The 71,666-nt window shown below is 47.9% G+C and overlaps 1 protein-coding gene across 1 annotated transcript; it reads right to left on the bottom strand.

Moving 5' to 3' along the window:
• Positions 1 to 19,155: 19,155 nt before the first annotated feature.
• Positions 19,156 to 32,295, bottom strand: EFNB1 (ephrin-B1). The gene is made up of 5 exons (XM_011967265.1): positions 31,355 to 32,295; positions 22,417 to 22,694; positions 21,555 to 21,647; positions 21,228 to 21,356; positions 19,156 to 21,072 (listed from the first exon to the last, which is right to left on the bottom strand). The coding sequence occupies exons 1-5, from the start codon at positions 31,480 to 31,482 to the stop codon at positions 20,660 to 20,662; spliced, it is 1,041 nt and encodes a 346-aa protein (XP_011822655.1). The 5' UTR covers positions 31,483 to 32,295; the 3' UTR covers positions 19,156 to 20,659.
• Between the last annotated feature and the right edge of the window lie 39,371 nt (positions 32,296 to 71,666).

A 71,666-nucleotide genomic window follows, 5' to 3' on the forward strand; every position in this document is an offset into this window, starting at 1 on the left:
AGGCCTGGGCAGGAGTCAACCTGAGGCCCCACCTTTCACCTTATACTGGGACTGGGGTCATGTCCCCTGGGTCAACCCCAGGGGGGGCCCCCATATCCAGCAGATGAAATGGAAAGGGGACTCTACATCTTAACCTTCTGCTGCCACTGAACCACCACTGAGTATCTCCTAGAAAATGAACATTGGATTCCTAGAGCCCCTCCACATTCCTGGGGCACCCTTCTCCTTCCTTGCCAAGTGAACTCACCTAAAGAACAGGGAACTTGTTCTGCAGGTGCTGCTGACAGAAGGGAGAGGATGAGTGGGGTGGGGATGAGCAGGAAGCCAAGGACAGCCATCTCTCTATCCCCTCTCTTTTCGCTGAGAGGCTGCTGTGGGCAGGGGGTGCCCTGAACTGGCACAGGGGACAGGGTAGAAGGATCTAAGAGAAGCACACATGTCAGAGAAGACCACCATGCTTGGCATCTGCCAGGGACGGACTACTGTATGACCTCACCTTCCTGGATGTCAGTTTACTCATTGAGAAGTGGGCGGAATCCTTGTTGTCGAGCAGCTAGGAGGAGGTTATGGCTGAGAAGGCTCTTTGGAAACTGTAAAGCACTGTGCCCTGAACATATGTGTACACAAACATGGAAGTCTGCAAACTTCCATGCTGTGGGGCCTCTCCTCTACTGTATGTCCCTAATGCTCACACTTGAGCATGCAATGGAATTCCCTGGAGGGCTTGCTGAAACACAGATTGCTGGGCCTCACTCTGAGTCCCTGATCTAGTCTCACCTGGGTGGGGCGCAAGAAATTTCATTTCTGACAGGTTTCCAGGTGATGCTGATGCTGCTGGTTCAGTAAGCACAGTTGGGGAGCCACTGCTCTACAATGTGAAAGGAGTTTCACATCCACGGTGCTGTCTGTGTATGTTCTTGCAAGTTGTGTTGCTCTTCCTATGATGGGGCGGTAAGGGGATCTGGAGATGGAGTCGCAGTTATGCTGAACCACAAGCACCCTCCAGTCTCAAAGGGGCCTGGCAGGGAGATCTCTTAGTCAGCTGTTCCCCAGGCAGCCCCTGCGAAGAGCGTGAAACAGCAATTGGGAGTTGGCCAGGAACACTTCCCAACACACGCATTCAGCCACACTCACACAGACATCATGCACACACACATACTCATCTCACACCTATGTAACCTAGTGGCTAAATACAAATATTTATGAGCAAAACTGCCAAAATTGGTCAGCTCCCCCGCTTCCTAAGGTGTGGCCTTGGAGAAGTCACTTAGCCTGTCTGTGCTTCAGTTTCCTCCTCAATGAAAATAGGGGAAATAATAATTACTTTGTGGGGTTTTTGAGAGACTCACGAGATAACAAATGGAAGTCTCTTGGAAGAATGCTAAATGTAGCTACTGTTGTAGTTTTTAGCAGTGGGCTCCAGACTGTCAAAGGAAACCTCAGTAAGAAAAAAAGCCGGCCGGGTGCGGTGGCTCACACCTGTAATCCCAGCACTTTAGGAGGCCTAGGCGGGCGGATCACGAGGTCAGGAGATCGAGACTATCCTGGCTAACACGGTGAAACCCTGTCTCTACTAAAAATACAAAAAATTAGCCGGGCGTGGTGGCGGGCGCCTGTAGTCCCAGCTACTCCGGAGGCTGAGGCAGGAGAATGGTGGGAACCCGGGAGGCAGAGCTTGCAGTGAGCCGAGATCGCGCCACTGCACTCCAGCCTGGGCGACAAAAAAAAAAAAGAAAGAAAGAAAGAAAGAAAAAAAGCCAAGGCAGGGGCCGTAACTATTAATAAATTGACTCGGGTCAAAATAGCTTCCATGACCCACTTGGGAGGCAGGAGACCTAGACCCCGGTGTCAGATGTGTTTCTGACTCTCATTGTGTGCCCTTGGGCCAGTCCTTTGCCCTATTTGGGCCTCAGCATCCCCATTCAACCCACAGGGGCTTCTTCCCAGCTCTGCCACACTATGGGTTCATGCCCAGTCGTGCATGGCAGAGATGACAGCTATAATGCCACAGGTTGGCATCGTGAAGGATGTAAGGATGAAACTTGTGGCCCAGTTTCATCTTTACTGGAGCTCAGAGAAGCTGTTCACCCTCCCCTGAACGAGGCACTGTCAGCAACTCTCCCACTGCCTTCTCTTCAACTGGCTCCTCAGCCAGAGCCATGGGGCTGCTGGGGTAGGGGTGAGTGGCGGATGCCAGAGAGAAGATGTGTGACAACCCCTCTACCTCCAGGCCCCACCTGTCTAGCTACTAAGCACCATTGAGTCCATCATCTCACCACAGCCCCAGAAGTCAGGGAGTACAGGAGAAAATGGAGACTCTGGGAGGTGGTTTCTTGCTCAAGGTCCCAGGACTCAAATCAGGGACAGCCAGATCCCAAGTCCACTGCCCTGTGTGCGGGTCAGACATGGGAAGAGTCCCCACATCGCCGCTACTTTCTCTCTTCAAGCTTTTGTTTAAATGTCACCTTCTGATATGGTTTGGCTGTGTCCCCACCCACATCTCATCTCAAATTGTAGCTGTCATAATTCCCACGTGTTGTGGGAGGGATCATTGAATCATGGGGGCGGTTTTCCCCCATACTGTCCTCATGGTAGTGAATAAGTCTCATGAGGTCTGACACTTTTATAAGGGGAAACCCCTTTCGCTTGGTTCTTATTTTCTCTTGTCTGCTACCATGTAAGACATGCCTTTCGCCTTCTGCCATGATTGTGAGACCTCCCCAGTCAAGTGAAACTGTGAGTCCGTTAAACCTCTTGTTCTTTATAAATTACCCAGTCTTGGGTACGTCTTTATCAACATCATGAAAATGGACTAATATACCTTCTCAATAAGGTCTCATGCCAGCCCCACCCTCATAATCCCAATGCTATTTATCATGCTCTATTTTCTCTTTTTCTATAGCTTTTATTGCTTTCTAACATGACATATAAATTTCTTGTTTGTTGCGTTTATTATTTATTGTGTGTCTCCCTCCACTAGCATGTAAGCTCTCTGCATGGAGGGAGCTTTGTCCATGTTGTTTATTGCAGTATCTCCAGTGCCTAGAACAGTGCCTGATGCTTGATAGGCACTTGCTATGTGTGGCCTGAATGTTTGTGTCCTTCCAGAGTTCACATGTTGAAATCTTAACCTCCAAGGTGATGGTATTAGGGGGTGGGGACTTTGAAAGGTGATTAGGATTAGTGCCTTTATAAAAGATGACAGACTGAGAGAGACCCCCCTGCCCATGCAATCCCTTCTACCATGTGAGGATGCAGTGAGAAGGCACCACCTATGAACCAGGAAGTGGGCCGTCACCAGACTCAGAGTCTGCCAGTGCTTTGATCTCAGACTTCTAGTCTCCAGAACTGTGAGAAATAAATTTCCGTTCCTTATAAATTACCCAGTCTCAGGTATTAGTAGACTAAGATGGTGCTCAACAGATATTTCTGAAATGAGCAACACATGGGATAGTAGCTCAGAACAGTGTGGTGGCATGATGGCAGTGAAAACTGCCTCTTAACTGGTCTCCCTCTATGCCTCCCTGAGTGTGTGGATAACTTTCCGAAATGCAAAGCTGACCGGGTGCCTCTCCTGCCTCAAACCTTTCCAGGGTTCCCCATCTGCCATATGAAAAACTCCAAACACCTTGGTCTTTCGTGACGTGGTCTCCTAGCCCCTCCAGCTTCATCTCTCAGGCCACCAACACACTCTCTACCCTCCAATCAAAAGAGGTTACTTGCAGCATTTCCAATATGCCCCATCTTTGTGCTTTTGTGACTGCCTTTGTACCTTTGCCCATGTGGTTCTGTCTGCCCCCGGGACCTCTATCTGCAGCCTAGCAAACTCCTAGTCATCCTCTATGCTTCACTCAACTCCCCATCTTGGAAGCCTTTCCTAATGAGATAATAACTTCAAGCATTGCCTGACTCTCTATGACCTGCTCCCCACCCCGACTGCCTTGGTGCCCCCCAAACCCCACAAAGAGGCCTCGGTTCCAGCGCATCTGTATCATGATCTGTAGCCTTCATGTATGTCTCACTCAGTGAGTTAGGAGCCCCTTGAGGGGAGAGACCCATCATGTCTTAGTGACCTTTTTGTCCCCAGTGCCCAGCCACATAGTGGTTGCATGATGGATGCACACATGAATGAATAGAGGTCCACAAAGGCATTAATGAACAGCCACGAGTATCTCCATTTTGAAAAGCCCTATGGGAGACTGATGTACCTTTATGGTAGGATTGCACTGGCTAAGACGTTAAGTTCTTTTGCTTTGGGTTAGAATTGTATCACCTCGATGAGACAACCCTGGGTATCTTACAGAAAAAACAATAATATCTTCCATCTCACTGTCTGCCATCTATGCCTGTCATTCCCGCCTATGTCCATTTATCTCATCCATCATCTGTGCACACACATCCCCTAGATTCCTGCCTGTGTGCCTTCTTTCCATTGATCCATCAGAGGCAGCACAGCCGAGCCAGGGTACAGCTCTGGATCAGACGGCACAGGTTCATTCCCAGACCTACCAAGCCGTACGATGGTGACTCTTCCAACAGTCATTTGTAGCACATGTTTTCATCAAAGAATTTGGGACAACTGAACAAAAACCATAAAATATAAAATAAAATATGTACTTGAGAGAAATCAAGATAAAGAAAAATAACATTAGGAAAATAATAAAGTCAGGATTAAGATTGGCACACACACCAAACGCCTTCCCTGACGTTCTACACAGTTACTAGAGCCTGTGTTTGGCTCTCAGCTCCCCTGGTAGCCACATAAAAGAAGGAAATGCCATCAATTATAAGCTTCACGGCATCTGTAACATAAAAATAAACCAAGTATTCCAGAGAAGCATGGCTTTTGCCAGTTGGAAAAGGAATCACATCTTTCCCTTGGCCCTTTACAAAGAGGGCCCTGGGAGAAGCGACCACACGATGTCTTCAACAACATCCCTGCAGTGAGTACCAGGTTGACATTGTCACGATGTTTCCTCCAACCATCTACTACAAGGACCTGCGGCAATTCTCCAAGAATAACAGTAAATAATTATAGCCAGGCAGGGCGCGACGGCTCAGGCCTTGTAATCCCAGCACATTGAGAGGCCAAGGCAGGCGGATCACCTGAGGTCAGGAGTTTGAGACCAGCCTGGCCAACATGGTAAAACCCTGTCTCTACTAAAAATACAAAAATTAGCCGGGTGTGGTGGTGGGCGCTTGTAATCCCAGCTACTCGGGAGGTTGAGGCAGGAGAATCACTTGAACCCGGGAGGCGGAGGTTGCCATGAGCCGAGATCATGCCATCACACTTCAGCCTAGGTGACACAGCAAGACTCTGTCTCAAAAATAGCAATAATAATAATAGCCATTATTTACTACATGCTAGGCATTAAATCTCCCAAAAGGTAAACACTGTTACTATCCTCACTTTACAAAGAAGGAAACTGAGTCAGGTGAAATCACTTGCCCAAGAACACACAGGGAGGAAGTGGTGGGGCTGGAACCAAACCCAGGTCTGTCCGTTACCGAAGCCCAGATTCACAGTCCCTGTGCTCTCCTGCCTCCTGAAAGGCCACAGTACAGTGGTCTCAATACTCAGCCTTCCGATGAGCTGCCTTAAGCAAAGGAGAATATGAGACTCCAAGAGATAGGGTGGGCAGTCTGCCCTTCAGGCAGTCTGCCATAAATATGATCTCTGCCAACTTAGCTATCGGTAAGGCTAGGGCGACAGGAGCTTCAAGGCTGAATTATCTGGAGTGAGATCCTGGGCTGTCGCAGTTGTGAGTTACAGATGTATGGCAGAGTCCCAGGCTCAGCCAGAGAGCCAGGCACAGGGGAACGATCAAGAAGGCCTAGGGGTGATTCGCACAGAGGGGCCTGGAGGGATATCCACTGACGAGGGATATCATCTCGCTCCCTACGCCCCCTGCCCCCGCCCCCGCCCCAAACAGTTCTCAATCCCCTCCAATGTGCAAAGTTCTCCACCTTCGAACCAGGCCCACAGCCATTTCTGTCTGGAACGCTGTCAAAGCAGGCGTTACCAATTGCCACTGTGGCCATTTAAAAACTCTCAATAAAACACCCCTAGAACATCTAATTTAGGCAATATAACTTCCCAGTGAACCCTCCAAGATGGATTAGTCGCAAATTGCACCCCCAGGTAACTGAGTGATTTGACCTGCTGTATTAAATTGTTGGAGAGAAACCAATTGAATGCTGGGGGCCGCCTGCCAATGCTGATGATCTGACTTTTCGGGTAGTTGATCTTAAGTCGTGCTTTCTGACAATAATTGGGCAGTAGGATCAATTGTCTCTTGCAGTCAGTCCTAGAGCATGACAATAAAACCATATCAACAGTGGAGAGAAAAATGGTGATCTTTCTATTCTCACTTGCAGGGGGCCCAGCACAGGCATCCGGTTTGCCCAGAAGTCGCATGGAGTCATTCAAAAACTCAAGTTCAGAAGAAGCAGGGTTGGGAAAGAAGGCAAAATCCATACACCTCTCAAATGTGGTATCTGATTTCCCAGGAGACTGGCCTTTCCTGCTAACCCTGCTTTATATTTTTCCAATGCAAAGTGTTTGGTAGACAAGATCCATCAGAGCCTTGGTGTGAGGGCAGGGGAAGAAGAGGAATGGGAAGGAATCATTCAAAAGGACGGCTCTAGGTGGTCAACTGGTTAAGGACTACTGGCCCAGGGCACCTCTAAGGTCCCATCTGGCTCCATGAGGGTGATCACACCTGAAGTGACCCTCTAAACCCTGCCTACCAAAACCCCCAAACAGGCACACACAAACTCCACATCTTCAGGTGCTTACTCTAAACCCATTAGCTTTGGAAATTGGCTCAAAATAAACACTGGGAGAGGTGGGGTTTGTGTGCATATGTGAGGGTTTTAGGGGGATGGGAAGAGGTCATTCCAAGTGGAAGGAACTGCCTGAGCAGTGGCTTGTAAGCAGGTAAGTACCCTTGGTGTTCTGGAGACATTCAGTTCTCAGGGTGCATTGTAATGCCAGGAGGAGGGGTGGAAGGGCCTTGAATGGCAGCTTAAGGAATTTACACTTTGTCCTCTGGGTACTGAGGAGTCAGAGACTGTTCCTAGGGTGGCAAAAATGACAGATTGGTTAAGAGGTCAAATCTGGAGTCAGATTATCTGGGTTCAAAGGTTGGCTCTGAAGGTTACTAGCAATGTGAACTGCAACAAGTTGCATAATATTGCTGCGCCTCAGTACAGTTATCTGTGAAATGAGAATGACAGCAGTAATCCTCACCACATCGAAATGTTGTGGAGCGGACCTAAACTAACACACATATAAGGTGCTTAGAGCAGTGCTTGGCACATAGTAACCGCTCACTTGGCGTTAGCCTGTTTCATTATTAGCAGTTTAGATGATGATACTGAGCACTTACTCTACTCTAGGCATGGGTGTAAATGCTTTACATGTGTGCTCTCAGTTAATCCTTACAACCCTATGAGATAGGTATTTTTCTTGTCCCCACTTTACAGATAAGGAAACTGAGGCACACAGAAGTTAAGTAATTAACCTGGATCTGGAGTTTAAGAAGGTAGCTTCAGGTGTAGAACATGAGAGTGGCGACTGGAAGGCAGAGTAAAACTGGGGGGAGGTAGAGGCAGAGATTGGAGTGCGAGGCTGTGGGGGCTTGGACAATAAAAGCAGTGGCTGGAAGAAAGCAAGGCAGAAGGGAAGGGAAAGACCTGGGTCTCAGCTCTCCCATGCAGGGCTCAGGATCTTACAAGGCCTGTCTGGGGCTCCGTTAATCTCAGGGTAGTTGTGCCCCAGAAGCCTCATGGATACCTACAAAACACAGTGGATATCTCAGACCCCACCAATGGGTAGGACATGAGGACTGAACAGCTCCGTGTTTTAGTCCTCTAGCCAGGACAGTCCCAGCCAGCAGACGGAGCAGATGGGAAGTATGGTTGGAGCCAGCGGCCACTGACTGAGTCAAAGACTCAGTTAGCCTCCTCATCCAGGGCCCCCAGTTTACCTAGGTATGAATTCGGGAGATGGCTCCAGGGTGTTTCTGATTAGAGTTGAGCAAAGGAGCTCCCTGGGGGAGATAGGAGCAAGGTGAGAGCCCAAGGCAAGAGCCAGGTAGGAGAGTCAGAGGTGGAGAGAAACATTTCACTGCCCTGCCCTTCCTCAGCAAATCCAAGTTGGTGTCCCACTCTCAGACATCCGATAGTGTGTTGGGGAGAGAGCAGTGGAGGATTTTTTGCGCCCCTGAAACTCAAGAGTCTGCCCTCCTCCTGACTGGTGAGATGCATGGTGAGTCAGGACGGAGCTCGACCCCAGGGCCAAGAGCCATAGCCTAGGATTGGCTGAAGGCAAATCTTTTCTGGCCGCCAGCAGCAGCCACAACCCCTTCCCCTGCCATCCCCACCTCTACCCTAAGCAGAGACCATGTTCTGCCCAGGCTCCTTGGTGAAGACTGAACAAACACAAGCAGCGGGGCCCTGTCTGGGGTGTCTTTGGGTTAAATCAGGACAGGGGGTGTCTGGCAGTCCCTTACCTGCAGGTGTGACAAGAAACCTTTCACATTCAGGGTCGTCCACATGATGGCAAATCGAAGTTTTCATCTGAGTGTCAGAAGATCTGGGGCTGAGAACCATATTTTTGACCACCTTGCCATATGAACATGGGAAAGTCTTTTCTACTCTCTGGGCTGTAGGATTGCATTAAAAGTTCTTGGCGCATTTGCCTGAAAACCCATCTCAAATCCAACGGAAGCCGGGGAGTCTGGGTTTCATGGGCACTTGCTCTCTGACATATCAGCGGGTCCCATCTTAATCCAAGCATCCAGGGACTGAAACCGTCCTCAGCAGATCAGGGTGGGGTGTGGGGAGAAGAGAAGCCTTGGAAGCAGAAAGTCTTGGGCTTGAAATCCCAGCTCTGTCACTGGAAGACTGTGTGATGCTAGGCAAATCATGTGGCTTCTAGGCGCACTGTGTCCCTGTCAACAAACAGTGATAATACTTCCTCCCTTGTAGGAGGATAGTGAGGAGGATTTCATGAGATGATACATTTAAAGTACCCACAATCACTCAGAAATCAGCCTCCCTACGCAGCCCACCGTGTCCCAGCAAAAAAATGTTCCCACACCAAAGATCAGCCAGGCAAAGAAGGGGACAACAATGGCCAGAGGGCTGACCAATATTGGAGAGTCGGCTTCCACCTCAAAAGAGGGTAGAGTGCAACACAGAGGCCTTGGATGGGGTGGCGGGGGACAGATGGAGAGCTGGGGAAGGGAAGGTGGAGGAAAAGGGGACCTCTGAATGGAAAGGAAGGGAAAGGGGGCAGGAGAAAGAAGTTTATTATTCTTCCTGCAGACCAATCATGGGGCTCCTGGAGTGTCAAATTCCAGCTCCTGCAGCCAGATGTGACCTGTTCCTGTTATCATGGAATATTAATCAGAGGGGCCCTTGGGTAATTGGGGAGTTTTGATTAGAGAAATAGCCCTTATAATAATAAGCAGGCAAGAGCCTGGGGAAACCCACCCCCAACCCTGGCCGCCCACCTCTTAGGCTCCGTACTTCTGAAGCCCAGGGACCTGGACCTAGGAGGTGGAGGGTATGGAGAGGGGGATGGTACCATAGCTAGGGTGGGGACCAGGGTTGAACCTAGAGTGGGGAATGCAAGGATAGATAGGTAAGAATGGGACTAGAGACTGGAGGTCCGAGGGCCCAGGGCTAGCCTGGCTTCACTCACCTCCCCATCAATCATCACATTAGCTGTTCCCTGGGCTTCCCCCTCGCCAGGCCCCCCTCCCAGCCAGCCTTCTGCCGGCACTGCTGCCTCAGGCTCTGGCCCTGCTGGGACCCCAGCTCTGTTGCAGGCTGCACATGGCCCCTGGGCTCTGTATATTTAGACGGTTAATGAATCTTCCTGTTTGGCTGGGCTAGGCTAGAGCCAGAGATGGAGGGAATGAGGACAAGAATGAAGAGGGGGGGATCAGCACAACTGCCCCCGCCCCAGAGTCTCTCTGATCACAGGGATCTCAGACCCCCAAGTTCAGAAAGAGCCCAAGCAGTCCAACTCAAGGAATCCAGAAGCTTACTCACAATCCCACCCTCACCCTCAACTCCCCAGGGGACCACAGCTTAAAGACAGAAGACCTGGGTTCTAGTCTTAACTCTTTATTTGTCCTCTCTTGAGCCTCAGCTGCTTCTTTGTATTGAGGGCATAAGACTCAATTTATCCTTTTACCAAACTCACTCAGCACCCACCATATGTCAAGCTTTGTACTGGGCACTGGAGATTCAGAGAGAAAAAAAATAGAGCCTAGTCCCTACCATGGAAGAGATCACTGACTAATGATAGAGGCAGACATGTGACTGTCTTGCATTGAGGTAATAATCACAATAATAAAGTTTATTGAGTGGTTATGACCTGCCGGGCACTCTGCTAAGGGCTTTATATTTATTATCTCATGGCATCTTCTCAATCATCCAACATCATAGGCAATATCAGCTTCCCCATTTTACAGATGAGGAAACTGAGTTACTGAGAGTTGAAGACTCCAGTGGTTGCAATCCAATGTGCTGGAGTCAAGAGAGACATATGCAGAACTCAGGAGGGGAACTAGGAAAGTTTTTCAAAGGAGAAGACAGTTAATATACACTGTACAGAAAATTTTTCATTGTTACTGGAGGCGTATGTTTGTGTATGTGTGTGTGCATGTGCGTGCATGCATGTGTGTGTGTGTATAGATTAAGAAAACTACCCAGATGTAGCCAGGGGTGGTGGCCTGTGCCTGTAGTACCAGCTACTTGGGAGGCTGAGGTGGGAGGATCACTTGGGCCCAGGAGTTTGATTCCAGCCTGGGCAACATAATAAGACCTATCTTAAAAAAAAAAAAAAAAGAAAAGAAAAGAAATCACAAAAGCCCAAAACCACCCAGAGGAGATGGCTTTTGAAGTATTCTCCAATTTTTTTATATTAGAAAACCACTGCAAATGCATAAGATTGTGATGAAAATCGCTTACACAGGGTCTTCATCCACATTGGAATCGCTGGGTCAGAGCGCCTCCACATTTTTAGGTTTTTGATGTGTATTGTTACTTAAGTGGCTCCAAGACAGGCTGTACCTGCTAAAGCTTCACCAGCAGAAAAGAGTGTAGAAGGGGGCCATTTAGTGTAGCAGTGTCCTTCTTTCAAAAGTGCCTGCAGCTCTAGTGACCCTGTTGAGGATGGGAACAAAATAGTCCCTGGATCTGAGATTGTGGTGCATGGGCTTCTCCTAAACATGGCAACACATCCTTCTCGACTTCCCCAGAGGATTCTAGGCCATTATTAGAGTGAGTGTCCCTGCTTCAGAATTGGATCTCTGGCTACTAGATTCTGGCTGGGGAGGAGCATGGATTCTGAGTGGGAGAAACACTCATTCATTATTCATTGTCTCTTTACTGAGGCCCAGGTTCACTGCCCCAAAGGAACACACATTCTGATGGGAAGTGGTGGCTCCTTACATCAAAGTATATGTGTTTTTTTCACAAAGCAGTTTTGCTTACATCATCCCATTTACATTCAACAGATGAAGAAGATACCCAGGCCTCAAGAGAAGACATGACACATATGACTAAGGGGCAGAGTCAGGCCTCAAATGCAAGTCTCCCCATCCTGACTCCAGGATCCTTGTAGGGGTCACAGCAGCCTGGGTGTTCCTCCCCTTGGGCCCTCAGGAGTCAAGCCTAGGACAGCTAAGCCCTGGGACTGGGGCCTGGAGGAGCTTGCAGCCCACCACCCATTGCACCCTCACTGGGGACATAGCAACCCAGGCTGAGACCAGGGAATCTTAGCGGCTGAACCTTCTGATTCAAGTGGCCAAGCAGAGGACTCAGGCTGCCTAAGGCTGAGTGACAGGAACCAAAGGCTGCCTCGGGATTCAAAGGGTAGTAAATGGCGTTTACGAAGCAATTACCAGCGCTGGGCACTGTTGTAAGGGCTGGATGTGTGTTTATTCACTTAATCCTCACTACAGTCTCATGAGATGGCTGCTACTCTCAGTCTCATCTTTTGGATGAATAAAACAGAAGCACGGAGGGGTTTGAGTAAATGGCTCAAGAATTCACAACTAGAAAGTGGTAAAGCTGGAATGTAAACCCTGGCAGACTGACTCCAGAATCTGGGCTCTTAACTACCACACTAGACGGCCTCTGAAGTCACGTGGCCAGCATCAAGGGGTACAGGCCGAAGGGCCCAGATGCCTTCTTTCCCCAAGCTGCCATCGTCACTTTGCCTTACTAATGTGGTGAAGCCCCTAAGCACTTGGACTCCGCATTCTGGCTTCCAAGTTCAAGTCGTTACATACAACTTCCTAGCCATGTGCCTGTGGGCAAGGCACTTTCCCTCTTAGAGCCTCCATTTCCTCATCTGTAAAACTGAGATAATCACAGTCCACCTCAGATAGGGACCTCTCTGAGACATCACTGCAGCAGAAGATGTCAATGAAGTAATGCACATGAAGTGTGCAGCATGGTGCCTGGCCCACAATAAGTACTCAGTAAATGTTAGCGTTTATTGTAGGGGAATATAATAAGATGTTGACTCTCCAGATTGACTGAATGGTAAAGTGAGCAGTGGAGGGCAGGGATAGAGCCCTGGGGTGACCGTCCCAGCCCAGCGAAGCCCATTCAAGTCGACAAACATTTCAAAGGTTTATTGATATTGCCTCTGTGCTAAACTCTGTGCTGGGCATCATTCCAGGTGAGATGCAGACATGAAACACTGGCTCTGCCCTCTAGAAGCTCACAATCTACTGGGGGAGACAAACATTGGCAGGGTGAGCAGAAGCGCTGTGAGGGCTGAGAAGAGAACACAAACTTGGCCTGGCTTGGGGGTCAGAAATGTCCATGAAGGGTAGGCTCAATAGGAGTTTGCCAGACTACGGGCAAGGGGACAGGCATTTCTGACTGATGGGAGCACATACAGAAAGGCACAGAGGCTTAAGGGTGCCTGTTCTCGTCAGGTGCCAGGGAGTAGCTTTGCGTTGCTGGGGTGTAAGGTGTGCGTGGTGGGGAGGGGTAGAAGTGAGAGACTAAGGAGATGGGCAAGGACCAGATCATCCACGATCCTGAAAGCCATGCTGAGGAGTTGGGGAACGATGGACAAATATAAAAGGTAGGCAGCGATGGGCAAGATCAGGATTGAGTTTTGGAAAGATGGCCCTGGCTGCTGTTTTGCAAGAGAGGAGTAGAATGGAAGCCAGGAGACCAGTCAGAAGGCTATTGCCATCGTTCAGGCAAGAGATAAAGGTAGTACAAACCAGAGTGGCTGGTGGTATTAGGGGTGCTCAGAAATGGGCAGAGTCAAGTTCAGTTCAGAGGCAGAACTGAAGGCAGATTTCAAGGATAACCCGGAAGTTTCTAGCTTGGGTCTATCTGTGCTAAGACCTCAGCTGAGCTGGGAGCAGACACCTGTGCTCTGTAAACTTGTCTCTTTTTCCCTTTCGGTGTTTATTTTCATTTCCTTTCGGTTTCCTTGTAAAGTTCATTTCAGAAAATTCCCATCTTGTTTCAGCTGAACTGAAGGGAAGGGAAATGTTCCCATACTCCAGCTGGGACCAGGGTTCCCAGGGCCTCCCAGGGCCCAAGCTTTGCTGGTGACCTCTCCAGCAGAGTGATGATGCACAAACCTGGAAAGATCTGGTGGGACTAGGGCCCAGGAGAAGGTTTGGCATAGCTTGGCAGGCCTGCTGGGTGGGCGGGGGTGGGGGCGGTTTGGCCGGTATCAGAGGATGGCAGCGCAGAGAGAGAAGTGAGCAAATCCTCTTTTGCCTGTTTCAAAGGAGAATGGCTCCCTTCCCCGGGCAAGGCCCCTAAGTCATGGCTATCTGGTCTTTTCTTCTCTGGATTTCACACCCCCAGGCCCCACTGAGGGGTGTCTCTCAGGAGCATCTGTGCCAGAGGGAGGGATCCCAGAGTCCACAGTAAACACCCCATGATGGGGGGTGGGTTGGGGGACGAGAGGGATTAGGAGGCTCTGTGGTGGTTTGAAGAGGCAGTGGGCTGGAAGTCAGAAGACCTGGGTGAGGGCCAGTCCCGGTGAACTCTCTGTGTGACTGTGGGCAGTTCCTTCTTCCCCTCTTTGGGCCTCAGTTTTCCCATCCATCCAACAAGGGGGCTGGACTCGAAGGTCTCTAGACGCCCTAACAGCTTGAAAGATTCCATTCTCTTCTCTGAATCTGCCCAGGGGGAGGCCTTGGGGGCTGGGGCACCGGCAGGGGCTGAGAATTCCATAGCAATTTGCATGTGAAAGCATGTTACTGCCATGGCTATTAGTGTGTGCAGGGGGGCTGAACACAGGGCTAGGACAGCTAACTGTCAGGCTGGCCGGAAAGGCCCAGGCAGCCTGGGTGGGGGAGGGAAGAAGGCCTGCCCTGAGGTATGTGTGCACAGGCTGGCCAGCCACACTCAGTATCCAGAGAAGGGTGAAACCGCTGGATCTATAAGGCTCTGCCCAGCCTTGAGATGCCCAATTCTGGGTCTGGGCTGTGAACCAGTGGGTCTGGCCCCTACGGATACCTCCAAGCTATTTTGCTGGTGAGTGACTTCAGAGCTGTATAAGGTGCCACAGGAGAGGGACCCCCAGAGAGGGGGGCAGACTATGAGTACATTTTCGTAGTCTGCTCCGAACCAGGCCTAAACCTCCCAGGACCATATTTTTCTCAGGGTTATAATGTGTCATTTTGGTAATTGCCTTGTGTAAACTTACACAGTTGGTCAATATAAATACTGTGTATATATGGGTTTGTTTGGCGCGCGCACACACGCACGCACACACGCACACACACACACTCATAGGGATTCTGAGAGAACAAGGCCACACAGTATGCAAGAAGGGCAACCGGCTCTGCCCTGTGAGGCAAGGAAGCTGGGTCCAAGGCTTGGCTCTGCCAGCACTCCCTGTGTGCCCTTGGATAAGTCCCTTCCCATCTCTGGGCCTCAGTTTTCTTATGAGGGGTTTGGTCTGGAAAAGAGCTCTCAGAAAAGTCCTAGCTCTACTGTTTCCTGGCCCCTGACTTCTTAGATTCTACCTGAACCAGCATGAGGGCAGCCAGTGAGGCCGCTAGCCAGTTCCTCTGACAGCAAGGGTTCTACTCAGGAAAATCCAGCCAGTGTGGAGTCTCTGGTGCGGGGGTGGATTCTAGGGTCTCCCTTGGTTTTCCCTGGTGCCCTGGAACTGAATGATCCACATGGAGTTTTTCCCTAGGGACCTGGCCAGAGAAAGGGGGCAAGCTCTTCTCTTAGAAGCCAGCTCCTCACCCACCACCACTAGAGAGGCTGGGAGGGACCAGCCATAGGACAACAGTGATAGGCAAAGGCTGAGGACACCTCTTCTAGTTTGGGCAGCTTCTGCCTACGGGCCTTGGGAAGTGTTTATCATGGGTATGTTTTGCTCAGGTACCTGGCCACGGGCTAGAGGAAGCAAGCTGGCATTAGAACCACAGGATAACTTCTTTTTTTTTTTTTTTTCTGAGACGGAGTCTCGCTCTGTCGCCCAGGCTGGAGTCTGTCTCTTATACACATCTAGATGTGTATAAGAGACAGGTTTCACCGTGTTAGCCAGGATGGTCTCGATCTCCTGACCTTGTGATCCGCCCGTCTCGGCCTCCAAAAGTGCTGGGATTACAGGCTTGAGCCACCACGCCCGGCCTAGGATAACTTCTTAGGATGCTTAACAACCTTGCAAAAGGCCGACTTTGGTGGATGATGACAGCAACAGCCAGGTCGTAGGGTCCGCTCTCAAAGCAGGAAGAGTCCTCTAGAAGCTCAGCCCCAGAGCCAAATTGTCTACTCCGTCTCTCATGGGAGAAGCAACAGCTACCATTTATTGGTACTTGCTATGTGCCATGCGTTCAATATTTATTAAAAAAAAATGAATACGTGAATGAATGAAAGACTCACTTTAGAACCCAAGTTTTAAATCAGTGTATTCTCCATTCTACCTCTCACATTCTTGTGACTCAGTCACCAATACAAAACAGAATCAAGAGTTACCTGGGCACTGAAAGACTTTTCTAGAATGTGAGGTCTCTGGGAGAAGGGACCTCGTCTATCCTGCTTTTCACTGTACTCCAGTGCCCAGACCATTGACTGGCATATAGTAGGTACTCGGTAAATATTTTCTGAATAAATGAATAAAGTTAGTACCACTCCTTCATTACCCAGACAGGGATCTGCCTGTCCCTGGTCAAAAAGGGAGTTATGGCAAAGCAGAGACAGGCCCTCAGGTCTCCAGCCTCTTGTTCCAGGGCTCTATCACCTGGAATAAAGGGCCCCATGGCAAACTCCTCCCACCCTCCCATATCCCTTCATCCTTATTCCCTCCAACCCCCAGCTTTCCCTTTTTTCCTTTCTCTTTGCCAGCTGAACAATTAACCATTGAAAACAGAAACTATAATTACTCTCTCCCCAATGCCTTTAAATTGCTTTCATTTTGGGTTCTATGACCCCTGTCCTGGGTGGGGGCTGGTCTCCCCCTCAGCAGCCTCCCAAAGGGGAAGCCAACCTAACAAGTGCCAGCTGGGGCCCCAGCCCCCCAGATCCAATGTCCAACTGTACAGGAGGCCAGCAGCAGATGGGTGAGGAGGGTCCCAGGCAGGCTGGGGCTGACTCAGCTGGGGTGTCAGTGGGACTGTGACGTGCCCAGGCAGGACAGGAGGCCAGGTAGGCAGGCGGGTTGGATTTCCAAGAGTGATTGATGCCAGGTGGCCAGAGGGCCGCTTGCTCAGCAGGGTCCAACCTAGGATGGCCCCAGTGGGGCCTGGGTCTTTCCACAGGTTGCTTAGCCCAGCTTCGTGCCCCTGCCTAGTGGATACCAGGCCATTCATGTCACTAGTTCCTCAGGGAGGCCACCTGGGAGTTTAAAATCAACCAGTGCAATAAGGTCACAAGAACCTTGGCCTTCCAGCTCCACAAGGCCGTATCTTTCAGGGAAACTGAGGCCTGGTTAGCACCTGCTCAGTTCGGCTTTATTGGTGAACTGGGCTCAGCCTGCAGAGAAAGCCAGGCAGCCCCACCCTCACCTGGGAAGCATCCTGTATCCCTGACTCACCAGGAGCTTAGGCCCAGCTGGGACAGGAAGGAGAGTCAAGGGTGGGGCAGTCTGGGGCCCTACCACTGGAGGCGCACACCTCCTGCCTCCAGCTAGCTGAGCTTGGTCCCTCCCTGACCAAGACAGATGGAAAGGGAATGGGGAGTGGAGGTGGAGAGGGCTCCTTTTTTTAAGATCCCCAAGGAAGCATGCTTGCTCAGACAAAGGCAAGAAGTGGGAAGTCATACCCCTCGCTCTCAAGGAATATATCTTATTTGCTCATGGTGTAATGAAAGGCGTGCACTTGTGTCCTAGAGCTCCTGTTCACCTGATGTGTGTCCTTGGGCAAGTTACAGCCCCTCATAGGGTCTTGGTTTCCTCATCTCAAATATAAGTCAGGTAATTCCCCACCTACCACCCTCACAGGGCAGTTTATGAGACTCAATGAAACAAAGTGTGTAAAAGCATTTGAACAAACTGGCAGGTGCTGTCCAGGTGAAGGACACAAGGAACTACTAAGCACACCGTGTGGTCAACAGTGTGAGCACCAAGTTCAAACCAGCGCCAGCCATGGCACCCATGCTAGGGCAAAGGAACAGTCAGTTGTGAAGCTTCTGGGCTACCCAGCAGATTGCCCCACTCTCCTTTGTAAAATCTCCCTTGGATTTTACTTCACACTCCCACAGCTGCTCCCAGAGGGCCCCCAGGGCTTCATCCCCCACTGGGAGAGTTTAAGGCAGCTGGTATCCTGGACTGGGTGGGGGACTACTGGAGGACACTCAGTTGGAGAAGTGTGGGAAGTGCTCACTCAACCTGAGTCAGGCTCTACCCCAGTGAGCGACACCAATCTGGCCTGAACCAACCCTGATGAGAGACCCCTAGCCCAGGCCAGGCCCCACTCTGGGCAGGCAGTCAAGCAGCAGAGGCTCCATCTGATCCAGGCACTTCCTTTGGTTAATGAGAAACCAAATAAACAGCCTCTGCCCCAGCTGGCTCTGGGAGCACCCCAGCCAGGCCCAGCCCTACACTAGCCCAACCTTCCTTCCCTCCGCCCACAGACCCTGTGGCTCTCCGCCCCCTTCCTTCTCCGCCAGCTCCCCACTTCCCTCATAGCCTGGGTGGCTCCTTGGCTAGTTCTCTGGGGCTTCCTGCTCTGGATCACTCTCTCTCTCCTTCTTCCTCCTCTTTCCTCTGCTGCCTTCTTCCCCATTTTTAGCTGCTGGATCTCACTTGTCCTCTTCCCCTGACATCTGTCTTAGCCGTCTCCATAGGGAGTCCCCCCACAAGACCAGCAGGCTGCTCCAGGCTGGAGCAGGAAGGCTCCAGGCCCTGCCAGTCTGCCTCTCCACTGTGGGATGGAGGCCAAACCCTCTTCAGGGCCCTCACCACACTCTTTGACTTGAGCAGGTTACTCATCAGCTTGTGGGAGGTAGACCGGGTGCCCAAGGCTGCTCCAGCTTGAGGGTATCGACTGCCAGCCAGAAGCCCCCAACTATGCCATGGTGGTGGCTGTGGTGTGGCCCAGATCAGAAGCAAGATTCTTCTGGCTGAGAGGTGAACTGGGCAGCCTGAAGCGGGCCCAATACCCAGTAGGCCGCAGCTGAAGCTCAGATCTTGGGAAGTTATTTCTATCCACCTCCAGGCGTCCTGAGGCAGGGCAGGGCTGGGCCTGCCAGCAGGTCCCAGATCTAGCCCCAGCTAGGTGGTGGCAGTACTTGTGGACACACCCAGGTCCCCATGGGAACATCCCCTCCTCCATCAACCATCTCTAACTGGGCCTGTGCCAGACTGGGCAGATGCCCATGGCCTATGCCACAGAGATGACAGGATGAACAGGGGAAATGGTCTCAGGCTCCATGACGGCAGAACAAGAGAGCAGAAAAACGTGGGGTGAGGGGAGTGGCAGGAGGGGCACAGGGCATTAAAACATCTTGCTCCACTAGGATAGCCACTCTCTTCCCATACCTGCCCCAGTCACCAGTGGTTTGGGCACAGGAAAGCGCACACATGCACATATCCCCACCACACACACACACACACACACACACACACACACACACACACACACACGACTCTCACTCTCCATTTCCCAACATCATGACACCATTTTATACCCATTTCTCCATGTGGTTAATTTTTTTTTTTTTAAGTCCCAATTTTTTTCTAAGAAAAAAGCAACAAGAAAATAATTCAGAGTTTATACAAAACATCTTTACATTATTTTTTTCCAAAAAGACTAGTATTTACACAAATGGCAACAGAAACAAAAACAAAAACCCTTCCGACTGCCACCTGGAAGGGGCTGGCTGTTCTGCTCCCTCTCCCACCTGGCACTGGGGTGGGCAGCTGGCCAGGAGGCAGTGTGGAGGTGGATGGTGTGAGGCCCAGCTCCTTCCATGGCTGCTCTGGTAGTGCCTGCAAGGCGCACTCAAGTGGCAGTCTGTTAGCAGCCGTGCTGGCAAGGAACTGGGGTCAAAGTGCACAGCGGGCTGGCCCAGCCCCAGGCAGTCTCTTCCTCTTTCCAGGCCCCAGCCCAAGACTGGGACAGCAGCAGGAGCTGGGTTGGGTGGGGGTCACCCACCTGTGCCAGGGCCCAGAAAAGGGGCAGGCCACCTGGTCTTATACCCGCTTAGGTCTCCACCCTGGGCCTCTGTTTCCCCACCAGGCCAAAGGATGCCAAAGGTAAAGAGAGAACAGGGCGGGGGGTGGGGGGGAAACTCCCAGCTCTGCAGGGCAAATAGCCACCTGGGCACCTCACCTCCCTCCACCCCCCATGAGGTCATCTGCCTGCAGCAGCTCTCCTGTTCCCCAGGCAACAGCCAATTAAGACATTAATTACCGTGAGAGTGAGGGAGGCAGGAGATGCCCAAGAATCCCACAAGGAAGGGATTTTTTTTTTTTTTTTTTTTTTGGTGGAAAGGTGGCAGTGACTACCCCATTGCCAGGATAAGCCTCGTAGAAGGAGGGTCAGGAGGGGAGGGTGGGACACCTTGCCCAGTAGCACTTTCCTCTTCCATCATGGGCAGGAACAGCCCTGGCCTGCCCCTTACCCTACCAGAAATACCGAGGAGTCTATAAAAGAAATGGCATCGTATGCTTCCTGGCTGACCACATCGTGCCCCAGGCCCTCTTATACTGGCTCGGGTCAGGCTCACAAAGCCTGGGGAGGGGCTGCCTTTTACATTTTTCCATTTTTCTTCAAAAAACAGATGAAAATGAGTTGACAGCTAAAAAATGAACACAAAAGCATTAAAAACAGTGATGATAGCGGACAAGCAGTCCTGGGAAGGTGGCAAGGGGGGCGAGGGAGGGGCAGGGCCAGGGGACTGCCCCCCTGCCTGCTGTCCATCAGCGTCCAGCCCTGCCCTCCAAGAAGGGGCGCCCCCACGGAGCCCAGAGGCCTGGCCAGAGGGGGAAGGCACAAGAGCATGGGGGTTAGGGGCACAAGCACCCCCCTCCGAAGCCCAGGGGGCAGGGAAAAAGGGGGATTATAAAAGCCAAGAAACTACAAAACTAAATACAAAGGTGGGCACAACTGGCGAAGGGAGGGGGCGTGGGGGCGAAAGGAGAGGTCCGGTCCAGGCCGACTGTCCCTCAGGGGCCTGAGGCCGTGCTGGGCACTCAGACCTTGTAGTAGATGTTCGCCGGGCTCTGGGGTGGCATCTCCTGGACGATGTAGACGGGGTGCCCGTAGTCCCCACTCACCTTCTCATAGTGGGGGCAGTAGTTGTTCTCTGTAGTCCGTAAGGGAATGATGATGTCGCTGGGCTCGGTGCCCGCTGTGCCACTGCCCCCCTTGGGACTGGCCAGGGTACTGAGCGAGAGGGCAGCCGCCCGCTGCTGCGTGTGCTTGCGGTGCCGCTTGCGTAGCTTCAGTAGTAGGACCGTCAGGAAGATGATGATGAGCAGGAAGATGACGCAACCGGCACCGACAGCTGCAAACAATGCCACCTTGGAGTTGAAGAAGCCATCAGGGTCCCCGCTGCTGCCCCCACTTGCACCTGGGCCACTCTTCTCTTCCTGGTTCACAGTCTCTGAGGAAGGGAAGTGGGGAGGAACAGTCAGCCAGGGGTCCCAGGGACACACAGCAGATTTCAGGCCAGGTCCAGCTTGCATTTCTTCAGAGACAGGGCCTAACAAGGTGACAGAGCAATGGCTCCTGACCTCTGGGAAATACATATACACTTACCATGCTTGCCATAAGAGTCACCCGGGGAGCCCCGACTACCAGGGGCCTGTGTGGCCATCTTGACAGTATTGTCTGCCTCCTTGCTGGGCCTGCTGGTAGTCAGCTGCTCAGGCGTCACAGCATTAGGATCTAAGAATGGAGAGAGAACAGGTGAGAGGGAGGGACCCGGCCAGCATAGGTGCCCTCAGTCATCAAGGGTGGGCCAAGAATGGCCTGGATACTGTAACCCTACGCCCCCTACTCCTAATACACATGCACCCAGCCAGGAACATCTGTTCCAAAGGTCAAACAGGGTAGGGTGAGGGGACCCTCAGACTAGGCACTCACCTTGGCCAACCTTCATGATGATCTTCATGGTGCGTGTGCGGCACACACCCCCCTCCCGGTTTTCCAGCCCCTCCAGGCTTCCATTGGATGTTGCTGCAGGAAGAGGCCAGAGAAGTCAGAGAAGTCAGGAGGAGAGAAAGGTCTACCAGCATTACCCAGAAACTCCCATTCTGCCTCAGCCAACAGGGAGATAAACTGCAGTTGGGAGAAGCAAGCGGCTCCCATCTACCAGTGAACCTTTTCATTTTCTTCCCTCCCACTAGGAACAGAGTGGCCTAGTCCAGCCTAGGCCAAGAACAAGCCCCACCCCCGGGGGCACTGCTCCCCTATCACAAGCAGGCCATGGTCCCTCGGTAAGGTCTGCCTTTTCACTGGGATCATAATGGGGGCTTCTACATAGACTGAAAGGAATTCTGGAGTAGGAATCAGGAGAACTGGGTTGGAGTCCTGACCCTATCTCTAACTCACTGTGTGATCTAAGGCAAGAAGCCCCTCCACCTTTTGGGGCCTTGGTTTCCCCTGAAGAAAAAGGCTGAATAGCTGGCTGATCCCAAAGGGCCCAGCAAATGCTACCATTCCCAATATAAGAACTTAGGTGGGCAAAGAAAATAAGAGAGAAGCAACATGAATTGGAGACCTCTCCTGCCCAACCCCTGGAGCCAAGGTGAACTTGGTAAATGTTGGGGCCAGAATTCCAAGGCCAGGCTAGGAGGAGAACATGCCAGTCTTCAAAGGGTTTCAGATCCGGCAGGGCCTTAACTACATGCAATAGCATTGTACCACTTAGAAGCTCCCACTACTACAGGAGAGGAAAGAGTTAAGCCCAGGGAGAGAGCCAGAGGATGGGATGGGCGGGACTCACAGGTAATGTAGTAATCATGGTGCTTCTTGAACTCCAGACCCATGTAGTTGGGGCTGAACTCCTGGAACTTGATGGTAAAGCGTATTTCCTGCTCTGGCCTATTGCAGGTGACCAACACGTTGGGGTCGAGCACCGTGCTACAGGTATCCGCCTGCTCACGCCGCACCAGGTACAGCTTGTAGTACTCATAGGGCCGCCCTGCTTCTGCTCGGGGGCAGATGATGTCCAGCTTGTCTCCAATTTTCGGATAGATCACCAAGCCCTTCCCACTCAGGAACCTGCCCAGAAGGAAGAAGACGGTCAGCCTCGGGGTTGGGGGTGGCCCCAGGCCATTCCAGAACCAGGGAAGTGGACAAGAACCAGGCTGGGCCTACTGGGTGGAGACGGCAAGAGCAAGCCTTCTGCCCTTCCTCCATCCTCAGGCTGGGGGTGGGGAGAGAGAACCACACTACCAGGAGGGTGTGGAAGGGGTGGCCCATTGGCAAGGCTGCCAGGCTCTGACTGCTCAGCAGGGTGGAGCACTGCCTGGCTGGGGGAGCCCTTTGTCCTAATGTGGCATTTCCACAGGGGGCTGACGTGGCCAATGGGCTGGGTACCAAGGTGTCAGGCCCATGCTACCTGGAGGTGGCAGTCTTAAATACCCCCACCCCCAACAAACATTCCTTCATGACCGCTGCTACTGCCTCTCCCATACCCATACGCATGCGCGCACGCGCATGCGCGCGTGCACACACACACACACACACACACAGCAAGCCCACACATGTCTTAGTCAGCACCCCCCCGCAGCTCCCAGCCAAAGGCTGGGGAAGCTCAATCTGTCTGGGACCCATGTCCTCTCCCCCATCCTTACTAATCTTGGGCATGATGGAAAGATAGGAACAGGCATTGCCTGGAACAAAGCGATGATGGCCACAGTCTCTGGCCAGGTGCAGCTCTGCTCACTTCCACCGCCCATTGTCCTACTGGCAATTCGTCCCACCCTCAAAATGGAAGAGGCTGAACCCTTAAACTTGATTCTTCTCATTCCTAAAAATAACAGAGGAGAGGAGAAGGGGCTCAACCAGAGACAACAGATCATAGGAGATAGGGCCTCAGTAACCCCACTCATCTGTATCCTAACCCCTCACCTCTGTGTTGCTCCTACTCCAGCTCCTGAGAGGAGATGGACAAATGCCTTTTGAGCCAGGTTCATATTCTAATCCAGAAGGCCAGGCACTGGGGGACAGCAGGGAGGGTCAGCTGCCCAGGACCACCTATCCATAGGACTCTGTCCTTGCCTAAGCACACAGAAAGAAAATGGTGCTTTGTTGGCCATTTCTGAGCCTGGATGGGCTGGTGCTGAGAACAAGGCAGAACCATGTAGGAGAAAGAACACAGACTTTAGAATCAGATTCCCAAGCTAAGCCCTTACTAAATATGTGACCTCCAATGCCCGATCTGAGCTTCAGTTTCTTCTCTTGTAAAGTAGGGGTGGCAAGAGCCCCTACCTTCCAATACTGTGGTGGGAAGACGAGGCAGCACATGGAGAACACCTAGCACACAATAGGTGTTCAACGTGTTTGACTGCCTCTTAGAAGCAGTCTCCCAAGAGACAGGAGGTCAGATACTAAGACTAAGTACCTATGAGCTCACTCTCATATTTTGAAGGGGAAACAGGAAGAAAAGATATGGCTCCATTATCAAGGACTTTACTGTCCAGTTTGGGTCAGAAAAGTAAATAACCCACACTCGAGTGACAGACAACACCAGGCTATCTGTAGGTATGTGTGAGGATGATGATTCAAGCAGCAAGGGCTGGAGGCAGGGAGAGGAAGGAGATAGCTCATCTGGCCAGGATGGTCAGAGATGGATCTACAGGAAAGGCAGGATGAAAGTGAGTCCTGGGTGAGGAATAAGAAGTCAACACACTGCGAGAGTAGATGGCAGTGGCTAGGACACAAAGCTCGGGCCAGTGATTGGTCCAGCTTGGCTAGGAGTGAGGAGAGAGAAATAGAAGAAGAGGTGGAAAAGTTCACCTGGGGCCAAACTGAAAGGCCTCAAGTGTCACAGCAAGCAGGGTGGGTTTCATCCCATTGGAGAGAGGCTCTCGGAGCTGGAAGGACAATGGAAGGCTTCAGGCAGTGCTTAAAGAGAATGAAGCTGACAGTGTCATGCACCGGTTCACAGGCTACCACAATCATCTGAGAAAAGAGTGGTTCCATTTCCTGAGGGCCCCTTACACCAAAGGGACAACAAGCAATACGGGCCTACTGGGAGCTCTGGGCAAATGCCTTTGCAATGCCAAACCCGTGTCCTCATCTGAGGGAGGAAAATGATACCCAACTAGGCAAAGAGGGAAACTGACCACATGGATGAAGTGGATGAAGAAAAGCAGCCTTTCCTCCATGTCAAGTGAGGCTCCACCAAATTGGGAGCTGCCATCTTGATGTGTAGGAGGGTAACAGCCAGAATGAGATGGCCTCCCCACTGGTACCTAACTACAGAGGACCCAGAAAGGAAGTAGGCATGGGATGGAAGCCTGGATAAACATTTCAGATGGAACACCCCGTCCCATGCACCATACAAAGCCAACAAGTTTCCCCAAAGCCTCTAGAATTCTCCAGGCATTTTTTCCCTTTCCAGTGCTCACAATGGTTCCATCAAGATGGCAGGATTAGACAACTGCTCACATCTTAGAGCTAGCAGGAAGCTTGGAGTCCAGGTCCTTGATGTGAGGGAATGAGTGATCAGATGAACGTTCCCATTGAAAAGAGGGGTCTAAACCTACCTAGGACAGTAACCCGATGGGTCTAAGAGGTCCTAAAACATTGCCTGAATCGTTATACTGCTGCAGCTCAACAACACATATATATGCAGCCACAGAGAGGGCACGGAAAGGGAGACAGGCCAGCTCAGCTTTCTAACCACTCGGTTCTGGCTTACTCACCAGGGAGTCCTGTCTACCCCAAGTGCAGTCTCCCATTGCCACCCAGGTTCCAGAGCCCTGGAACAGGGCTTCTAGCTAATTGGGGTTCTACCTTGAAGCCAGAGGCATTGAGGAAACAGATGTCTACATGATGGAGGAGGGGGGAGAAGAGAGAACTATTGCCCCCAAAACCCCTCAGAGTCTCTTCAACCTCAGTGAACAGACTTCATAAATATTCATTAGTTCATTTGCATAGCAGCTGGCAGAGGGAAACTCACCTTCCCCTAAAGTGCAGAAGGGAGCGGAGCCTGATGAGACCCACCTTCCCTGACCCTGATCCCCCATACTGGTAACCTTCTTAGCATCTTACCTACCACTGGGCAAACCTCATCTTGACATGTCAGAAGCTCAAGAGAGTGGTAAGGGACCATAAGGGATGGGTGTGTAGCCAGTGAGAGTGAAGCCCAAAGCTAGGTAGAACACTAGTCATACTTTGAAGGGGGACCCTACAGTTCTCCCCTCTTACCAGATTAGGAGTAGGAATAAGGGAAGAGAAGGAAGAGATGTCCCCAAGTGAAAATCTTTACCCCCCACCTTACTTCCCCCTACCCCATGACCAAGCCAAGCTTTCCTGCCTGGGGCCACCCCCAGACAAAGCCCTTTCTGAAAAATAAAGGGATTGACATGGCTCAGCAGGAAGCCTGAAGCAGGTCGCCATGGTAACCCCTGAGGCCTTCCCTCTCCAGCCTCTGATAGCCCTGGGACCCCAGGGCGCCACCCCAGGGAGTAAAAGGACTTGGGGGAGGCGGCCTAAGTTATTCCAGCTCTTGCCCTCCACCTAGCTCAAGTTCTACCTTCAGTCTTTCTACCTAGCTTAGAAACACCACCATGCCATCACTGCCACAAAGAATCCTGGGATATGAAAAACCTGAAGGGGCTGGGGACAGTAGCCTCCAAGGCCCTGGACTGGCCAGAAACCAAGTAACCAACAGCCCCCTCCTTGTTTTCTCCAGATAAGCCCTTCTCCACCCATGTGAATACAATTTACAGGGGGCAGGGAGAGCTTGCAGCTAGGAGGGTCTTGCCCAGAAAGCTGCCCACGTCCCACCAGCTCTATACTTCTTTCCCTGTCACCCTGCTCTCAGGATCTAGCAACTTGCGGTCAGAGAATGGTCAAAGGGGGAGCCTGGTTCTAGGCCATGCAAGTCCAAGTCCGGTAGAAGACTCTAGCCTCAACCTCGATTCAGTGACCCCACCACCACTGCACCTGTACCCGCCAGGGTGGCAAGACCAGTGGAGGACAGACCCCAAGCCAGAGCTCAAGTCTGTTCTCATCCCAGCTAGGGTGGGGAGCCCCCAAATTAAAGGCTCCTCTTTAACTCCCCCAGGTCCACCCAGCCCCCGAGGCTGGCAGGAGCAGGCCTGGCGTGTCCCAGCAGTGCCCGCCCAGGCGTGGGTGGGCAGGAACAGCAGCTGGGTCCTGGCACACATAGCTCTGTCGGAGGCAGGGAAGCCAGGAGAGTCCTGGAGGAAGTCACCCTCCCCACCTACAGTGAACTATGCCCTTCCCTCTGCCCCACCTGGCTAAAGCTAGTGTCCATTATGAATTTAACACCCCCCTCCACAATGTCGACGTCTGCTTTCTGTGGGGTCCCTGAGAAGAGAGATTCTTGGCTCAGAGAGGAACCAAAGGTGCCACTCAGAGCTCTGCAGGGAGTGTGCCAGGCAGTGAGTTGGCTGCCTTTAGTTCAGGTCACCCAAGCAGTCAGCGCTGGGAGGTAGGCCTAGCAAAGTCAAATGAGGAAGTTGGAGCACAGCTCGCCCCACACAGACAGGGCCTGAGTCACAAGGACAGATGCTTGCACACCTGCGAGGTAAGAGGGGAACTCAGGGGCAGGGAGCCAGGGCCTCTTCCCAAACCCCACCTTGAATTCCTGTCTCTCCTACATTTCAAGGCAGCAGGAATGAATGGCACACAACACAGCTCTGCCTCCATAGGCAAGTCATTGACTGGCCTGAGATAAGTCACTTCCCTTGTCCGGGCATATGCCTTCTTATCTGGAAAATGGGGCCAATACCTACTTCCCAGGGCTGTTGGGAGCATCCGATGAGATCATATATGAGAGTGCATTGTAAGTAGCAAGGTGCCGCCTGCCTATTAGTTAGCATGCCAAACACAGCATTATTTAGAAGTAAAAAGCTGAAGGAGCTTACATTCCTGGCTGCTAGCACCCTGACCCAAAACAATGACCGCGAAACACACCCAAGAGGGGCTGCTATGGTCTGCGGGGCAAGGAACCCAGAATGTGGCTGGTGAGCACCCCTGTATCTCAGCTCCTCTAATAATCACAAAGTGGAATCTCCCCCAAACCTGGTGTTCCCATGGCAACTAGCAGCCTCCTGGCTGGCCCACTCTCTCTCCTTTAGTCCCTAACCCCAGAAAACAGTGATGCACCATAGTATCCAGGGCCCACCCATCCCCATTCACCTGGGCAGATGAGACAACAGAGAACCCAAGAGAAGAAAGGGAACCCTTGATTCAGTCCCTACCCCAGCCTCACAGGTCCTTCTTGCCCTTGCCTGGCTGCCCTGTGTGGGAGTGGGGAGGCAGGGGAACAGGGGACTTTAGGAGCTGCTGGATTCCCATCACTCTCAGGCCCTCACCTGTGGCCAATCAGCCACAGAGTAGAAGAGGTCAGGTCCCTAACCACCCCGGAAAAGGGCCCCCTGAGCTGGCCTCCCCAGGACTGTGAGCTGGAACAGCTGTGTGGGGCTGGGGCCAACACTTTGGCTTGGAGCAGGCAAGCATGGGTTGGGGTCTGCAGCTGCCCCCACCCATGCTGGAGTCAAGGGTCCCGGATGCCAGGCCAAACCCCCCCACCCCCGCCCCCTTGTAGGGAACGTTTGTAATGTGATCTCAGGCATATTCTGACTCCCTGGAGGTGGGGGAACCTGAGTGGGGGGCAGGAAGGGGTCAGGACGGGACTGAGAGACTGAACTGCAGCAGCTGGACTTGGCTGAGGACTCAAGTGTGAGGCCTGCCGGCTGCCCCAAGCTCCCAGGGGAAGAGGCTGCGGGAGGGGTCCTCTACGACCATTTAGATAACAGCCCCCCAACTCAGACACACACACACACACACACACACACACACACACACACACACAGAGGTTCCTAAAATAAAAAAACTCTAGCAGGACCAAACCCATCCCCCCACCTTGCGGCTCATGGGGCAAATCTGACAGGAGGGGCCAAGGAGGCAGAAGCTCCTGCCACTCAGGGACTAGCACCCCAGAAGGCTCCAGCACCAATTTGGGAAAGAGACTTGGGAGTCTTGGGCCAGCCCTTCCAGCTTCCCCTCTCAGTCAGGGCTGGGGCCCGGCCGCAAGCACCTTGGAACCTGGAAGCAGACCCCCAACCCCACCACTTCTTTATTTTGATTTTTTTTTTCCCAAGGAGGAAGCAATTAAGCAGGGTTTATAGGCACTGGGAGATTTTCTTTTTTGGGAGGGGGGTTGCCAGATTCTGACAGGGCTAAGGAGAGAGACCAAAAGCCAGGAGAGGAAGAGGGGAGGGAAGAGAGAAAATGAGCCTGAGAGAGAGAGCACGGGCATGTGCGAGAAACAAAAGGACTTGAGAAAAAGAGGCAGAGAGTGACTAAGAGTGAGAGGGAGTGTGAGAGCGAGGCAGAACAGGCGAGCCTAGCTGGAGAGGGGAGGTGAGCGCTGCTCACGGAGGGTGTGAGAGGGCGAACCGACAGGGGCCTGAGAGGAGAACTCGGGCAGGAGGCAGAGAGGGAGGGAGACAGAGAGGGACTGTTTATTTGAAAGGCTGTGGCAGCCTGAGGGTTGGGCGCGGTGGCAGAAGCAGCCCCCAGAGCTCTAGGAGAGCTGAGGGCAGTGCCTCCTTCCTGTCCTCTGGCCCCCATCACCCGGAGCCAATACATGCAGACAGTGGCTGCATTCCAGACCCCTGAGCTTGGATGGAAGGGGGGTGCACCAGGATCAGTCCCTCACCCTTCCCAGGATCTACCCAATTACAGAATGGAATTCGGACAGGTTCTAGAGAGTCTTCAGCCACCCCCCATCCCCACCCCACAATGCCTGCCCTCAGCTTGAGGTGGATGGGGAGGGGGGTCAGAGAGGAGACCACCCCCCAAAACCTGTAAACCAGTCCAGAGCACTAAAGGCTCTGAGCACAAACGGGGGGGGGGGGGGAGCACAGACAGATCGTGTTTCTTTCAGCACCCCCAACTCTGCAGGAGGGCTCCTTTCCAGCTGTGGAGCTGCATGCTATCTCTGGTTAGAGACCCGAGAGAGCAATTAGGTCACTCCCATGAGCCCCTGTGATGGGCTACCCCAGGCGGATTTCAACTCTCCTGGCTCAAGAGAGAGCATTTCCAGCCTCCACCCTTACCGGGGAAACTGAACACTTCACAACCTTCCCCCCTCCGGGCTCAAGTAGCCCAGGGCTCCCAGAACATTTTGAGCCCCTGCTGTTAGGAGATCGTTGTACCCCATTTGGCTTCTGGGTAGGAAAGAAATTCTTGCCAATCCCTTTCCTTGTACCCAGGCAGAGCCCTCCACCCCGACCCTGGTTTAGCCATCCCACCAACCAGTAATAGGACTCTACCTTAATCGAGAAGAAGAAAACTAAAGCTGCCTTCTCCCACTCCAGGGCTGAGAGATCAAAAGTCCCTGGGACCCAAGAGGCCAAGGTAGGCAGGAGCCTGGGAAGTTACCGGGGGCGGGGGCGCAGCAAGAGTGGACAGGAAGAAATTTGAGATACAGGAATCAGTGATCACGGATGGGGCAGGTCAAAGCTCCCCAGTTTCCTGCTAAGTGGGGTTGTTCGCACGTTGCTGAGACCTCCAGAAAACTGAGAGAAAGAGCAATTTTGACCCTGGGTTCCAACCTGAGTCCTGGATGCCAAAAGAGAAGAAGGTACAGAGGTCACTACAACGGCCCCAGCGACTTCCCACTAAAAGCCCAGAAACCACTGAGCCACCGCCCTGAAAGGTGTGCGTGTTGTTTGGAGGGGTTGTGTGTATAGTGGTGGTGGGGTAGTTGTGCAGGGAAAGGAGAAGAAAGAAAAGAAAGGATGTCCTTTATATAGCTGCCCACCCCCCACCCCAACCCCTTGGGGAAAGCTAAGCACAGCTCCCCAATCTAGGGGACAGACTCAGGGGCCAAGGGGACCTGCCTGGGCAGAAATCGCTGCTTCCCCACCCACCTCCCTCGCCAGCTCGGCCGCCACTCTCCGCCCTGGCTGGCCCTTGAAGCTCTGTTACCGGCTCCATTGGACCCCCGACGGGCGCTGGTTCGAACCCCCACCACCCAACAACCACTCTCCCACTCCGCCCCTCTCCACCCGCTGCCTTTGTGAGCCTGGGAGCAGCGCCCGCCTTTCTACCGCTCCGGCAGGGAGAAAGGAGGGGCGGGGGGCAAGAAGAGACAGCAAAGCAAAAAGCCAGGGTGGCAAACAAGGAAGAAAGAAAAATGAAAATGGGAGAAGCCCGAGTGGGGATGTTGGCGCTGCCACCCGCCCCAAGCGCCGGGTCCCGCTCTGTGTTCCCTCCACAGCTAAGCAAACGAGGAACCCGTGTTCTGGCCTTGTCCCTCGCCCGAGTCAAGCTCACTCCTGGAGCGGCTCTCGGCGAAAATCACCACGTTCCCAGGGGCCCCGGAGGAAGCTGCGTTCTCGCCTCCACTCAGCTCTCCGGTGCGCTCTCGGGCGCCCGGACTCCCCAGCTCTGCCTGGTGCGACCATCTCGACTTGATCCAGGACGTGCGGAGGCAAGGGCTGGGAAGCCCAGGGGGTCACAACCCAGCCAAGTCCCCCTACCCCACCCCGCCGCACCCTGCTCCGCCGGCCCGCCCGCCCGCCGGCCCGCAAGAAAACACTCGAGAAAGCGGAGACAAAATGAGGCGCCGCTCCTCCTCCAAAGACCGCCCCACATGCACTCCGGGGCGTGCGGCCTCACCCTGAAGGAGTGCCTCCCACCTCAGGGTCCAGAGGAGATAAGTTACTCACTTGGGGTTGAGGGAGCTCCAGGATACGGGCTCCAGGTTCTTGGCCAGCGGTGTGGCGAGCCGGCACAGCGCCCACACGACCATCGCCACAAGCCACTTGCCGAGCCAACGCTGCCCAGGCCGAGCCATCTTCCCGGGGGCAGGCTGCACTTCGGGATCCTTTGGCGCCTCCTCAGCAAAGCTCGCCTCGCCTTCCTCTGCCGCGCTGCGCTCGGAGCCGCTCAGGCGCCCATCCTCCGCAGCCGCCGGCTTTGAAGTGCTCCCCTCCCGCCGGCTTCGGTGTCGCTCTTCTCCGCCCGGCCGGCCAGGAGGACTCACTGGGCAGCCGCCCCCAACCCGGGCATGGGCTTCGGCCTCCGAGGGCTCGTTCTCCTGGGCACTCCGCTGCCGCACGAGGCGCGACGGGGGCTCTGCGCCCCCGGGTGATCCCGCCCGATTCCGCTCGACTCCCCGAGACGGTTCGGGGCTGCGAGCCCTCTCCCCGACGGGGTCTTCCCGCAGAGGTCTCGGTGGCCGCCCCGACGCCTTGACCGTCCCGGGATCGCTGTCCCTTGGAAGAAGTGGGGGTTTCCCCACAAAACAAGCTCGGTCCCCGGGCTCCCGACTGGGCCGCCCTGGCACGGGCTCCGTTCCTCCGGGCCACACTGGGACTCCGGGCTACGCGCCCCCGGACAGCTTCTACTTCAACGCGGGCCCTGCTCAGTGTAATTAGAAGAGCGGGGAGACGCTGCCGAGCGAGCCAGTCCCATTAGTTTGCGCCTCCGATGCCTCGGCCGGGTAGCCCGGCAGCCTCGCGTCGCCGAGTCCTTGCTCCCGGGCGATCGAGCCCGAGGGTCTGCGGCCAGTGCGAGCTTCACACACCTCCCACTGCTGTCCAGCTCGCATAGGCTTCCTCCGCTGCCGCTGTGCTGTCTACTCCCTTGCTCAGGCGAACGCAAGGCCAACCCTGCTCTCTTAGCCAATAGCAAGCTCAGTGGCGGGGTCCTTGCCCCATACCACGCCCCTAGAGCAGGAAAGGGGCGGGGTTTCAGGGAGCTCTTAAGGACGCCGCGCGGCCGATGGCACCAATCTGAGTGTGCGGCTCGTGTGGTTAGGGTTGGGTCCCGCTCAGTCCTGTTCCCAGAGCGCTCAACCCGTGGGAAGTTGGCACTCTAAAGAGCCGCCGGCCTGCTCTCCTCCCCACGCGTCTGGTCAACACCCCAGCCCACTGACCCTGTCCCATGTACCCCAGGAAAGTATTTCCACTCTCTTTTTACACACAGGACCCCTGAAGTCCTGCTCTGTGCCCACCTCCGTGTCAAGGACAGCCTGTCTGCTCCCTGTCCAGTCCAACGTAAGGCTTTGGTGGGCTTTCCTCCTCTCGCCCTCAAAATGCACTGTCTGCTTGCACTTGGACCCAGAGTCGGGAACATAAAAGTGAGAACAGTGGGAGGGGGAGACTTGGGAGGGTCCAGTACTTGACCGGGGTTGGAGGTGGGGCGGGGGGCAGGGTGGGGTTTGGTGGGGAGGGAAGGCATGTTCATTGCCCCTGGGGACCAGACCTTCGGAATTTCAGCTTTCTGGGGGAGGCTTGTGGGACCTCTGGAGCCAAGATTTAGTCTTGTCCTGTCCGAAGGCGCGGGCAAGGTCCCGGGATAGGCAAGCGGGGATGAGAGGGCACGTCGATAAAGAAAGACACCTCGAGGGCAAAGAGGAAAAAGCACGGGACACGAGACTTTTGAAAAAGCAAAAGCGGGCATCCTGGCCCCGAGAAGCCGGACTCCAGCCTGTCCCGGCCTCGCCATCTGGGTCTTTGTCTCCCAGCCCTGGCCCATTCTCCCCGCCCCGCCTTGCCTCTTTGCTTATAACTTGGCTCGATCCCATAGCTCAGACCCTCCCGGTCCGACCCACTCTCCCTGGTCGGACCCCAGAGGACGTACCCACGTGCTAATGTCTCCCCCTGCTGGACTTCCGTAGCACTGCGGGTGCCTGCGATAAACCTGGAGCTCCCACCCGGAGCGTGGCATACCCAAGCCTGGCACACGCACTTGAACACAAGACCTGGGACAGGCGTGGCCTTGGCAAAAACCGCCACCCTGTATGGGGAGGAAGGGAAAGAACTAGTAGAAATACCTGAGTTTGGGGTAGGCTTTGGGACTGCCAAGAATATAAGGTCTCCCCACTGCTTCTTTATGGAGATAATTAGATGAGCAACATTCCCAAAGTGCTCCACCATTCGCACACAGTTTCATGTCCATCATCTCGCTTAATAGGTGACTGAGCTACAGCGTTTCTCAGTGGATCCTCTGATGATCTTTGTGGCTGTGGAGGTGGGAAGAGCCCAGATTTTGTCTTTTTATTTTCTCCCAAATAGAGGAGAAAATAGGTACAATCTGGGCCCTTCCCACCTCCAGGGGCAGGCCCTTGAGGGTGAAGTGGCTCTGGGTAGATAGGGGAAAGAAGGAGCTGTTTGGGGTCTCTGAGCTTCCCAGCTGGACCCTGCATTGGGGTGTAAGGAAGGAGAGATGAGAAGAACAGGGTGTAGGGACATACCAATAGTCTAGCTGGGAGACTGAGATCCCCGGAATGCATGCTAGGACATCAAAACCTGAATACAGAAAGCAGCCTGCTGCTTACTGAGTGCCTGCTATTGTCAAGAGCCATGTTAGATGCTTTTCCTTTCATAACCTTTTGAGATGAGTTTCAGTATCCCCATTTTACCTACAGGGAAAAGTAAGGCTTAGAGAGAAGTGACCCATCTGAGATCACCAAGCTGATCAGTGGTGAAAGCAAGATTTGACTCCTGCAACATCCGTCTCCAAAGCCTATGGCCATTCCCCTGTACCATACTGGCTCAAATTCCCAGCCAATCCTTGCTTCTTTGCTTCTTTGGTTCATTCCTGGTTAAGCCTGGGTCATGTATGGACAGCAGCAGCCTGGGGCTGGCCAGGACTCTTCCCTCACAATCCTTCAAGAGGTTGCCAGGCCTGGAAAGTTCATCTATGTTCCTGGCCATAGCCCAGAGTTCTTCTCATCTAAGACCACCACTGCCAATCCTAGAGCCAGCCTCGATTCTTCCTCCCCACAGCCAGCATGCCCAGTGCCTCACAGGAGGAGAGCCCAAGGCCAGGTGGGGGATGGGGAGATTAGGCTATGCAGCCAGTCTTGGGAAACATGGGAAGACAGCAGCAGTTCCTGAGTGTGCCAGCACCTAATCCCGGTGGGCAGGGTGGCAGAGGAAATGAGAAGACTCTTTATGTCCAGACCTGCTCCACATGATAGTTATCCCTGCTCACAGCACAGCCTTTCTGCCTCAACCTGCCCACGCCAGCTACAGGGGCCTCAGGAGCAGAGCTGAGCCTACTCCCTGCCATGGCCAGGCCAGTGATTCCAGGTTCCCACCTCCTGCCCCACCCTGGCGGGGCCTCAGATGTAATGATTCAGCCCCCCGAGGTAGGGAAAAATTACTCTCAAGGGAGCCTGAGAGGAAGTCAGGATCTGTGAGCAATGGGGGCCCTCTCATCCAAGCCCTCCCTATACCACTGGCAGTCACTCCTCACCCATGCCTCCCAGGATATTGTGTCATTACAGACGCGTCCACCCATGCGCTCACGCACACACACACAACTCTCAGATTTCAAGTCCACCAGCATTTCCTGAGCGGTGCCTCTGTGCTGACCTCTGAGCTGGGCCAGCCCTGTTGACACAAAGAGCAGCTCCAACAAGCCCTGCCCACAAGGAACACCAAACACCGATACCTGTATATGGGGGATCCTGGACTCAGAGATGCGGGAGAACATCTGGCAGCTGCAGGAAGCCTCGGGCATCGTGCAGCCCTGGTAGAGCAGAGCTACTCCTTCTGAGCTCAGCTTCCCGCACCCATGAGCAGCAGGGAGGTATAAACTTCAGAGCCACAGAGTTCCCTCCTTATGAACTGTGTCTCCTTGGGCAAGTCAATTCACCTCTGTGTGCCTCAGTTACTTGTCTGTAACCCAGAGGTCATCCCTCATTCACATAGCCGTAGTGAGGGGTGAATGAGATAATGCATGTGAAGGGCTTAGTATCATGCCTGGCCCACTGTGGTGCTTACTAAATGGAAACTCTTATTCTTCTGCAGAGCCTCCCACAGAGACACTCTCATCCCCAGTCACACACGTTCTCACCTGTTCACACATGCTTTGTGTGGCACATGCACATTTTTTATCTCCTCTCATATTCTCACACACTTGTACATATACGCATACAAACTCATTCTTTCTCACCTATCCATTTATTTAGCAGAAGGTGGCAGGACTGGGTCCTGTCCTTGTGGAATTTAAAATCTAGCCCCCACAGTATCTCATGTTCACTATCATCCACACACATGTATGAACATACACACACCTCCTTTCTATTTCTGTGGACCTTGTCCTTGACTTCTCCCTGCCTGCCTTGTATTCTGAGACACAGAGAGGTGAAGTAACTCACCTAAGGCCACTCAGCCAGGAAGTGGAAAAGTCAGGATGTAAACCTAGGCCACACTCATATCCCAAGGCTGTGGAAAGGAGTGTGTGCCAAGGTGTGGGCCTTGGAGAGCCAGCAGGCCTAGCCAGAGCTAACAGTTAGAAAAGCAGACTGAAGGGTCAGGGAGCAAGGATCCTAACTCGAGGCCCAGGGCATTGCCAACTGGGACAACCCAGTGGGACTAGCAACCCTCTCTCTTGTCTGCAGTCATCTCTAGCCTGCCCCATGCCTCCTGTCTTCCTCCTAGAAGACCTACTGCCTGTGCCTGCACATCTCACAGACACTGGCACCTATTCCCTACAAGGAGAGGGAGAGCTATCATTTATTAAACACCTACTGCATGCCAGGCAGTGTGGCTGGGTGCTTTCACCTGGTGCTCTATTATCTTTGTTTAATCTTCACAACATTCCTGAGGTTGGTATTGATAGACCTGTTTAGAGATGAGAAAACTGAGGCTCCAGGCTCAATCTGCCTGCATCCCCTGCTCCACCAACCTCAGTCTGCAAAGTGCTCTTTTATTCAGTCAGCTTATTCCCACCACCCCCTTCTCTGCTGTCCTTCCCTCTGCCCACACCTGCCTCCCAGCTGAGACCAGCTGGGGTCTGTGCTGATCTTGGGTTGCCCTTTTGCTTCAGTGAATACTTTGCTTTTTTCCAATTCACTCTATCTATAGGTCAGTCTCAGGGCAAGCCTGGGGTGGGGCCTGAGCCTTCCCACTCTTCCTCCTCTCCCCACTTGGCTGCACCATACCCCAGGGCTAGGTGAGATCTAGCCCCAGGCGGGTAAGATCTGGAAGTCTGTTTTCACTGCACCCATGAGAGTTCCCAGTGACTGGGGAAGAAGAGGGTGGTCCCAAAGGCCAAAGGTTCAACCAGACTCTCTCCCCAGCCCCTCCCTGTCCCCGCCCCAGCTACGTGCCTGGTTTATGGATGTTTGCATTAAGATCATCTTGATCTGCCAGATGCTAGCCTGTGTTAGGTTGATGGCAGAATGACACCAGGGACGGGAGGAGCCCCTCTCTCCCTGAGATGGGTCTGGTCCCCCTCCCTCCTTCTCTCTTTATTTCCTCCTCATACCCCTTACTCCTACCCTGGACTCCTAGACATCTGTCCCAAAGCCTCAAGCTCCATACAGGCAAATGACCTGCCCCCTGTCCCTGCAAGAGCCTGAAATAGGGCATCTGAAAGCCAGAGCATGACTTAGTGTGCATAACAGGTGGACAAGGCTCTGAAGGGCAGATGGGACCCTGGGCCCTCAGAGGCCTCATCTTTGGAAACCCCTGCCTGCTGGATTTCACTGATCTGGGCTCAGTTTCCTCCAGTAGTGCCCCTGTTCTCTGCTCTCCAGCCCAGCAGGAGGCAACCTAGGTAAGGGTAAGCCTGTTACTATCTTGCTCTGGTTACCTGGAGAATGTGTAAGGCTAGGCTGGGCCATTCTCACTGTCAGGGGCACAGGAATTCGAGGGAAGGAGCAGCACCTGTCCTCACCTGTCACTGACCCCAGCCTAGCTCCTCATCTCAGAGGGCCAGGGGGTCTGGGGGAGGGCGATGGGATGCATCTTTGCCAGATCCTCCTCCTGGTTCCTGAGTGAACACACTAGACATGTCAGGCCCCACAAACAGCAGGAATAAAGTTCCTATGGAGGAACACCCCAAGCCGACAGTGCATTTGGGCAACCGAGGAGCAGAGGGAAGGACAAGCTGTTTCCTCAGTGCTCCAGCCCCCTAGCTCTGAGCCCTTGCTGGACTCTGAGCTAGCATCCTGCCTCCTACCCAACCGTGGAGGGAGGCTAAAGGGTCAGGTTCTGGGCTTTCTTGGCTGATAACCCCAGGCCTACCAGAGAGAGGCCATGCAGCCTCTTGGGGCATCCTGAGGACAGAATAGGGGCTGGACCCAGCTGGCCAGATAACCACTGGCAGATATATGGCACCCAGGCCCACCACCCTCCAGCTGCCCCTCAGCCAATCCAGCCAGGATCTCTGACATTGACACCTCCCCTCCCCACTCACAATTTAGTCTATCTTGGTTTAGAGACCTTCCTTCCCATCTTCAGTCAGGAAGGTCCCAGTAAGGGCCCAGTCTCTAAGCCTTTAGCTTCTCAACCAAGCCTTCCCCGCCCCACCCCCACCAGACCTCCACCTCTCCAGGGCTGCCCCAAGAAGTATTGGGGTGAGGCTGAGGCCCTGACAAACCTCGATTGACAAACCACCCAGCATCTTCCTCGCCAGGAAGCCAGCCCCTCAGAGGAACATCACTCTCCCTGGCCTGGCTTGTTTTTCTTCCACAGCCTCTCTCTCTAGGACACAAAGCAGGGCCTAGGCAGCCCCTGCCTTAACTGGGACGGGTGGGGTGTGGAGAGGGAGGGAACTTTCCTCCTAGGATCAGTGTCCCTGGCAGAGGTGCAGAATGCAGGAAGTTTGGGAGCTTCTGCACTAACAATGCCTGAAGGAATTAGGGCTCCAAAGACCAGGGAGAGAGAGGGTGTGATCTTAGAGGTCAGGAAAAGAGGCAGTAGACAGGTTATTGAATCAAAGTGGTGGAGTCCCCAAGCAATCTTTTCCTCTCCTCTAGTAGCCTGCCTATTTCTCAAACTCTGTCGACCTCTAGTGGCCAGCAAAGTATTTGCATCCCTAAAGCTGAGCCAGCACTGAGCCTCACCCACAACAGCCAAACAGAAGACCGGAACACTGCCAGCTTCCGGTGCTGGCCTGGGCTGAGCTAAGCCAGGAACGCCCTTCCTTCTCCCTATCTTCCCTCCAGACACTGGAAATCTAGTGTATTCAGGCCTGCCTGAACACTCACCTCCTCTGGACAGCCTTCCTGGAAGGCACTAACCCATAGGAACAGTCGTTCCTCTCTTTGAGCTCCGTATTCTGACTACTACCTGAGATCGCCACTTGGATTTTCATTATTTGTGCACATCTTAGCTCTCCCACTAGATACTAACCTGGGGCAGAAACCACTAACTGCTTCTCCTTTGTCTTTCTGCATCAAGGCCAAGCATAGGGATGGGCATACAGGTGCTAATGGTGATGGTGATGATGGCAGCGGTAGTGGTAGTGACAGCCACTATTTATTGAGCACCTACTACATTCCAGATTGTTTGTATCTGTTTTCTCATAAGAAACTCATTCTATACACAGACGAGGAAACTGGTGCACTCAGAAGCCAAGTGACTTAAATAGTGTCTCACATCCAGTAAGCAACAAAACCCAAAGTTTTATGCAGGACTGTCTGGCTCCAAGCCACAAGTATCTCCATCAGCCACATGCCAGACACAGCCTTTATTCCTGGAAGGGACACAGAGATGACTGCAGCTCAGCCCCTGATGTCAAGGAATGATGTCAAGGCCACAGCAAAGACTTGTATGCTCCATGGAACATGGAGGGACTAGCTCTGTATCCTTCCTCCTGCTCCTCTATCCTCATCTCAGGGAAAGTCTTCTCTGGTTTCACCATTTGACAGAAGGACAGATTGCCCAGGCCAGATGAGCAGTCTCCCAGATCCTGTCACACGCGGAGGCTATAGCTAACTAAGACACTCCTACAGACATCAGATGCCTGAAAAAGTCAAGAGTCCAGGACCGAAGAGGGAGATTCCATCAGAGATCCTGCCAGTCTCTCCCAGGAATCAGCATAGGTGAGTTCAGTTCACAAACACTGCTGGGCCTCCCCTGAGTCTGGCAGGTGCCAGGACCTGAGACTTAAAGAGATGAGAGAGACGCCCGAGTCACTTCCCCTCACCACATGCCATGTCCAGTTAGCCACCAATCCCAAACCAATAAGCACGTTTGAGTAGAGGGCTCACCAACACAACCCTCATTGTTGTCCATGGCTCCTTGAGACATTTTGTCTCTCTCCAACCTGGTGATCTTGGAGGAAACTGAGGCAGATTGCCCTTACCTTCTCTCCTCCCCATGGAAGTCACTTACCTGAGACTCTCTTTCAGTCACTCAGTTCTTAGTAGTCGTTGGTGTAACGAGTCTGCTCGGGCTAGTAAGGAAAAGAGCCCACTGTGGGGGTCTGAGGTGGTCCAACCCTCCTCTCCTTCCCTTGCCTTCTCCTACCACTCGTGTTTTAATGAGGCGCTGGCTTGGAGTTGATAACCCTGAAAAGCAGGCAGCCCAATCAGGTTCCCAGGCCTATTCTGCCAGGACCTGAGCTTGCAGGTTTCAGGATGGACTTTCCACGGACATTTCATTAAGGGGTTTTATGTCCAAAGGGGATGATTGGTAACACCTGCTTTTAAAAATGTCCAGGCTGAAATTACTACAGCTAGGCAATAAGGTCCAGGAGTCTGTGACTGTGCTTACCCATTTTTCCTCCAGTTGGTGCAGTACAGAATAGCTTCCTGCAGGAAATCTCAGCCCTGCCAGCAGGGACTTCCAGGGTCCACTGCTGGGCATGAGCACAGTGGTCTTCCTCATAGGGGTGTGCGTGCCCTCGCTGGGCAACTCAGCTTCCATCAGCAGCTGACAACTTCCCTATCAGCCTGGCTGATTGCTAAGGCTGATGGGTGTGCACGTATTGCACGTAGCCTGCCACACAGAATATTTGCACTCCAGGAGCTCATTAGGGAAGATGGGCTCAGGTGGTGCCACCTAGTATATAGCAAAACTCCCGCTTACGGAAAGAATGTTTCCAGGAGTCTTGCCTGAAAGTGTGCAGTCCAGTGAATTCTCTTGACACCGTCAATGACCCTTTGGATTAAGTCAGACCACTGGAATCAATGGTGCCCAGATGGGCATTGTGGGGGCATACTCCACCACTGCAGGTCAGGAAAAAACCGTAAGTGGGACAAGGTGACACACAGTCCTCAGTAGCCTGTAGCATTCTCTGCAAGAAACTGAGAGCCTAATTCATAGGGTGGTGTGAGGGTTAAATAAGTGAGACATTTACATAGCAAGCAACATGGAGGTCATAGCCCTTATTCACTGTCTTTTTTCTCTCTTCACATATTTATTAGCCATTTGTGTCTAGTCTCATCTTTGGGTATTTGTCTCCTTTGCTTTTGTGATTTTAAAAATTAACTTGTAAGAACAATTTACGTATTAAGAATGTTCATTTTTGTTGGAACTTTTGGAGGTTTAGAGCCCTAATAATAATAATAATAATAATAATAATATTATTATTATTTGAGATGGATTCTCCCTCTGTTGCCTAGGCTGGAGTGCAGTGGTGCCATCTCAGCTCACTACAACCTCTGTCTCCCGGGTTCAAGTGATTCTCCTGCCTCAGCCTCTCGAGTAGCTGGGATTACAGGCATGCACCACTCCTGGCTAATTTTGTATTTTTTGTGGAGACGGGTTTTCTCCATTTTGGTCAGGCTGATCTCAAACTCCCGACCTCGGGTGATCCGCCTTCCTTGGCTTCCCGAAGCACGGGGATTACAGGCGTGAGCCACCGTACCCAGCCATTATTTTTATTAGGTTACTGTTTTTCAGATTGTTCATTTTTGTTGGTGGTGGTGGGTTTTTTTATTTTTTATTTTTTATTTTTTTGAGATGGAGTCTTGCTCTGTAGCCCAGGCTGGAATGCAGTGGCACAATCTCGGCTCACTGCAACCTCCACCTCCTGGGTTCAAGCAATTCTCCTGCCTCAGACTCCCAAGTAGCTGGGGTTACAGGCACATACCACCACGCCCAGCTAATTTTTGTATTTTCAGTAGAGACAGGGTTTCACCATGTTGGCCAGGCTGGTCTTGAACTCCTGACCTCAGGTTATCCGTCTGCCTTGGCCTCCCAAAGTGCTGGGATTACAGGCATGAGCCATTGCACCCAGCCTGTTTGTTGCTTTATAACAGTTTTATTGCAATGTAATTTATATACCATAAAATTTGCCCCCTTTTTTGGAGACAGAGTCTTAGCTCTGTCATTCAAGCTAGCATGCAGTGGCGTGATCACAGTTCACTGCAGCCTCCATATCCTGGGTTCAAGTGATCCTCCCACCCCAGCCTCCTGAGCAGCTGGAACTACAGGTGTGCACCACCATGTCTAGCTTTTTTTTTTTTTTTTTTTTTCCTTTAACACAGCAGACATCTATTACATCACACAGTTTCTGAGGAGCAGGAATCTAGTAGTGGCTTTGCTGAGAGGTTCTGGTTCCAACTCTCTCATGAGGTTTTGGTCAAACTTGGCTGAGGATATAGCCATCTGAAGGCTTGAGTGAGACTGGGGGATTCCAAGCCCACTCACATGGTTGTTGGGAAGAGACCTCAGTACCTTGCCACATAGGGATCTCCCAAGAGTTACTCATGATGTGGTAGCTGGCACGAAACAGAGTGATCAAGAAGTATTTTATAGTCTCCTCTTGCAAGTAATATTGATAATGTAAAAAATCAGTTATTCATATACGTGTGGGTCTGTTTCTGGACTCTATTCTGTTCCATTGCTCTATTTTCCTGTCTTTATACTGATACCACATTGTCTTTTTATTTTTCTTTTCTCTTTCATTTTAGAATCAAGGGGTAAATGTGTAGGTTTGTTACAAAGGAATAGTACATGATACTGAGGTTTGGGGTGTGATTGAACCCATCACAGGTAGTGAGCACAGTACCCTACAGGTAGCTTTTCAACCCTTGCCCCCTCCTTTCTCCCCACCTCTAGTAGACCCCAGTGTCTGTTGTTCCCATTTTTTTTTATTTCAATAGGTTTTTGGGGAACAGGTGGTGTTTGGTTACATGAAAACAGTTTAATAACTTTAATGGAGATTTCTGAGTTTTTGGTGTGCCCATCACCCAAACAGTGTACACTGTACCCAACATTTCGTCCTTTATACCTCTTTCCCTGAGTCCCCAAATTCTTATCATTGTTAGGCCTTTGCATCCTAATAGCTTAGCTCACACTTATGAGTGAGAACATACGATGTTTGTTTTTCTATTCCTGAACTACTTCACTTAGAATAATGGTCTCCAACTCCATCCAGGTTGCTGCGAATGCCATTATTTTGTTCCTTTATATGGCTAAGTAGTATTCCATAGTTGTGTGTGTGTGTGTGTGTGTGTATGTATATGTGTGTGTATATATATATCACATTTTCTTTATCCACTTGTTGGTTGATAGGCATTTACGCTGGCTCCATATTTTTGCAATTGTGAATTGTGCTGCTATAAACATGCATGTGTAAGAGTCTTTTTCATATAATGGCTTCTTTTCCTCTGGATAGATACCCAGTAGTGGGATTACTGGATTAAATGGTAGTTATGCTTTTAGTTCTTTAAGGAATCTCCACACTGTTTACCGAATGGCTGTACTAGTTTACATTCCCACCAGCAGTGTAAAGGTGTTCCCTGTTCACTGCGTCCACGCCAACTTCTCTTATTTTTTAATTTTTTGATTATGGCCATTCTTGCAGGAATAAGGTGGTATTGCATTGCATTGTGGGTTTGATTTGTATTTCCCTGATTATTAGTGATGTTGAGCATTTTTTCATATGTTTGTTGGCTATTTGTATACCTTCTTTTGAGAATTGTCTATTCATGTCCTTAGCCCACTTTTTTGTGTGGTTGTTTGTTTTTTTCTTGCTGATTTATTTGAGTTCCTAGTAGATTCTGGATATTAGTCCTTTGTCAGATGCCTAGTTTGTGAAAATTTTCTCCCATTCTGTGGGCTGTCTGATTACTCTGCTGATTATTTATTTTGCTGTGTGGAAGCATTTTAGTTTAATTAAGTCCCATCTACTTATCTTTGGTTTTGTTGCATTTGCTTTTGGGTTCTTGGTCATGAAGTCTTTGCCTAAGCCAATGTCTAGAAGGGTTTTTCCAATGCTGTCTTCTAGAATTTTTATGGTTTCAGGTCTTAGATTTAAGTCTTTGATCTATCTTGAGTTGATTTTTGTATAAAGTGAGAGATGAGGATCCAGTTTCATCCTTCTACATGTGGCTTGCCAATTATCCCAGCGCTATTTGTTGAATAGGGTATCCTTTCCCCACTTTATATTTTTGTTTGCTTTGTTGAACATCAGTTGGCTGTAAGTATTTGACTTTGTTTTTGGGTTCTCTATTCTGATCCATTGGTCTAAGTGCCTATTTTTATATGAGTACCATGCTGATTTGGTGGCTATGGCCTTATAGTATAGTTTAAAGTCAGGTAATATGATACTTCCATATTTGTTCTTTTTGCTTAGTCTTGCTTTGGCTATGTGGACTCTTTTTTGGTTCCATATAAATTTTAGTGTTCTTTTTTCTAGTTCTGTGAAGAATGATGGTGGTATTTAATGGGAATTGCATTGAATTTGTAGATTACTTTTGGCATTATGGTCATTTTCACAATATTGATTCTACCCATCCATGAGCATGGAATGTGTTTTCATTTGTTTGTGTCGGCTATGATTTCTTTCAGCAGTGTTATGTAGCTTTCCTTATAGAGGTCCTTCATCTCCTTGGTTAGGTGTATTCCTAAATATATATATATTTTTACAGCTATTGTAAAAGGGATTGAGTTCCTGATTTTATTCTCAGCTTGGTCGCTGTTGGTGTATAGCAGAGCTGCTGATTTGTAAACAATTTTGTATCCTGAAACTGCTGAATTCATTGTCAGTTCTGGGAGCTTTTTGGAGGAGTCTTTAGGTTTTCTAGGTAAATCATCATATTATCAGCAAACAGAGACAGTTTGACTTCCTCTTTACTGATTTGGATGCCCTTTATTTCTTTGTTTTGTCTGAATGCTCTGGCTAGGACTTCCAGTACTGTGTTGAATAGAAGTGGTGAGAGTGAGCATCCTTGTCTTGTTCCAGTTCTCAAGAGGAAGGCTTTCAACTTTTCCCCATTCAGTATAATGTTGGCTGTGGGTTTGTGGTAGATGGCTTTTATTATCTTAAGTTACGTCCCTTCTATGCCGATTTTCCTGAGGGTTTCTATCATAAAGTGATGCTGGATTTTGTCAGATGCGTTTTCTGCATCTATTAAGATGATTATGTGACTTTTATTTTTAATTCTGTTTATGTGGTGTATCACATTTATTGACTTGTGTATGTTAAACCATTCCTGCATCTTTGGTATGAAACACACTTGATCATGGTACATTATGTTTTTGATATGCTATTGGATTAGGTTAGCTAGTATTTTGTTGAGAATTTTTGTATCTGTGTTCATCAGGGATATTAGTCTGTAGTTTTCTTTTTTTGTTATGTCCTTCCCTGGTTTTGGTATCAGGGTGATACTGGCTTCATAGAATGATTTGAGAGGATTCCCTCTCTCTATCTTTTGGAGTAGTGTCAATAGGCTTGGTACCAATTCTTCTTTGAATGTCTCATAGAATTCAGCTGTGAATCTGTCTGGTCCTGGACCTTTTTTTGTTGGCAATTTTTCAAGTTACCATTTCAGTCTCACTGCTTGTTATTGGTCTGCTATTGTATTTCTTCCTGGTTTAATCTAGGAGGGTTGTATATTTCCAGGAATTTATCCATCTCCTCTAGGTTTTCTAGTGTATGCACATAAAGGTAACCTTGAATGATCTTTTGTATTTCTGTGGTGTCGATAGTAACCTTGAATGATCTTTTGTATTTCTGTGGTATCGATTGTAGTATCTTCTGTGTTGTTTCTAATGAGCTTATTTGTATCTTCTCTCTTCTTTTCTTGGTTAATCTCACTAGCGGGCTATCAATTTCATTTATCTTTTCAAAGAACCAGCTTTTTGTTTCATTTATATTTTGGGTTTTTTTTGTTTGTTTGTTTGTTTCAATTTTATTTAATTCTGCTCTGATCTTTGTTATTTCTTGTCTTCTGCTAGGTTTGGGTTTGGTTTGTTCTTGTTTCTCTAGTTCCTTGAAGTGTGACCTTAGATTGTCTGTTTGTGCTCTTTCAGACTTTTTGATGTAGGCATTTAATGCTATGAACTTTCCTCTTAGCACTGTCTTCGCTATATCCTAGAGGTTTTGATAGGTTGTGTCACTATTATCATTCAGTTTAAATATTTTTTTTTCATTTCCATCTTGATTTCATTTTTGACCTAATGATAATTCAGGAGCAGATTATTTAATTTCCATGCATTTTTATGGTTTTGAGGGTTCCTTTTGGAGTTCATTTCCAATTTTATTCCACTGTGGTCTGAGAGAGTACTTGATATAATTTCAATTTTCTTAAATTTACTGAGACTTGTTTTGTGGTCTATCACATAGTTTATCTTGGAGAATGTTCCATGTGTTGATGAATAGAATGTATATTCTGTAACTGTTGGGTAGAATGTTCTGTAAATAGCTGTTAAGTTCATTTGTTGTAGGGTGTAGTTTCAGTCCATTGTTTCTTTGTTAACTTTCTGTCTTAATGACCTGTCTAGTGCTGTCAGTGGATTATTAAAGTCCCCCAGTATTACTGTGTTACTGTCTATTTCATTTCTTAGGCCTAGTAGTAATTGTTTTATAAATTTGGGAGCTCCAGTGTTAGGTGCATATATATTGAGGATTATGATATTTTTCTGTTAGACAAGTCCTTTTATCATTATATACTGTCCCTCTTTGTCTTTTTTAACTGCTGTTGCTTTAAAGTTTGTTTTGTATGATATAAGAATAGCCACCCCTACTCACTTTTGCTGTCTATTTGCATAGAATATCTTTTTCCACCCCTTTACCTTAAGTTTATGTGAGTCCTTATGTGTCAGGTGAGTCTCTTGAAGACAGTAGATACTTGGCTGGTGAATTCTTATTCATTCTGCCAGTCCATGTCTTTTAAGTAGAGCATTTAGGTCGTTCACATTCAACGTTGGTATTGAGATATGAGGTACTATTCTATTCATTGTGCTATTTGTTGCCTGAATAACTTGTTTTTACTTTTTTTCATTGTGTTTTTGTTTTACAGGTCCTGTTCGATTTATGCTTTTAAGTAGGTTCTATTTTGGTGTATTTCGAGGATTTGTTTCAAGATTTAGAGCTCCTTTTAGCAGTTCTTACAGTGCTGGTTTGGTAGTGGTGACTTCTCTCAGCATTTGTTTGTCTGAAAAAGAGGGCATCTTTCCTTCATTTATGAAGCCTAGTTTTGCTTGATACAAAGTTATTGGCTGATAATTATTTTGTTTAAGGAGGCTAAAGATGGGGCCCCAATCCCTTCTAGCTTGTAGTGTTTCTGCTGAGAAATCTACAGTTAATCTGATTTTTTTTTTTTATTTTTTTTGCCAGAGTCTCGCTCTGTCACCCTGGCTAGAGTGCAGTGGTGCGATCTCTGCTCACTGTAACCTCCGCCTCCCAGGTGCAAGTGATTCAGCCTCCCAAATAGGTGGGACTTCAGGCATGCACCACCACGCCTGGTTAATTTTTGTACTTTAGTAGAGATGCGGTGTCACCATATTGGCCAGGCTGGTCTCGAACTCCTAACCTCATGATCTGCCCACCTCAGCCTCCCGAAGTGCTGGAATTACAGGTGTGAAGCACCATGCCCAGCCAGTTTTCTTTTATAGGCTACCTGATGCTTTTGCCTCACAGCTCTTAAGATTCTTTCCTTTGTCTTGACTTTAGATAACCTGATGACTATGTTCCTGGGCAATGATCTTTTTGGGATAAATTTCCCAGGTGTTCTTTGAGCTTCTTGTATTTGGCTGTCTACATCTCTAGCAAGGCTGATGCCTGGCTAATTTTTAAATTTTTTTTTGTAGAGATGGAGTTTTGCCGTGTTGCCCAGGCTGGTCTTGAACTCCTAAGCTCAAGTGAACCTCCCACCTTGACCTCCCAAAGTGCCGAAATTACAAGCGTGAACCACTGTGCCCAGACTGCCCCCTTAAAAGTGTACAAGTCAGTAGGTTTTAAATGTGTATAGTTGTATAAACATCACTGTTATCTAGTTTCAGAACCTTTCATCCTCCTCCAAAAAACTCCTATCCATTAGCAGTCACCAACCATTCCCATTCCTTTCTCTCCCTATCCTCTGGAAACTATTAATCTACTTTCTGTCTCAATAGATTTGCCTGTTCTGAACATTTTATATAAATGGAATCATACACTATGTGGTCTTTTGTGACAGGCTTATTTCACTTAGCATCTCATTTTTGAGGTTCATCCATGTTGTAGCATGTGTCAGTAATTTGTTCCTTTTTATTGCCACATAATATTCCATTGCATGGATAGACCATATAATTTTTACTCATTAATCACTTGATGAACATCTGGATTGCTTCCACCTTTTGTCTATTATCAATTATGCTGCTATGAACGTATATGTACAATTTTTTGTGTGGACATATATGTTTATATTTCTCATGGTTACACACCTAGGAGTAGAATTGCTAGGTCATATGGCAATTCTATGTTTAACTTTTTGAGAAACTGTAAACTCCTTTGCAAAGTGAATGTACCATTTCACATTCCCACCAGCAATGTATGAGGGTCCCAATTTCTCCACATTCTCCCCCAACACTTGTTATTTTCTATCTTTTTTATTATAGTTATCCCAGTGGGTGTGAACTGGTATCTCATTGTGGTTTTGACTTGCATTTTCCTGATAATGACATTCAGAAAGTTTTCATCTACCTATTGGTCATTTTTATATCTTCCTTGGAGAAGTGTCTATGAAATATTTTACTGAATTATTAATTTAATACTCTTTTAATTTTTAACTCAGTTTTTACTTGTCGAGTTGTAAGTGTTCTTAATACATTATGGATAGAATTTCCTTATCAGGTATATTATTTGCAAATATTTTCTCCCTTTGTATGAGTTTTTCACTTGTTTGATAGTGTCCTTTTAAAACATGGAAATTTTAAATTTTGATGAAGTCGAATTTATCTATTTTCTTTTTTGTTTTTATGCTTTGGTATTATATATAATAATCCATTGCCAAATATGAGGTCATGCATATTTCCCCCTATATTTTCTTCTCAGAGTTTTATAGTTTTAGCTCTTACATTTAGGTCTTTGATCCATTTTTAGTTAATGTTTGTATATAGTGTGAGGTAGAGATCCAACTTCATTTCTTTACATGTGGAAATCCAGATGTCCCAGCACCTTTGTTGGAAAGACTTTTCTTACTCCGTTGAATTGTTTTAGCATCCTTGTTGAAAATCAATTGACCATAAGTATGAAGGTTTATTTCTGGACTCTCAATTGTATTCCACTTTACATCTATACATCTGTACTATATATCTATCTTTAAGTGTATATGATACTGTCTTGATTACTATGGCTTTGTAGTAAGTTTTAAAATTAGGATATGAGAAGCCTCAAATTTTGTTTTTCTTTTTCAAGATTGTTTTGCCTATTCAGGGTTCATTGCATTCCATATAAATTTTAGCTTATTAAATCTGCAAAGCACAAGCCATCTGGGATTTTAATAGGGATTGCATTGAATCTGTAGTTCAATTTGGAGATTAAATTTAAAATATTAAGTTTTCCATTTTATGAATAATGGGGAAGATTTTCCATGTATTTAGATCTTCTTTAATTTTTGTTAATATTTTGTAGTTTTCAGAGTATAAGTCTTGAACTTCTTTTATTAATTTTATTTTCAGTATTCTTTTTGCTGTTATCAATAAAATTGTTTTCTTAATTTCATTTCGGATTGTTCATTGCTAGTGTTTAAAATACACATATTCTTTGTACATTGATCTTGTATCCTACATCTTTGGCTAACTTGTTTGTCTTATTAGGTTTTAGTAAATTCCTTAGAATTCTTTATATGCTTATAACATATGCAAATAAAGATAAATATTTACTTCTTCCTTTGTTATCTAGATGCCTTTTATTTATTTTTCTTGCTTTATTGCCCTGGCTAGCTTCTCCAATAAAATATTGAATAGAAGTGGTGAGAGCCGCCACCCGTGTCTTGTTCCTGAACTTAGGGGAAAAGAACTGTCTTTCACAATTAAGTAGGATGTTAGCTGTGTTTTTTGTTGTTAGTTTGTTTGTTTTTTGTAGATGCTCTTTATCTGGTTGAGGAAATTCCCTTCTCACCCTAGTTAGTGGAGTTTTTTTAAAAAACATGAAAAGATGATGGATTTTATCAAATGCTTCTTCTGTGCCCATTCATATGATTATGTGATTTTTGCCCTTTATTTTGTTAATGTAATTTATTACATTGATTGATTACTGGGTATTCAACAAACTTTGTATTATAGGGATAAATCTCACTTGTTCATGGCGTTGAATCCTTTTTCTGTGTTACTGGATACAGTTTGGTCTGTAGTTTTCTTTTCTTCTAATGTCTTTGTCTGGTTCCGCTATCAGGATAATACTTCACAGAATGAATTGGGAAGCATTATTTCCTTGTATCCGTCAGGGTTCACCAGAGAAACAATTGGAGAGACAGCATGCGTGAAAGAGAGACTGATTTATTATAAGGAATCAGCTCATGTGATTAGGGTGCATGGTGAGTCTAAAATCTGCAGCATCAGTGTCCCAATTTGAGTCTTAAAGCCAGCAGGCTGCTGCAGAACCAGGAAGAGCCAATGTCCCAGTTTGAAGACCATCAGGCAAGATAATTATCTGTTACTAAGAGGAGAGTCAGCCTTTTTTTCTATTTAGGCTTTCAGTCATTGAATGAGTCTCATCCACATTATGGAGGGCAATCTGCTTCACTGAGTCTACCTATTTAAGTGTTCATCTCATCCAAAGCACCCTTACAGACATACCCAGGATAACGTTTGACCAAGTATCTGGACAACCCATGGCCTAGTGAAGTGGACACATAAAATTAACAATCACAAGTCCACCCCTTGTCAACTTGGCACCATATACATCTCCTTAAATTGTACTTAATCTCCAAATAAATAAAATACCAATTCCACCTGACATGATACAATTATCCCGCATACAATCAAAAATTCACTAACCCCTTCACCAGAAGAGGAGGTAAAGTCCTTCTGTGATATTTACTCTTCTTCTAATATCCCGAAAATTAAATATTATGACGTAAAGTTAGTAATACGTAGATATGGCAGGGTGCAGTGGCTTGCACCTATAATCCCAGCACTTTGGAAGGCTGAGGCAGGAATACTGTTTGAGCTCAGGAGGTCGAGACCAGTACGGGCAACATAGCGACCACTGTCTCTACAAAAAAAATATTTAAATTAGCCAGACATGGTGGCATGCACCTGTAGTCCCAGCTATTTGGCAGGCTGAGGTGGGAGGATCACATGAACATAGGAGGTTGAGGCTGCAGTGAGCTGTGATCGCAACACTATACTCCAGCCTGGGCAACAGAGAGAGACTCTGTCTCAAAAAAAAAAAAAAAACCAAATCCAAAACAATACTTAGATACTGTGATACACAAATCTCCCTTTGCCTCTCTCTAATAATGACACTTGTCATTGGATTTCGGATGCACACAGATAACCCATGATGATCTCTTCATCTCAAGATTATTAACTTAATCACATCCACAAAAAATGCTTTTTCCAAATAAGCAAACATTCACAGGTTCCAGGATTCACATGTCCAGGATTTAGAACAAGGCCATATATTTTTGGTGGCTACCATTCACCTCACTAGAATGGAGAAAGGGGTTGAGGATATGGGGTGAGTAGCAAGGGCCAGAGCAATTACTATGTGTCAGGCCCCATGCTAAACCCTTTATGTACACTATCTCATTAAAGTGGCCCAACCCTCTGAGTTGTTTACTATAAATACTATCACTTGTCAACAAAAAAGTTGTGGTACAGAGAGGTTAAGTAATTTGCCCACACTCACAGAGTTAGGGAGGTATGGTGCCTACTTACTAGCTCTCTAACTTGAAACCCAGTGTAGCTAATCACAACCCTCAGTTTTCCCCTCAGAGAAACCTGGGGATTTAAGGAACCTCAGTAGTATCAGAAGCATCCTAATATAGCTGTTGGGAGTCCTGGTTCTGAGGTCAAACTGACGTGGGTTTCTATTTTATATCTGTCTCTTATTACCTGTGTGATTCTCCCTGAGCTTCTGTTTGCTCTGTGATGAGCTGGGGAGATATCATTCATTCATTCATTAAGTGCCTACTATAGATCAAGAAAGTAACACTTACCTACCAGGGTGTTGTGCAGATTGAATGAGCTAATGCATATGAATCTCCTGACATTCAGGACAAAGAGTGGCTATTATCGTTGTATAGTTACAGGAGAGAGAGAGAGAGAGAGAGAGAGAGAGGGAATGGCCAGACCAAAAGGAGTTACTTCTGGAGTGAGACTGAGATAATGTTCCCAAGACCTAGGCTGATTCAAATGCCAGAGAGACGATGGCACAGGTAGAGGGAAAAGCTTATCCTTGGCCAGGTCATGGAGAAGGGTCCAACAGCAAGGCCATAGGCTCTAATTTTAGCCTGAATTTACACGATGTGAACACACGAGGGCATGCACCTCTCACAACAGGCTGCCTCAAAGAGTCCCAGAGAGGCCCAGGCCCCTCCTCTCTTGTTTCTACCTCTTGGCAACAGGCTCAGGCCCTGTGACTGTGAAGGAGGCAGAGAAAGGGAGGAAGTATAGGAGATCTGCAGGATCTTCTCTGGGATATGAAAGAGTAAATACCTTGTGTTGGCCCACAGGAGAGATAAAACAGGAGGTGGAACAGGCGCAGCAGATTAGGTAGTAGATGGGGAAGAGAAAAGGTCACAATGCAGGGGACTGAAATGACCTCTTTGCCTGGGGACCAGGCGCATGCACACACACACACAGACAGACACACACACACACACGAAATAGGAGCGAGTCCAAATTTGGTGAAGGAAGCCTGAGTGAGGTATGGGAATGTCCAGCCAGGGGCATTTTGGGTCACACAAGATCGCAGTCCTCATGTTATGATCATGAAAATTAAAGACAGTGGAACTTCACATCTCTGTAGGGTCACTAGGTGGAATAGGCTGAGCTGATATCTCCAGTGAGAAAGGCCCAAGAAAACCAAGGCAGTTCTGAGGTTGGGAATCTCAAAGAACTTCTAAAGCCTGAACAGGGTAGTTTAAACTTCAGAATTAAGGGAGCAAAGAATGGTAGGAAGAGGCACCAGCTTTGGAGTCAGATAATTCACTACACTTTTGCTGGCAGCGTGGCCTTAGGTAAGTTATATAAACTCTCTGAGTTTGCCTTATCTTTCAGATGGGAATGATAACAGTACCACCAGATAAGGGTTAAGATACTGAATATAAAAGTTTCAGGCACACAGCAGGTGCCTGGAAAATGCTAGTTCTGCAGCTATCCATAAGGGAGTCTTGAGGACGTCCTCCAGTGGGAAACTTTGGCGACCTTGAGGCCGATTGTACCACTTGAGGGCAGTGTCCTACTGTTGGGAAATTAAACCTATGTAGGCTTGGACCTGGATTAGAAAACTTTTAAGGAACCTTCTATCCCCGAGACTCCATGCTCAACCAAGCAGCAAATATACAGTGTGTACCACATAGTGTATGCAAAGCATTGTGGGAGATATACAAAGCTATTCATATCTCCTCATTCAGGTCTCAGTTCAATTACCACCTCCTTAGGGAACCTTCTCCAATCATCCAGGCTAACTTATTGCCACTCCCCCAACTCTAATCATGGTTTAGGCCATCTCTTGTTTTATTTTTGTCATAACACTTATCATAGTCTAAAGTTGCCATTTTCTTCATATGTTTACTCTCTGACACACACAAACAAGAAAAAAGATAAGCTCAGTAAAATGTATTGAAATGAAATATGAGAAACAGACCCTGGCATCAAAGAGCTTATCATCCAACTGGAAAGGTGAGAGAGATGTGGGAGTAGTTGAGGTGGGCTCATGTGCCAAGGTGAGGAGCTCACTTTGAGGCTAGAAGTTTGAGTTCTAGGCGTTGCTGGGTGTTGGGCTTTGAAGGATGAATGGCAGGCATTTGACAAAGTGGAGATAAGTGATGGGAGGGGAGTGGGTGAATGACAACAGCAACAGCTGTTCTCAATGTTTGAACACTACAATGTTGCCAGACATTTTTCTCAGTCCTGCAATACAGCAGCAAACAAGCCAGAGAAGGTCCCGGCTGTGTAAAGACACTCATGTCTCAGAGAGAGAAGACAGAAGAGAAATTAGTCAGTGATGAGAACACTTTCAGATAGTAGTAAATACTCTGGAGAGACTGACACAAGGTAATGAGATAGAAAGAGATGAAGACAGAGGTGAGTGGGGTTCCTTTAGAGACGGGCATGGAGGTGCCCTTGAAGAGGCCATGTCTGAGCGGAGGTCAAAATGATAAAGAGTCAGGCACCACTGCAAGTCCTCCCCGTCTACACTACAAGGCTAATTCTGCCTACTTTCAGCCCTGGTCGCCTCTTCTCTTTCCACACCCTCCTCTAATCTTTCCCCAGATCCTTTCTTTTCTTCTTCTGGTCAGTCTACTTTTATGGCCAGTCCAGCCTTTCAAGGCCCCTTTCAATCTTCCCTTAGTCATTACCAGTAAAACAAATCTAAAGCCCCAAATCAAGCAAGAAAACCCAAGAAGCTTCTTAGAAGCGGGAAGAGAATGGAAGACAATGAATCCTCACATCTCATTCACACTGGTGAAGTTGAAATAAAAACAGCAACCTGACATGAATGCTATAAGGATTCACCCAGCTGGTACATACTAGGTACTCAGAATGTGTTAATTCTCCTCTCTCCTTTCCTCCTTCATATTTTAAAACATGAAGTGTCTGTTTTTAATAATACACATTCATCATAAAGTGTATTAGAAGACACTATAAAGTAGAATAAAAGAAAAGAATAACAATCACCTTCACAAAATCCCACAAACCAAAGTTAGCCACTTGTCGACCTTTTGGTGTAGTTCCTTCCAGGCTTTTTTCTAAGGTTTTTTTCTTTTGTTCTTTCTTGTTTAAACAGCTATCTTGACATAAAATTTAAGCATCATGAAGTTCACCACTTTAAAGTGTACAATATGATGGTTTTTAGTATATTCACAAATTTGTGTGATCATCACCACTACCATGTTTGAGAGCATTTCATTGCCCCCAAAATAAATTTTGTACCCATTAGCAGTCACTCGCATTTGACCCCACTCCACCCCAAGCCCTATGTACCCATTAACCTACTTTCTGTCTTTATAAATTTGCCTATTCTGAACATTTCATTAAAATTAAGTAATACAATATGTGGCCTTTTGTGTCTGGCTTTACTTAGCAGAATTTCAAGGTTATCTATGTTGTAGCATGTATCAGTACTTCATTCCTTTTCCTGGCAAAATACTATTTCATTGTACGAATATACCACATGTTGTTTATTAGTTCCTCAATTAATGGACATTTGGGTTGTTTCCTTTGGATATTATGAAAAACCTTGCTATAAACATTTGTATACAAGCTTTCGTGTGGACGTGTATTTTTATTTCTGTTAGATATAAACCTTGGAGTGGAATTACTAGATCATATGGTGACTCTGTGTTTAACATTTTGAGAAACAACCAAAATCATTTCTTTCTTCATAGTTTTGATGATGCTGTAATAAAATAAACTGTACTAACTTTCTGAGACTTTCTTATTTTTCCATAGTTTCTTAGTAAAGATTATTTTTTTCAATCAACCTTTCAAAAAATGAATTCAATTCAATAAGAAATGGGCTAAGCCTTGGGAATACAAACATGGATAAAAACTGTTCATTGTCGTCAAAGCATTCACAATCCAGAAGGGAAAGCAGACACATCAAGTTAAATCCCATGTAATCTGAGCTATAGTAGAGGGGTATACAAAATGCTGAGAGAGGAGAGAGGAAAGAAGGCAAAACTCTTTCTTCAAGGTGGAAGAGAAGGCTTCCTGGGAGAGGTGACATTTGCAAAATCTGGAAGGATGAGCGTGGATTCATTAGGGAGATGAGGAAGAGAAGGAGAATGCCAGACGGAGGCAGCAAAATGTACGAAAGCATGGAGAATGAAAGAGAGTGGCACCCCAGATGCTGCAAATAGATTGGTGTGGTCAGAGTCCTAAGTTCTTTAAGGAAAAGACTAGTTATAATGCTGGTAATGGAGGTTGGGGCCATATTTTAAAGGACTTTGAATTACATATAAAAAGTTCAAAAGTTAACCTGTATCACTGGAGAGCTTTAGAAGGATTTAAGGCTAGGAGTGGATATGGTTAGAGCTACAGAATTTAATAAGTATTTTTGAAATCAAACAAATACATGTATATGATTAAAAATCAAAGAGTAGAAGTTTTTATTATAACAATAAACAGTCCTTTGCCCCACCTTTTCCCATGCCAGACCCTCTCCTCTTTTAGCTGTTTCTTCTGGTGATTAGTTCCTTCATTTATCCCTAACACTATACATAGCTGCTTTTTCTTAATCTATCAATTTAAGACACAACCTCTCCTACTCCTGTCTTCTCCATAAACACCTTATCTTTAGTTCCTTCCTTGATTTTCTATGTAGCTTTAGACAATTGCTTGCACCTATATTTCTTGCTTTATCAACTCTGCACAACATCTCTTGACTCCCCATTCTGTAAGATAAGATTATTAGTGGCCCTGCTTTCCTCTTCAGCTCTTCTCTTCCTTTCTACATCCCATCTTTCATTATGTATACTTTTAATTTTACATTGTCAAGATTGATGACATTTCCATGAGCCTAATTAAGTCTTCTGTGGCTTCTCTATAGGTTGATTTTAAAAGCTGAAAACAAGCAATAATGGCATTATGGTGGCTATGTACATTGTGTTTCCTTCATATCCAAGTAGTTTGTGATGCAACTATTTCCCTTTCTTAGCCTTTTTTAGACAGCTTTTTGTTTTCCTGGAGCTTTCCTTTCTTTTCTTTTCTTTTTTAAAATTAGGACAAAATACACAAAATATAAATTTACCATTTTAACCACTGTTAACATGTACAATTCATTGGCAACTAGTCCATTCACAGTTTTGTTCAACCATCACCACTATCTAGCTCCAGAACATTTTAATCTTCCTAATGGAGACCTTGTAACATTCCCCTCTCCCTCCAGCCCCTGGCAGCCCCTCTGCTTTCTGTCTGTGGATTTATCTATACTGGATACTTTCTATAAATGAAATGATATAATATGTGATCTTTTGTGCCTGCCTTGTTTCAAAGTTCACCCATGTTGTAAGCATGTATCAGTACTTCATTTCATTTTGTGGCTAAAAAATATTCTATTTTATGGATATGCCACATTTTGTTTATCCATTGACAAACATTTGAGCTGTTTCCACCTTTTGGCTACTATGAATAATGCTGCTATAAACATTCATTTACAAATTTTTATTTGAACATTTGTTTTTAATTCTTTAGAGTATATATCTAGGAGTAAGATTGCTTCGTCATATGGTAATTTTCTGTTTAATATATTGAGTAGTCACCAAATTGTTTTTCACAGTGGGTGTACCATTTTACATTTACACCAGCAACGTACACAGGTCTCAATTTCTTCACCTATCATTTTCTATTTTTTAAATTATGCCCAATCTAGTGGAAGTGAAATAAGCTCTTTAGCTTTGATTTGCATTTCCATAATGATTAGTGACATTGGTAAAATTTTAACGTACATGTTGGCCATTTGTATGTCTTATTTGGAGAAATGTCTATTCAAGTGCTTTGTTGAATTGGGTTGTTCGTGTTCTTCATATACTCCAGATAGACCCTTACAGATACATGATTCACAGGTGTTTTCTCCCACTGTGTGGCATGTCTTTTTACTCTCTTGATAGTATTCCTTGATGCACAACAGTTTTTAATTTTGATGAAATTCTATTAATCTATTTTTTATTTTACTACTTGTGCTTTTAGTGTCACGTCTAAAAAATCATTGCCAAATCCAGTCATAAAAATTTACTTCTATGTTTTCTTCTGAGAGTTTTTAAAAATAATTTTCAATCTTATATTTAGGTATTTGATCCATTTTTAGTCAATTTTTGTATTTGGTATGAGGTAAGGGTCCAACTTCATTCTTTTGCATGTGGATATCTAGCTACCCCAGCATCATTTGCTGAAAAGACTCTTTCTTCCCTGTTGAGTAGTCTTGATACCTTTGTCAAAAATTAGCTGGCCATAGGTATTTGGGTTTATTTCTGGACTTTAAATTTGATTCCAATCATCAATATATCTATCCTTAAGCCAGGACCAAACTGTTGTAAATACTGTAACTTTCTAGTAAGTTTTGAAAGGGTGTTGAATTTTGTCAAATTATTTTTTGACAAAAATTGAGATTAGAATGTGGATTTTTCCCCTTCATTCTATTAATACGGTATATTACAAATTGGTTGTTTTTTGTACATTGAAAGATACTTGCATTCCTGGGATAAATCACCCTTGGTAACATGTATAAAGCTTTTAATATGCTGCTGAATTTAGCTTACTGTTAATGTGTTGAATCTTTTACATCTATATTCACAAGTGTTATTTATCTGTTTTTTTTAACGTGTTATTTTTGTCTGACTTTAGTATCAGAGTAATACAGACATAATTAAATTAGTTAGAAAGTGTTCCTTTATCCTCCATTTTTTGGAAGGTTTTGAGAAGAATTGGTGTTAATTATTTTAGTGAAGCCATTTGGTCCCAAGCTTTTGTTTGTTGGGAGTTATTTAATTACTGATTCAATCTCTTTACTTGTTATAGGTCTATTCAGATATTCATGAGGATATAGCAAAATGAACATATATGCACCCAACAAAAAGTCCATAAATATAAGAAGCAAAAATTGATAGAATTGACAGGAGGAACAGACAATTCTACAATAATAGTTTTAAACTCCAATCTTCTACCTTTTTTTGAAACAGGGTCTTGCTCTGTCATCCAGGCTGGAGTGCAGTGGCACAAACATGGCTCACTGCAACCTCAACTTTCTGGGCTTAAGCCATCCTCCTGTCTCAGCCTCTCAAGTGGACAGATTCTTAGGGAACCTCTAGTGATGGAAATGGGCATTCATATAGTGGTGCATCTCACAGCATCCCTGCAGGAAACAGATGATACACTCAAATTGGTTAATCTGAAGATAGCTTAACAAAGGGGTTGCTTACAAAAGTGTGGCCAAGAAATAAGGAAACTACAAGAAATTGTGCAGAGAGGCCTGGAGGGATGGAGAAGGGAAAAGTTAGCAGAATCTGGAAAGAGAAAGTGTGAGAAGAGCAGCAAGAGACACAGGCCTGCACATGGTGACCCCACAGGAAGGAAACCAAGAAATATGTGCCCTCACATCATTCTCCTCCATCTAGCTGATCTCTGGCCAGACTTCTCCACTGGCTGCACTTCGTGGGACCCAAAGGAGAGGTAGCACTGTAGATATAATCCATATAAGTTGGCCTTATGGAACACAGTGCACGGAGGGAAGGAGTAGCAACTGGATCCAGATGGGCAAACAGAAGATGCCCAGCACAACTGGTGACAGCATAAACCGGTGCAAACTTGGAATTGTACCAAAATATTAAACAGGAGTTGTCATTACATTGTAGGATTATTGATTATTTCTTTTCTTTTACTTTCTACCTTACTAATTTTTGGAAATGGGTCTATGTGCTGCATATTATGGACTGGCTTCCTTGACATCCATTTCAGCATCCTTTTTATATGACTTTCAATTTTGTTGAGTGAAAAACTAAAATCTGCATTTTCCAGACCCCTTTGCAGCTGGAGTTTCAGAGGTGATTCCATTCTTATAATGAATTGCAATCAAATTTGGAACTGAGTTTTGCTGATGTTGCTGGTGAAAGAGACAGTGTGGTTCTGAAGGCTGGAAATTGTTCCTGCAAGCTCAACCTAGAATTCGCTTCCAGCCATTCCAACAATTGTGAAAACCACCTACTATCTGGTAATGAACCTCTTTCTTCTCAAAGCAACTAGAGTGATTTCTGCTGTCTGTGACTAAATCCTAACTGATATAGCATTAGTTTCATAACCTAAATAAAATAATCACTTAAATTTAACACAAAGGCTTGGAGACAAGGAACTAGGCTGGGAAAAGGGCTGTAGAGGAGACTTCTAGCCCCTTGAGCCCTCCTCCTGCCTGGACAAGGACTTCAGAGCTTCATATACCTGGCTGTGGCCATGAATGCCCCACTGCTCAGGGGATGCCTGGCACGTTCTGCCCAAAAAGGAGATTTTTATCTCCCTCCCCCAACCTTACTGCATCTCATCAGGCTCAATGACTTCTTCTCCTCTCCCTTCTCACCACACCACTCTGAGCCTCTCTACTATAGCCATGAGCCTGTTGGATTTTGGCCAGTTAGCGTACATTTATTTCCCAAAAACCAAGCCTAATCCTCTGCATTCTGCAGGGCATCTGGCACATTGTCAGGCACAACATAGGTATTAAGGAAAAATGAATTGAACGATAATGATAATAGCATTTATCAAGTGTTTACAATGTGGCAGGCAGCACGTCTTTCCTTTAATTTTCACATATACCCTATGGAGTGGATACTATCATTACCGCCATAATACTGATAAGGACCCTATGGTTTTATAGAAGTTAGGTGGCTTGCCCAAGATCACACAGCCAGTAAGTAGCAAGGCAGCCTGGCTCTTGGGAATTTGCAAATTACACAAAACCCCAAAAACTGGAATGACAGTGAATCAAGCTTCAGAGTTCAGAGGCTGAAATGGATAAGTTGAAATGCTACAGCACTAAATGGGAACCTGATCTAGCCCTACCCCCACTCCCAATCCAACTGCGCAAGTATAAGAAAGGGGAAGATGGTGTTTATTAGCAGCAAATTTAGAAACCCCTTTCCCTCACTCCTATAATCAATCATTTTCCAGGTGAGGTGGCAGTCACTTTGGTGATATCTTTTCCACCCACCCCCTCCTCTCCATTCTCACTGACTGCCCTGAACTGAGGTATCAGCATCCCTTCCCTAGACCACAGCAAAGGTCTCATAGGTGACCTTGCTTCCAACCACCCCTTTCTCCACACCTAGACTGATTATTCTAAAACCCTTCTTGGTGTAATTCCCCTTCTCCATCAAAGACTCCCTGTCTCCTTAGCTTGGTATTCAAAGCCCTACCCAGTCACGTCTTAGCCCTCGTTTCTCAGCCTCATCTTTTATTCCCCACTTCCTCTCACTCCAATCACACTCTACTACTGGCTAGTTCCCTGAAGTGTCCTGTGTTGTTGCTCATGCTATCGTCTCTGAAAGTCAAAAAGTTACCCATCTTTCAAGGTTCAACTACTCTTTGAGGCCTTGTTAGGCTTTTTGTTTATTTGTTTTTGAGACAGGGTCTCACTCTGTCACCCAGGATGGAGTGCAGTGGTGTGTTCATAGCTCACTGTAACCTTGAACTTCTGGGTTCCGGGGATCTTCTTGCCTCAGTCTCTGGGGTAGTTGGGACTACAGGTTTGCACCACCACGTCTGGTTAATTTTTCAATTTTTTCAGAGACAAAATCTTGCTATTTTGTCCAGGCTGTTCTTGGGCTCAAGCAGTCCTCCTGCCTCAGCCTCCCAAAATGCAGGGATTACAGGCAAGAGCCACCGTGCCCAGCCTAGATTTTATCCATTGAAATCAAGCTCTCCTTCTCCTCCTCCTACTGCATTCAGTTGGTGTCTAGAATTAGAACTAGTTTCATAGATATCTCCCCTCTTACTAAACTGTGTGCCCCTGAGGTGGAGACCTGACCTTGTTTATCTTTGTATTTCTCCCACCCAATGCTGAAACACACACACACACACACACACACACACACGTGCACACACACACACACACGTCACACACGTACGTGCTTAGTTCAGTGCCTGGTATGATGAATGCCTCCTAAATTTCCTGAGTCTACTCCAAGAGAATAGATTCGGATTTCTTCACAGAGGATGGTAAGCAAGTGAGGAAAAGCGCCTGCACCCCAGTTCCATATCTGTAGTCTACCGTGCCCCTGATGAGACAGTATCCTTGCCCTGAATCTGTAGCAGCTCTCTCTGACAGATGGAGATCAAACTGATGAGTTCAGTGACACCAGCCAGAGGTTTATCAAAAGACCAGGCACAGGCAGATGTCTAGAGGAGCTATGCCATCTCCACCTTTCAGAAAAGACCACACTAGGGTGGCATCCCCCAAGGGCCTTTGTATCCCACTCTAACTTTTTCACATAATTTTTATCCTCATGTGCCCTATAAGGGAGGTAGGGCAGGGGCTTTATATTACAAATGGGGAAACTGAGGGTCAGACAGGGAACAGGAACTTCCCAGAGTCAGTGAGGTTGCACATAAAATCCCAGTGCCAACAGGCACACCCAGTACCTGAAGCACTTTGGATCCGTTATGGTGGTATTTCATTCACACTCATTCCTACCATCCTGATAAATGCAGGAACCTGAGATAGCAAATACCAATCTGCCATGGTTAATCAGGCTTGTCAGTCATACCCAGGAATGAACATCAGTCTCAGCTAAAGTGAAGTAGGATGAGGCATGACACATCAGCCACTCAGAAGCAGTTCTGGACCGATGGGTTGATGCGCTATCTTATTGTGTCTCTGTGGTGAGGGTGGGGGCTGGAGTGGGAATGGGAAGACTTGGGACTACAGCTGTGATGAAATTCCAGGACCAGCCCAGTCTCCAGGGTGCCTGTTTAGGTTACGGACTCCTCATTCATGGTAGCCTTCACCTTCAGGCCTGGCAGGGGACCTCTCACTTCCTGACTCTGTCAATCTTTACAACATCTACTGCAGGAGTTGATTCTCATTTCCTGTAAGCCTGTGCTTAAATGTCACCTTTTCAGGAATGCCTTCCTTGACCTCCCTACTGATCATCGAAACACATGCCCCCTTAGCAAGTTCTTAGCTCCCTTCCATACTTAATGATTTTCAGTAGATTTATAACCACCTAACATTCTAGATATTTTATTTACATTCTCAGTTGTCTGTCTCCCTCCACTGGAATATAAGCTGCATGAGGGAAGGGATTTTTGTACATTTTAGCCTCTTATATTCACTGCTATGCTCCTCGGTGTCTAGAACGGTGCCTGGAACATCATGAGTGCTCAACAAATATTTTGGGGAGTGAATGGGGTCTCACAGTCAACTTCACCCTCTGCCAGTGGGTGGCAAACACCACAGTGGGTACAAACATGCTGCTAGCCCCATGTAGCGCAGGAGGGATGAGCAGATTTTAAGCGTGGTTGCAGGGGACTGCCTGGTGCACTGGGAGCACTAAAGCTATCTTTCCTTTGGGTTTCCATATAATGACATACACCCCACCTTCCTAAAGGTGTCTTTCCTTAGGGTTTCCATACAATGACATACACCACCACCTCCACCCTCTCCTGCAGGCCAACCAGGCTTCTCCTTCTCTCAACTCATGTAGTCTTTCCTAGCAGAAACTTCAGATTCCAGCTAAAATTGTGCTCCACTACCTTAACCTCTTTCCCAATACTACCCCCCCATTTCATTGATAACTCTGCCTACTGGAGATAACAGTGAAATGAGGGTAGGATTGAAATGCCCGATTTCTTTACTGGATATTAATTCCATCCAATCAACGTTGGCTTACTGTGCTCAAAGTACCAAGCTGTGTCCAGAGTTTTCATTCAACACATAAGCATTAAGCACCCACAAGATGCTATCCAAGGACAAAAAAGGCACGATTCTTGTTGTCCTCAAGGAGCTCCCAGTCTCATGAGAGGGTCTAGAACATAACTGGATAAATACTAGAACAGTGTATTCTAGTACTAGCCAGTATGATCAGGTCTGTGACAAAGAGAAGCACAGGGGTGTGGAACCTCCCCAACCCAGACTGGCTCCCTGAAGAAAAGGCTGTGTAAGCTGAGGCTCAGGGGATGAGAAGGAATTTGCCAAATGATGAAGTAGAAATAAGGGAAGCCATTTTGGGCAGAGAAGCTAGCATGTGCCAAAGTCTGAAGATGGGCAAGAGTCATTATGTGAGAGGGAAGTGGGACCATCCACCCAAAAGTGGCAGAGTGGAGGCTGAGGAAGGACCTGAGAGTCAGAACATGCAGGGCCTGGCCGACCATAACTTGGTTTCATTGGAAGAGTGATGGGAGCCATGGAAGGGTATTTCAGAGGTGTGGAGCATGGATTGGAAGGTCAAGAATGACCTCGGGGAAACCAATGAGGAGGCAGTATGTTTTTCCAAGTGAGTGGTGAAAGATGATGATGGCCTAGTAGTGGCAGTGTGGATATGAAGGAGGGGACAAACTCGAGAGATAATGAGGACAGAAAAGCCACTGGATGTGGGGATCTGGGTCAGGAGAGAAGAGATGCTGAGTTCAGTTGGAGACATAGTGGCTTTGAGATGTTGGGGGTGACATCCAAGGGGAGATTTTTAGCAGTCCAGTGGACTCTCGAATGCTAACATTTCCTTCAAGTAGCTCAGTCCTATCCATCTTTGTCCAACTGAGTATCTCCAGGTATACAGCTGCATATTTCCAACTGAGATATTATTCTCTTTCCTGTTAGTCAATCTCTTCCCCATAGTGAATCTTTAATTTCAGATATGCACATTAACTCTATGTAGCATCATCTGAACAGAGGCTTTTTAAAAGACTAGTCAAGTGCAGTAGTGAGGAAGTAGAGGTTTCTTGAGCTATTAAATGGGAGGGCCCTTACAATGTGAGACCCAGAGACGGGAACTGAGTTGCCAAGGTCACACCATGAGTTAATAGCTGTGAGGGGACTAGAATCTGGTTTTCCAGGCTGGTGCTCAAGTCCATGCAGTGGGTTCTTCCTAGCACAAAAAGGAGTGCTTGAGATATGGAGCAAACAGAGAAGGTGGCCATGTGCCATGAAGACATAAAGAGAAGCCAGGAAATCTTTTCCAAACTCCTTGAGCAGACAGCGGCCGTGCAGTTGACTCTGGCTCTTCAGCTTTGAGGTAAGGGTTGTACTAGACAGGGGCTGACCTCTGCCCTCTTTGCATTATCACTGGAGCAAATATCACCTCACATTAGTAAGATTTTCACTTTTACTGAAGTTATTGAGTGGGTCCAGCCCATGGGAGCAGAATGGAGACAGATGCTGTATCAGTCTGTTTCCACACTGCTGATAAAGACATACCCGAGACTGGGAAGAAAAAGACATTTAATTGGACTTACAGTTCCATACGGCTGTGAGACTTCAGAACCATGGTAGGAGGTGAAAGGCACTTCTTACATGGCAGCAGCAAGAGAAAATGAGGAAGATGCAAATCCGAAACCCCTGATAAAACCATCAGATCCCAAGAGACTTATTCACTGCCATGAGAACAGTGTGGGGGAAACCGCCCCCATGATTCAAATTATCTGACACTTGGTCCCTCCCAGTGTATTATGGGAGCACCATTCAAGATGAGATTTGGGTGGTGACACAGAGCCAAACCATATCATTCTGCCCCTGGTCCCTCAAAATCTCATGTCTTCTCATTTAAAAATTAATAATGCATTCTCAACAGTACCCCAAAGTTTTGACTCATTTCAGCATCAACCCAAAAGTCCACAGTCCAAAGTCTCATCTTAGACAAGGCAAGTCCCTTCCATCTATGAATCTGTAAAATCAAAAGCAAGCTAATTACTTCCTAGATACAATGGGAGGACAGGTATTGGGTAAATACAGGCCTTCCAAATAGGAGAAATTGGCTGAAACAAAGGGGTTATAGGGCCCATGCAAGTCTGAAATCCAGCGGGGCAGTCAAATTTTTAAACTCCAAAATGATCTCCCTTGACTCCAGGTCATGCTGATGCAAGAGGTGGGTTCCCATGTCTTGGGCAGCTCTGCCCCTGTGGCTTTGCAGGGTACAGCCTCCCTCCTGGCTGCTTTCACAGGCTGGTGTTGAGTGTCTGTGACTTTTCCAGGTGCACAGTGCAAGCTATACGTGGATCTACCAGTCTGGGGCCTGGAGGATGGTGGCCCTCTTCTCACAGCACCATTAGGCAGTGTCCCAGTAGGGACTGTGTGTGGGGGCCCAACTCCACATTTCCCTTCTCTACTGCCCTAGCTGAGGTTCTTCATGAGAGCTCTGCCTCTGCAGCAAACTTCTGCCTGGACATCCAGGCGTTTCCGTACATCTTCTGAAATCTAGGAAGAAGTTCCTAAACCCCAATTATTGACTTCTGTGCACCTGAGGCTCAACACCATGTGGAAGCTGCCACAGGTTGGGCTTGCACCCTCTGAAACCACAACCTGAGCTCTACGTTGACCCCTTTCAATCATGGCTGGAGTGGCTGGTACATGGTACCAAGTCCCTAGACTGCACACAGCATGGGGACCCTGGGACCTGCCCATGAAACCATTTTTTCCTCCTAGACCTCTGGGTCTGTGATGGGAGAGGCTGCTGCAAAGGTCTTTGACATGCCTTGGAGACATTTTCCCCATTGTCTTGAGGATTAACTTTCAGCTTACTTACATACTTATGCAAATATCTGCAGCCAGCTTGAATTTCTCCTCAGAAAATGGGATGCTCTTCCTGTTACTGGGTGTATATCCAAAGGATTATAAATCATGCTGCTATAAAGACACATGCACACATATGTTTATTGTGGCACTATTCACAATAGAAGAGACTTGGAACCAACCCAAATGTCCATCAATGATAGACTGGATTAAGAAAATGTGGCACATATACACCATGGAATACTATGTAGCCATAAAAAAGTATGAGTTCATGTCCTTTGTAGGGACATGGATGAAGCTGGAACCCATCATACTCAGCAAACTATCTCAAGGACAAAAAACCAAACACCGCGTGTTCTCACTCATAGGTGGAAATTGAACAATGAGAACACTTGGACACAGGAAGGGGAACATCACACATCAGGGCCTGTTGGGGGTGGGGGGAGGGGGAGGGGTAGCATTAGGAGATATACCTAAAGTAAATGACGAGTTAATGGGTGCAGAACACCAACATGGCACATGTATACATATGTAACAAACCTGTATGTTGTGCACATGTACCCTCAAACTTAATGTATTAAAAAAAAAAGAAAAGACTTGAAAAAAAAAAGAAAATGGGATGTTCTTTTCTATCATATTGTCAGGCTGCAAATTTTTCAAACTTTTATGCTCTGCTTCCCTTTTAAAACTGAATGCCTTTAACAGCACCCAAGTCACCTCTTGAATGCTTTGCCACTTACAAGTTTCTTCTGCAAGATACCCTAAATCATCTCTCTCAAGTTCACAGTTACACAAATCTCTGGGGCAGGGGCAAAATGCTGCCAGTCTCTTGCTAAAACATAACAAGAGTCACCTTTGCTCCAGTTCCCAACAAGTTCCTCATCTCCATCTGAGACCACCTCAGCCTGGATTTCACTTTCCATATCATTATCAGCATTTTTGTCAAAGCCATTCAATAAGTGTCTAGGAAGCTCCAAACTCCCACATTTTCCTGTCTTCTTCTGAACCCTCCAAACTGTTCCAACCTCTGCCTGTTACCAAGTTCCAGTTCTTCCACACTTTGGGGTATCTTTTCAGCAATGCCCCACTCTACTGTATTAGTCTGTTTCCATGCTGCCGATAAAGACATACCTAAGACTGGGAAGAAAAAGATGTTAATTGTACTTACAGTTCCACATGGCTGGGAGGCTCAGAATCATGGCAGGAGGTAAAAGGCACTTCTTACATGGTGGTGGCAAGATAAAATGAGGAAGATGCAGAAGGAGAAACCCCTGATGAAACCATGAGATCCCATGAGACTTATTCACTACCATGAGAACAGTGTGGGGAAAACTGTCTCTATGATTCAAATTATCTCCCACTGGGTCCCTCCCACAACACGTGGGAATTATGGGAGTACAATTCAAGATGAGACTTGGGTAGGGACACAGAGCCAAACCATATCAGATGCCTCCCACCCAAAAGTCTTCCATTCTAGCTGAGGTGTGGGTGCCTCATCAGCCAGTCCAGAGAACTTCCAGGATGACATCCTTGTTCAAACAGTGGTTGCTGATGGCTGAGAGTCCAGTGGAGAGCAATAAAAGTTAATTACCTGCAAGGATCAGCATTTGTCTTCTCTAGGTCCTCCCCAGGGAGAAACAAGGTATCATAATGTAGGTTGAGGACCTTCTGGGGCCTCCAGCCCACTTGGTGCCCTCTTGAAGACCTGGAATCTGTGCCAGGTTTCACCCAACTGATAACAGAATCAACCATAACTATCACAGGGGCAGGAAGCCTAGAGTCAAAGCTCTCCTCCAGTACTACTTAGTAGCTGTGTGATCTTGAGCACGTTGCTTAACCTGTCTGATCCCCAGTTTCCAATTCTGTCAAACAGAAGTAATGAGTATATTTACCTCACAATGTTATGGGAGGTTTAATGAAGGGTGTGAATACAAAAGAGCTATATAAACTGTCAACCGCTGCACAAATTGGAAGAAGTTCTATTGCCAGGAATTCTTTCTACTGTCTGACCAGCAGTCCTCCCTCTACCCATGGACTCCTCTAGCTGTAGTTTCCACCCATACCCTCTTGTTCTTCAAGGCAGGCTGAGTTGTCCTCCAAACATTACAACTGCCTTCCTGAATCTTGTGGTACCCCCATTCTCTTTTTAATTAAAAATAGAGACTCAAGGGGATGCAGTCTCTGATGTCAGACCTTGGAGGTGTTGTCATAGGGTGGAGGTTGTAGGTAAGATCTGGGTGACCTTTTGGTGGAGAGAGTGAAGGAGTAAGGACCTGTGCTCAAATGTGTTTCTTCCCTTCCTCCCAGCAGCCATTCTTCCAATAACAGATGACCAACTCCATAAAGCCACCTCAGAAATCTGCATTTTAAACATGCACCCCAGATAATTCCAATGAGGAGTTCCTTAGACCAGACTTCGAGAACACCTGCTCCAATCATCTATATGGCCAGGGATAATAGCTTTGCTGTGTTATTTGCAGTTTAACACAAGGCAATATCCTATCCCAAATGGTGGAAGTCAACACACTGTGACTGACAGGTGGGACTAACATTTGGGATGCAGGCTCTCCACTTCTCAGATGGTACCTCATGTGTGTGACCACAGGGGCTCCCAACGTGCAAATTCATTTCCATCTGCCAGCGTTTGAGCCAAGTGAGCTTTGTTTGCCAACAGCCTCTGCTACAATCCTTCCGTGGGTTCAGGGGCAGGGAAGCTGTGACCACCAAGAGAGGTACAGATCATGGAAAGGCAAGGAGCCAACGTTCAGGAGCCCGGGAAGAATACATATAGCGGCTTGATAGAGGAAGACAGCAGGGCGCCCCTTTCAGAAATAATTTAATGGAAGGAAAGGAGATGGAGCGACTGAGGGAGATGGTCAAAGGGTTCTGAGTCCAGGAAACGTGTTCAGGGAGGTCTCTTTCAGGGACACTGGTAGGAGCCCAGGGCAGAGGAGTCAGTGTGGGTAGGAGATGACATTATTTCCAAGTAGCTCGAGAGGAAGGGCACCCAGTTCCTCTTCTCAGTGACTGTGTCAGTGACAGCAGAAACTGGTGTGCTGCACAGTGTCAATGTCACCGGTTTCATGCCAGTCCAGGAGACAGGAATCCCAGGTTTGAGTCCCACTCCAATTATAGATGCTGGGGGTAGGGAGAGGGAAGGTCTCTGTGAACAGGTTGCAGCTCTGCCTTTGGAACCAGTGCTAAGACCTGCAGAAGAGCTGGATACTACTTGGCAGGGATGCTGCATAGAAAGTCCAGACAAGAAATGAGTGGAACCAGAAGACTTTACAGTCTCTCTCATGCCTATGTGTCTGTTTCTTTATTTTTCTGGTTAATCCAAAGAAGTTTGAGGAGATTTGCCTGGTAGGGAGGAGGAGGATACTTCTAACATTGATTGAGTGCTTTATTGTATACTTCAGATTGTTCTAAGCCCCTTATGTATTGACTCATTTCATCTTTATATTCATAGGAAGTTGGTACTTTTATGACCCCAGATCTACAGATGAGGAAACTGAGGCACAGGGGTTAAGAAACTGAGGCACAGGGGTTAAGGATTCCTGTTTTAGAGTAGGCCAGGTTATGCTGCAGTGATAGACATCACCCAAACATCGGTGACTTAAAAAGAGAGTTTTTTCTCACTCATATTATATGTCCCTTGTGGGTCGACAGGAGGGTTCTAGCACCCAGGCTGGAGGAGGAGCCATCATCTTGTGACTTTGACATCACCATCTCAACATGGCCTTCCACCATCTCAACATGGCCTTTCACCATCACCAAAACTGTGCAAGAGAAAGCCGTGGAGTAAAAGACCTGCTATTAGATGCTAAGACCCACATATGACCCCTGTCACTTCTGCCCTCAGTTCCTTAACCAGAACTAGTCACATGGTCACATGTAACTTCAAAGAAGTGGAAATGTATAAGCCTCTGAACACTTGGCAATGAAAAGACCCTCATATTGAGGAGCACTGGCAATACCTATCACAATCCTGCAACTGGTAAAGAGTCAACCTTAAGCTACTGGGTTCCCAAACCTACGCTCCGTGTCACTGTGCCTGCTGTCTTCCCATGCCCCCCAAAAGGAAGGGCTGGACCTCTACCCTGTGACATGGCTAGTAATTGGCATGGCTTGGGAAGGGTAGAAGAAGTGGGAATTGGGGTTTCTTCCTGATGTCTGGCATCTCTCCTGCGACTCTAGCTAGCTAATCCCCCAGGTCCCAGGTGCTTTCTATCCCTTCTTCTGAAATCAGTCCTAGTCCAGTGTCCTCTTCTATTCTGTGATCTCAGAGTGGTTGGAATACAGAAGCTTTCAGTGAGCCCTACCTCAGCCCAGCCCTGCCACTAGCTTATGTAAATATTTTTCTGTTGAGTTTTGAGTGCTGGGAGATAAAATAGTGGAGACAGAAAAGCCAAAGGGAAATTGGAAGTCCCTGGTCTTCGTGAGCAGAATATTATCAGGAGTCTGACTTGATGTCTGAAGCGCCTACAATAGACCTACCAAGGTGATATCAGGAAACCAAGGAAGGGCTGGTGGGAATGAGCCTGGGGTGACATCACCCTGAACTGCAGCAGGAGAGATGAAAGCTAGATGCTGAGGTCCTCCCAATGCTAAAGGTGGTCATTGTCTCTGTATGCCTCCACCACTGGACAGTGAGCTCATTGAGGGAGAAATGTCAAATTCATGTCTATATCCTCGGCACCCAGCACAGGCTTGGCACAGAACAGGCACTCAGAAGATACTTAGAGAAGGGGACACTAGAAACAGGTTTTTAAGAACACAGTGGAGATAGCCAGGCTGGCTTAGGCCCCTCCCAGGTTCCAGAACCTCTCACTGAGTGTTCCTGTACTATGGTGGGCTGCTGGAGGAAAGAGAGAGCTAGGCTTAGGGCTGGGGAAGCCGGGCAGCCTGTGGTTTCCTCAACAGCCTCCCCCTTTCCTCTCTCTCCCCCTTTCAAAAACAGGACAAAGTCCCTGACCCTTGGTTACCTGGAAGGGAATTAGGAAGGAACAAACCCTATGTGGTGACTCAATTTCTTTGCCTCAATCACACCAGTTTCCTTTCAATTCTTTAAGCATTCTAATCTCTTCCCTACCCCAAGGCTCTAGCTTTAAAATTTCCCTTTATCTGGAACATTTTTCCCTTTACTCTTGCTTTGGCTAACTTCTACTCATGCTGTCTGTTCCTTCCTTTTCCTCATAGAGGATTTCCTTGACATTCCCCTGCCCCATGGTCTGAATCAGGCTCCCCTTACTATACACTCTCAATGCCTCTATTTTTTTTTTCCGGAGCATTTATCACACTTTGTAATTAGGGATAATTTTGAGGAATTCTTTGCTTAATGTCTGTCTCTCCTAGTAGACTGTAATTTAATTTCATGGGGTTAGAAATTTCACTGTCGTGTCCCCAGTATCTGGCACAATGCCTGACACATAGTAGGCTCAATAAATATTTACTTAATAAATGGATACAATTATGAGTGAGTGGATGAGTGTCTAACTCTAAAGCCTTTCCCTATTAACCCATTCTTCCATTGGTGCTTAATATGGTACCTGGCATATAAATAAAGCTCAACAAAAGTTAGTTCATTCCCTCCCTCCCTCCCTTCCTCTATCCCTCTCTTCCTCTCTCCCCAACTTCCCTGGGAAACTCCTGCCTACATATGCATTTCTAGTGAGACCTGCAGACATGAAGACTCCA

The sequence above is a fragment of the Mandrillus leucophaeus genome, unplaced genomic scaffold (assembly GCF_000951045.1).
Source record: "Mandrillus leucophaeus isolate KB7577 unplaced genomic scaffold, Mleu.le_1.0 Scaffold797, whole genome shotgun sequence".
NCBI lineage: Eukaryota > Metazoa > Chordata > Mammalia > Primates > Cercopithecidae > Mandrillus > Mandrillus leucophaeus.

Coding starts and splice junctions, on each gene's coding strand:
- EFNB1 (XM_011967265.1), bottom strand. CDS start 31,482: ATGGCTCGGCCTGGGCAGCGTTGGCTCGGCAAGTGGCTTGTGGCGATG. Junction 22,695..31,354: donor TGGAGCTCCCTCAACCCCAA/GTGAGTAACTTA, acceptor CCTTCTGGGCAG/GTTCCTGAGTGGGAAGGGCT. Junction 21,073..21,227: donor TGACTCTTATGGCAAGCATG/GTAAGTGTATAT, acceptor TCCCTTCCTCAG/AGACTGTGAACCAGGAAGAG.